This window comes from Coloeus monedula (assembly GCF_965178545.1).
Source record: "Coloeus monedula genome assembly, chromosome: 16".
Taxonomy (NCBI): domain Eukaryota; kingdom Metazoa; phylum Chordata; class Aves; order Passeriformes; family Corvidae; genus Coloeus; species Coloeus monedula.
Genome location: NC_138796.1, coordinates 11789840 through 11861713, shown reverse-complemented (window position 1 = coordinate 11861713; position 71874 = coordinate 11789840). Strand labels below are relative to the sequence as shown.

General features: G+C 42.5%; 2 protein-coding genes across 3 annotated transcripts; one reads left to right on the top strand and one right to left on the bottom strand.

Moving 5' to 3' along the window:
* Positions 1–43302: 43302 nt before the first annotated feature.
* On the bottom strand, positions 43303–55156 carry TMEM114 (transmembrane protein 114; the record flags this gene model as incomplete). Its single annotated transcript, XM_082292285.1, has 4 exons — positions 43303–43535; positions 45089–45226; positions 53862–53942; positions 54973–55156. The coding sequence occupies 4 exons, from the start codon at positions 55154–55156 to the stop codon at positions 43303–43305; spliced, it is 636 nt and encodes a 211-aa protein (XP_082148411.1).
* Positions 55157–60438: 5282 nt separating this feature from the next.
* Positions 60439–71459, top strand: METTL22 (methyltransferase 22, Kin17 lysine). 2 transcript variants are annotated; one of them, XM_082291915.1, is made up of 11 exons: positions 60439–60495; positions 61662–62004; positions 64341–64691; positions 65067–65107; positions 65193–65337; positions 65734–65805; positions 65901–65954; positions 66494–66574; positions 67572–67674; positions 68433–68601; positions 70290–71459. In XM_082291915.1, the coding sequence occupies exons 2-11, from the start codon at positions 61875–61877 to the stop codon at positions 70323–70325; spliced, it is 1182 nt and encodes a 393-aa protein (XP_082148041.1). In that variant the 5' UTR covers positions 60439–60495; positions 61662–61874; the 3' UTR covers positions 70326–71459. The 2 variants fall into 2 exon arrangements, with proteins under 2 accessions (XP_082148041.1, XP_082148042.1); XM_082291916.1 differs by lacking the exon at positions 60439–60495 and adding an exon at positions 60599–60774.
* Positions 71460–71874: the final 415 nt, after the last annotated feature.

The window sequence follows — 71874 nt, the reverse complement described above, 5'->3', positions numbered from 1 at the left end:
GATCAACTGGAAGAAGGAAATAAGGCAGAAAATATGAGAGCTTTGTAAGAACAACTTAAGGATATCTTCTTTTAACAGGAGAAAGAAGGCTGTATCTCTATAAAAACACAACAGAATAGGCTCAGCATAATAAATCAAAAACCTCTGCAGTAGGAAGTGAATGCAGCCATAAAAGTAAGCCTTACCAATAAGGACAAAAAAGACAAATGCAATAGTAAAAGAGGATAGATAATTGACAAGAAAAACAAAAATGTGCTGTTCAGAACATTAATAAGGGAACAGTTTTTGCAAAATATTTCTGGAGTGGAAAAAAACCGACTTGAAAGAGACCAATAGGTCTGTTCCCAAACAGAAACAACAGATACTTCTTTTTTATTCAGCAACAATGCGAATAAAAAGATCAATAAATATGTCTATTCTGTATTTGGAGGAAAGGATGAAGTATTTGTTAGATGATGATGGTAATATACTTTCTACTCCTACTGTAACTAAAGAGGATATTAATCAACAGCTACTGTAGTTAGACATAGTTAAATCAGAAGTTCTGGATAATTTGCAACAAGAAATTTTAACACAGCTGGCTGAGAAACTTTTTTGGCAGGTAATGTTCATTTTTCAGTAACCCATGGGCAGGAGAGAATTCCAGAAAACCTTAAAATGCTAGTTCCTCCTTAATTCATTGAAAAGTACAGGCAAGACGGCTGAGACACAGAGCCTGTCAGGTTGAGTTCAGTATGGGACAACAAAGGAAAAGCTCATATTTAATTTAATTAACAGAGACTGTAAGGTGTATGGTACTGTTAATGCTGATCAAGGATGGAAAATATATCTGTTCAAGGTAATCTTAGAGAGATTATTAGCCTAGTTCACTTAGGAAGAGCATTTAATAAATACACTTAGGCTTCAGTAAAACATTACTATACAGCTGACAAAATAAAACTATGGACTTAGAAAGTTTAAAAGGAAATAAATCAATAGGTGTACTAAAGGACAAACAGAATAGAAAGGCACACAATAAGTTGGCTGTAGAGTAAATAACTGGAAAGGTAAAAGCCACCAGAAAGCAGAAACCTCTGCTGAACAAGGAAATCTGTAGTAGAACCCAAATTGCTTCAACTTCAGGCAACCTAAATTTTGTATGTTCCAGACGTATATTTCAGCCTGCTAACTGTGATGCTTCCTAAGTAGAGGGACAATTCAATGAAGGCTGTGATAGTTCTCATCACTACCAATCTTTATATTAAAGGTGGATAATTTTCCCATCTCAGGCCATAGTTCCACTATCACTCCTGGAAGTAAATAAAGCAGACAAAGCATTCCAAGCCCAGCAGGACCTGCAGTTTGCCCCTGTGGCTCTAGATGCTCTGCAGGGTTACAGCATGTCTATTCCACTTGGAGATCCTCACCTCTCCTCACTTTCTTTTCTGCTAATTGCTTTTTTTACAGCATGTGGCATTGGCTCTTGCCACAGTATCCTGGAAATTTTATTTATAATGTACTAAAAGATGCAATCTTTGTTGCTGAACCAAATTTACAGTAGCAGCATTTTGGGTGATGAAACTGCAGTGCTCCAAGTTTTGTGAGTGCTGCTTTACTTGGCTTGTGTTTTTTATTTGAGCTCAAATAGAACAATCTTACTTGTTTTACATCAAGGAGCACTGGAAGCAGAAGTGACTAATCTGATTGCTTATGACCAGCCCCTAGAAATTAATGTTCTTCAATGCTAGGGGATACAAATTTCAGCCAGCCACACAAAATCCAACCTCTTTCCCAGGTGAATTTCGCTGCCTCTGTCTGTGACTCTTAAGATGTAAACAGATGCTGAGCATATGAGCTTTAGGGACAAATCAGCTGACCTTTAATGATTCTGTAAGTCCTTCCCTCACTTCCCATCAATAGCATACTTATTGATCACAGAGCTGGCTGGTACTGAATTCCTCTGGAGAAATTCAGTATCAGAAAGGCTAAGAAAAATCTTTAAAGTGCACAGCTTAATTCTCTGGTCTGTTGTCATCAAAAATGAACATCTGAAACTGCACTTTGCTAACCAAAATGGAGTCTCTTCCCTTAACTCTCTTGGTATTGCTGCTTTGGCTTCCAAGGTAAAATCTTCCCTTCTGCTAAAACCTTCTTGTAGGCAGGTGATTCAGCATGACTCCCCAAACTTACATCACTGTTTCGGAGCTGGGATGCATCAGTTCTTTGGGGAATCTCACTGGAGAGTTATCTCTGAATTATGTCATCCGAGAAGGCTTCAGAGGAAATGTCACTGCTGTGATGACTTGCATCTGTATAAGCTTCCCACGAAGACAGGTGCCAAATTAAAGAAATAAATAATTAGGGATGAGAAATATCTCTAATTTTCTCTTCAATTACTTGTCCATCTGCATGTATATCAGGTGTAATATCGCACCATTATTGCAGAAGAGTTGGTTGGCACTCCCAAAATGGTTTACAAGCTCTCTGGCGGCAATCACTGTCTTAGGAACAAGCTGAGAAGCAGTCACAAATTCAATTGAAAGCCTCCTGAACCTGATCTATCATGCCAAGGCCCTACACATCATTTTGCTGTATTAATACTACAAAGAGGCAATCACCCAACAACCTCACATACATGGCAGTGCAGGATGGTGAAAACCTGGAGAGCTGATTCCCAAGCAGTTCCATCACTCCATGGTCTCAGGAGTCTTCTCCAGCCTGAATGATCCTGTGATCCTATTCTGTGATGGCTTGCACACTCACATTCCCTTTAGATTTTAAGTATTCAATGAGTAAGAAGAGCCCATTTCTGCAGTACACATTCCATATGCAGCCTCTGCTCAACACCCACGTGCTGCACTATGTCAAACCTTGTGTTCAGAGGATGTACAACGAAATTTGCCTCTTCCACTAATGCCTAAACTCCATTGCCTGCTGATGTATGGCCACAGTGCACCACTGGAGTGATGAGGATCTGATGGGATATTGCCATCATTTATTACTGGAATATTATCACTGGCATATTATTGCAATGTATCACCAGAGCAGCAGCCAGCAGGGATGGAGCTGCAAGAGAGCCATGTATGTTTTATTAATTCCTAAGTGATAGCTGTAGGATTAGGATGACACAGAATCAGCACATACTCTGCTTTCCTCTCATTCACATGCTTGCAACATGAACTGGTATCTTTTGTTTTCTGCTTTCCAGGTGTGAATCATTTCCTTGCTGAACTTTTAGATTGAGACCTTCATTCTGAAAGTTTTGCAAGCAATTGTGAAGTAACAAAGACCAAAAGAAAATGGGAATCTGATCTTGACTGTTTTATCATCACCTCTATCATATATTTTAGGATTATTTTGTGGCCCTGACTATTAAATTGTTTCATGTTACCCCAGGTATTATACAAAGACTTAGAAAATGGGCAGTTCATTAAGGTATGACATCTATTTACAATGACCTTTTTTTTTGCATTTGCATGTGCATTTTAAAATTCAGTATCTCATTTGCTGCCAAAAATAACATACAAACCCCAGAATATTCCTGCCACTCAGCCACTCAAATTGGCAAAATGACATCAGATATTTAAACATCTTGATGAAACCTGAGTGTTCTTTCTCCCATCAATGTTAATTCTGCCTGTCTCACCATGCTTTGCACGAAGCAAGAGTGTACTTACATTACAGTGTCTCTTCCACAGTCATTGCCTGGAGGAATTCTGAAAGCTCTCCTGCAAATGTCCCCTGGATTTATTTCATTGTACTAACAGAAAATAGCATTTGCTGCAAGCTTTATATGGAGCAACTTCTGCAAAGTGATCCCAGTGTCAGCCTGTCTGATTCAGTCAGGACTCTGTTTTAGTTAGTGATAAGGCTCCTATCTGCATCCCGCTAGGATCAGACAGAGATATTGGATAACTACATTTAGTTCTTGCTGCTCACTGGAGGATTGCATTCATCGTATCTCTGCTACTTCTGGCCATTATCTATCAGTACATAAATATCTTCATCTTACTTAGCATCATGCATTTTTAAGCTAAAACTCGCTCTCTGATAGACCCCTTCAAATTCCCATCATTCATCCATCCCTAATCTATTGTAGTAGAACATTAGGGATGAAATGTAGAGCTGCATATTTTTAAAAACCACTGATCTAGTTTCAAGTTGCTGCCCCAGGTGAGACAGTCAGCCTGCCTGACCAGGGTTGTTCAGACACAAAGAGGCAGGAGCAGACAACCCTGGAGAGGAGCCCCCTGTGTGCTTGGTAAACTGTGATCCCAAACTAGAGGTAATCTACAACAGCACAGCACCTTCTCTGGAGTTAGTTCTTGGGTAAACCTTGTACTGTGATAAACCCCAGCCCTAGAAGATCGTGAGCAGTAGAGCAAACTGTGAGAGAAGGGGTGGGCAGTGGTAGGTGAGGAGCCAGGGGGACACAGGTGAGGAGCACTTCAGCAGGAAGGAGCCCTTTTATGGTACATTTGGCTGTCCCCAATTCAGCACCAGTCAGGGCTGGCCATCATCACTGAAAAGACAGAGCATGGTAGTGATAGAAGTGAAATGTTGCAGGTTATACCTGGCTGTCTGAGAACAATTTCTTGCTTCTGGAGAAAGACTGCACACGGGTTTTTTTAATTCTTGCTTCCTCTCTCCCAAGAAATGGTTAATGCTCATGTAGGAACACATAGATCAGGAGGTTAATCCCAGAATGTGCAGCGTATTAGGCATGATAAAAGTGAACAAAACAGCAACATCTGTTTCAAATGACAGCTTCTCATTAATCTGCACATCCACTGCTGAAGAATATGGATTACACTCAGCAAGAACCCTACCTAGATTAGTAGTTTAGCAGCCCAAGCAAGTCCTCTTGCCTGTTGTCAGCTAGATTGTCCCTTGCTGAACACAGTGACTTTCCCAGGACTGCCTGCAGTAATAATGGACATTCATTTAATCATATTGCCTGACACATAGCAGGGAATTCAGTAAAAACTGGTGGGAGGGATACAGAACTAGTGGAGATTTAATGTCTCTCTCTTCTTTCTGCATATGTTGGCTGGATGAAAGTGTTTAAGCTCAGCCTCAGATGTTGATGTCATTCTCTGACCTGCAGTAGATGTACTCTTCCAATGCAGTGTGACTTCTGCCATCACAAGTAAACATCTGCAGGATGGCACAGGTTTTGGCAGCCCTTCAGAAGGGTGTTTAAAACCTTTTGTTGCCTTTCTGCTCAAGAACCCAGTGCAAAACCAAGAAATGATGGGTTGGGAATTGAAGGAAGGTCCTGAAGCAGGTCTGATTAGAAGTAGAAAAAAAAAACCCCAAACCCACACAACACAGTTTGTACACTGCTACCACCTAGTGAATTAAAAGAAAACAAAATCTCCCTCTGAACTAAGATGAACCAAATCTGAGGGTGTGAACCTTCACCACTGGGGTCTCTGGGACTTTTGCCATTGACTTTACTCGGAACAATACTTAATGGGATAGGTCATATTAAACATCAGGCATTTGAACTTCAAGGGCAATTACAGAAGGTACCAAGGAGTGTTACATATATTTGTGATCTAGATAATTGCCATAATTTGTCCAGAATAACACTGAACCTAAAGAATCATTAGCAATTACTGCTTTAAGTCAGTGCAAATAGGTTGAACTGGATGAAAAGACCCATTTGAAAATTGGAAAAAATGGGAGCTTTTTCATGGGTACTGCATTTTATTTTTCAAATTAGGTTAAACCTTAGGAAAGAAGTTTACACAGCAGCTCTGGAAACCTCAGTTCTGCACTGATGCAAAGAATTTCTCCAGAGAGTTTGGCCAACTGGCCTTCCTGCTCTCTGGGGCTTCCCCAAAGCAGGAAGGAACCAGCCACTCCCACTCAGTCTTTAGCTCTGATTTAGTGGGCATTTTTCTCTGTTAGATTGGCACGTGGTAACTCATCTCCCAAGTCAGTCACGCTGAAATGTCAGTGCTAACATCCAGTGCTATTAAAATCCACACTGATTTTGACACTTCCTCCTGCAGAGTCAGCATTTTATTTACCCCAAGGCATACTTTCACTGGCAATGTGAATCTCAGTATAAAGTGTCAGGATTAAATGATTCATACCTTATTTGCAGTACTTGATCCTTTCTTCCCTATCCTGTGCTAGGAAGAATGCAAGGACCTTAATTACCTAATATTAATAATACAAATGCACTTCTATGCAACCGTGCTTTAATCACTTTCACAATATTTATCATCGTTAGTCTCATATCATAGTTCAGTAAAGATCTGAAGTGTATTCATAACTCAAAGCACCAGTGTTTTACTCTTTATTTCTCAGCCTTAAAATGAGGGACATTATTTGAGGCTGAGCCTAGAATCACATCTCACAACAGCCCTACTTTTGTGCCAGTTACACTGTGCTTATTTGGAGCTCAGATATGTTCAGAAGAGAATCTTTCTAACACAGTAGAACACCCAATTAATTACCTCTCTCTTTTTTTGTTTGCAATGGAAATTGCTTATGTTAAAGCCAGTTGCAAAAGAGCTCTGTGGAACCTTCTGCAAAGCAGTTTCTTGTCACAAAAAAAATTAATCTTGCAGTAATTAAATCTTCCATAGGTTTACTATTTTAGAAAGATTGCAATTTATGTATCATAAAAATCATGCTTTAGAGGAAGAAGAGAACTTTAACATTTTTATCAATGTTAGTCTCAATTTGAAAATAGCTTCTTAAATGGTCCGTATTAGAGAACATAATGTTGAAAGTGAAATCAAACCTTTGATTTTTTTTTCTGAATTTTCTGTAATGTAGGTTTCATGATGTAGGGGGTCTCCTCAAAAACCTAATTCTGATATCTTAAAATTTCGGGGGCAAATTCAGTGTGTACAGTCCTCTTTGCATCATCCTCCCAGTTTCCTTAAGAAATTCTCTGCTTTAAGCATCTCTTTCAAACCTGTTAAACACCTTCCCAGTGGCTGATGTGCCATTTCACAGCAGCCCTGGTTCACTGGCTGCCTCCCCCCGAGCTTCCTGCAGTGCCTCACCCATATTCGTTTTAGCTTGTACTTTGTGTTGCTACATAAAGCATTATTTTTTTTCTTTCTTCAGGGCAAATGGATGGGATCTGTAAAGCAAGTGATTTTGAAATGCATCTTAACTTTCAGATCAGCCTTTGAGAAATTAATTTCCACTTAGTTTTTGGAGTCATTCCAACTCATCCTCATGAGTGAAATATGGGCATCAGAAGGTGGAACAGAAAATACAAAGCTAATGATCTGGTTCATGTTAGTTAGTTCTCTCTTAATCCTTTGAAAGATTGCATTTCCCGTCTCTGGAATTTCCTCTCACTGACGGTTTTTAAAAGAAACAAGACAATATTTGCCATGCATTATATATCAAGATTAACTCAAGAAGCAAAGATGATCTATTCACCATCCCTCTAAGCCTCTCATAATTAGGTCTACCAGCTTTCAAGGACAGTACTGTCTGAGTTTTAAGAATAAGAATTCCCATTGAAATCTAAAATGTCTCCCAGAGTAAAGTTAGAAAGGACAAAAGGGACGTAACCTTCACCCCTCATCCACCCTGGCTGGCCTGAGTCGTGAGTACACAAGGGCTGCAGACCTGCAGTCACTCTGCTCCTGAAAAGTGGACCCTGCTCCTCCCCAGGCCACCTTGGGTCACAGTTCTGCTGAGTTTTTCAGTTCTGCTCAGCCCTATAGAAGTGATCACATTTAAATTCCTACCCACTGAAAGCTTCTCAAGTGTTGTAGGCTTTTCACCCCATTTTTTTTGTAAACCTGCATTGCCTTCAGCCAAGCTATCTCCAGTATTTTTGCTAGAAGCCCCCTCAGGAGGGGAGGTAGGAGTCCATGCCCAGCCTTTCAGTGATGCTTGGTGGCTACTGCAGTGTGACCCTGTGCGAGGCAAGGAGCTGATACCAGCAGCACCTGGGGACATCTCTGCATTCCTGCCCTCAGTGGAGATAAGAGCAGGTGACACAGCACACTGGGGCTTGGTGGCCTCCAGTCAGACCAGTCCTGCAGCAGGCTTTCCTGCACCCAGCATTTCCCAGAGAAGGTGGAAACTTCCCAGTCACTCAGGGAAGTTGTCCTGACGAGTTTCCTGCTGTGGCCCACAGGCTGCTGCTGTGACACAGACAGGACAGCAGTGGCCTCTGGAAGAGTTGGGGGGGTCACTCTGTTTTCCACTGCAGCTGGCTCTCTGCAGCCCTGTGTCAGTCCCAGCAGAGCAGAGCAGGCACCCTACTCCTGTCCTTCTCCAGGAGCAGCCACCCTATTCCTGTCCTTCTCCAAGAGCAGCCACCCTGCTCCTGTTCTTCTCCAAGACCAGCCACCCTGCTCCTGTTCTTCTCCAAGAGCAGCCCTGCTCCCTGGGACAGACCTGCTGCTGCCTACAGAAGGTCCAGTACAAACCCCAGGTACAATTCCTAGGAAGTTTGAAACACCCCTGCAGGTTGGACAAAGTTGGTTTTGATGGATATCATGGAAATATGTTTATTAGAAGTTCATCGAAATGAGAAATGAGAATTAAAATAGTATCAAGTATTTCTCCTTCTCTCCCCAAATTTCCTCTTCTGCCCAGCCAGTTCTACCAGCAGAGGTACAAAAATAATGTAGGAATGTAAGTTATCAGCAGTATTATTGATATGCAAATATAATAACAAACATTTGTTGACGTTGTGAAATGAACAGTAGATTTAAAGAGACAGCAGGATCTTCTGTTTACTTACAAATATGCATGCAGAGAGGGGGGGATATTTGCATGAAACCATCCCAGACATCATATTTTTACTGTCATATTTACAGTCCTGCAGACCATTTCCAGACCACTATCCTCTTAAAGAAATAGCATCCTATTGCAGTCAGATGGAAAAGGGTAAATTTGAGGAGACAGTCTATTCAATTTTGTTCCAATAGAATTGCAAGCACTTCGCTTTTGTCTACTATTATTTCAAATGTCGGGCTGCAAAATTCAGTCCAGCTCCCAGTTCTAGTAATCAGAAGCTGCAGAGAAAATGCATTTGTTCCTTTCCAAACAATAAGGAAGATTTGGGTTTTTAAGTGAATGAAAGTTTCTCGGAAACAGCAAATTTCAGTGTTCATTACTGGAGATCAAGATTCAGCATGGAGAGGTTTTTGTAATTTCTCTCAGAAAAGGTAGCTTGTTTAGAATTTAAGAATTTCTCATTTTTCTTCTCCCTCCTCCCCCAACCTTAGAAGATACAGCTGGTAGGGGTCTAAGACTATAAAATAAGGCATTAAATCAGAGAGCCTGTGTTTGTCCTACTTCCTCCACTTTTCTACATTCAATTCCACGCTTAATAGGAGGGAAGACAAAAGAAGGAGAGATTTTCAATACTCAGACCATAATAATATCCCTCTGGGATTACCTGCAGCTCAATACATCATTCAAAAGCAAAGATTAAAAGTAATAGTCATGTTAATATTATTTCACAATCCACAAACATAAATCCTCCTTTGTTATTCATGAGCTTATCACACACACCTCTTAAGGAGCAAAATATTGCAGCATGTGCAGAAAAAGGGAACACAAAGTAAACAGTGAAGGGGAGGCAGACAACTTTATAGCTCATTTAAGGTAAAGATATTGCAGGTATGTTTGCTAACAGAGTAGAAGTGTTCCTGCCTGGCTTTGATGATGCATCATGCAGAAGCATTTACTGTTTCCCTAATCATGACTTAATCAGACCCTGAAGTGCCCACATCCTAAGTGTGTTGTTTTAAAGCGATGGATACTTGTGGAATGAGGTGGTGGAGGGCAGCAGTGCCTTGCACATCCCCCTTCATGTCGGGTGACAGATCCAGGAGTGTCACACAACGCCATGAAAGAGATGGACTCCCTTGCTCAAGGAAATTCACCCACCACCCACCAGGATATTTCTGCTTTCTGCATAGGAATGAGCTGCTGACCTTGAGCATTGAGAGCCTCCTGGGCTCAGGACACACTGCTCCTGCACACAGGGCTATTCCCAGAGAGCCTGCAAGCAGCAGAGGCCACCAGAATCGCTCACAGGCAGCCATGGGTGGCTCCTGCCCAGACATCCCCTCAGAGGCTGTTGAAGATTCAGAGCTGAATTTTATTTCACAAGTGACCTCCTCCAGGTGCCAACCCATCCCTTCCCTGCCCTGAGCTCTGAGGAGTTCGAGGCAAAGCCATGGGGTCTGTAGGTGGCACACACAGCTTGCCTTGGCTCTGTAGCCATCCAGGCTTGAACCCCAGCCGGGAAACACGTGCACAGTCCTCCTGATGGTGGTTACTGTAGAAACAGAAAGGAAACTTTCACCAATGTTTCTCTCTTATTTCCCAATAAATAGCAGCATCTCCCCTAGAAACTATATCGATCTCTAGTTGTTCAAATAACTACTATTACAGAAGTAGATGAACTCTCCCCTGATAGACCTGTCAGACTCCCTGCTGATGAGAAGCCTTCCATGCAATCCATATCCACAATTGCTTTGGAAGTCGACAACTGATGTTCCCTCCCTTTTCCCCCTCCAGCTATATCCCTGTAGCTTTCTTCAGTTTCAACCTCCTATGCTTTTTTTAAGCTGATACTTGTTTTGAGAAACTGCTGGAGTTGTGACAGAAACTTCTGAGCTCTCCCAGTAATTGGCCTGCCTGTGTGCAAGGGAGGGGTTGAGAATGACAGTGCAAGGGAAGAGAACCTTGAAAACTTCTTGTCTTGGGAAGCTCCTGCCATAAATCAGGTGGCATTGCATGAGCTTGCCTTGCACAGGCAGTGCTCTGTGCAATGAGTGTTTCCTCTCTCTCAATGCCTTCTCACATATTTATAGATACATGGTTTGGTTTTACACATTAAACTTATTATGTCCGTGTTTTTTATTTCTGTAACTATTGCAAACCATTTCCTCTGACTCAGAGGAAAAAGGCATTAAATACACAACTTGTTCAGCTGGAACAGTTGCAAGGTTGCTGATGAAGACTCAAACACCAAGTTACCCAGTTCAAGCAGAATCTCATTATTACCTGGAACTACTGAGAAACCAAACACTCATCATTGTTAAACCATTTTGTTGTAAGAGGTTTAAGCAAAAATTAGCACAGGCTGTATCCTCAGCTGTCACAGGCTGACAAAGTTGCACTGATTGCACTGGAACAGCACTGCTTATGGAGCAGACTCTGGCCTGCAGCAGCCCTGTCCCAGGCGAAGACAATCTGCATTCCTCCTAAAAATAATTAATTGAAAGCTGTTTGGTAGCTTTCCTGACAGATGGGTAACACAGTTCGCTGCCTGATTTTCTGATGCTCATGAAGTGACCTGACTGAGCCAGCAAAGTTCTTAATACTTCACCACCTCGGCACCCAGGGAGCAACTCAGGCATCCTGCTTTCACAGGTTTTTTTGTTTTCTTAACTCTTGAGTGGGAGAGACAGAAAACAAGTTCTGCTTATGCTCCTTTTGTCTTCTGACACAGGGATGAAGGAACACCCTCCTGAGCAGGTTTGAGGGCTGAAGGTGGCTGAGCTAGAGCTGTCAGGTTTGCTGTGCTCTTGTTCAGCCCTCCCACATCTGCCCTGGTGTTGCATAGGAGGACAAGGAAAACTGCTGGACAGCACCACTCAGCTTCCCAGCAGCTCTCACCACACCGAGCAATCAGCATCCTGGACCTTCCCACAGAAACAGCTGCAAGAGAGGTAACTGGACAAACGAGTGTATTCATCTGTCACCTATAGGTGCAGGTAACAAAAACCTTGGGAACTCACCTTGATGCTGTTGCCTCTGTGGTGGTCTTCAAACACTGCAAAAAAGTGGGCGTGTGCTGGAAATCTATTAGCTTGCAAAGGAGCTGGGTACATTGATTATCCTGTGTCAAACAGTATTGTAAGGAGTTGGGCAAAGGGGAGGTTATAACCATACTATGACAATAAAGCTTTCGAATTCCTCAGGTGTGAGCCACCTGCTGACAGGCTCCCTACTTAAATGTCACTTAGCAAAGCTTTTGGCACTGGTGTTTTCCTGAGTGTATTTCCCTCTTCATCTTCCAGATAATTTCATTATCTGCCTGAGTGAGGTTCAAAGAAAGGCTTATGTAAAGGTTTCTCCTACCAAGACACATCCCAGTTTGAAGCTGATTATTCCAGACCTTTTCAGGATTAAAACAAAGTGCTCACTCACAAATTTTCCTTCTCCAGCATAACAGGCATCCCTTTTCCACACTTCCATTTTTAAATGTAAAGAATATTGCTGCCAGTCAGATATTGCAGCCTGTCCCTCTCTTACCTTAAGAATGAACAATTTTAGTGTAGAAATTACTGCTTGCAGACACCAGAAAGGATCAGCAGATACATCTCCAAGTTTTTTTGGTTTTGTTTAAAGTGACATCTGCTTGAAAATTTTCAAGTGTCTGGAAAATTACAATAGGTCTCCAGGGAATGGATTAATGGGCTGCAGACATGCAAGGCAAAGATAAATGCTGAATAAAATACCTCACCTAGTACTGCAGTTCATCAGCTGAGTTCCCATACCTGCAATAAACCTCTCCCATCTGTGCCTGCCCATGCAGCTTTCAACCTTCACCAAGGAGGGAGCTCCAGGCACAGTAAGGTCGACCCTGGCACAGATTCTTTGATATTATAAAGTACTCAGCTCATTTAGCAGAAAAATGTTGAAGCAGGCAAGGATTAGGTTTTTTAGTAACTAAACACTCCAGAAAGTAGAGCTCCAAAGCCTGTGGGTGTTAATGCACTCTGGTTTTGCCAAAAGGCTACCAAGGTGTCCAGGCTGTAATCTGAAAAATGCTCTCTCAATATTTGGTGCTTGATTACTGAGTGAAGATGGGGAACAAGCTCTGGAAAAAAAGACAAGCTGTAAGAGAAAAGGTGAGAGAAACTGTCCCTACAGACACACCTAAATTAATGGGAAAAAAAAAAAGGCTTAGGCCAGAGCAACAGGAAAGAGGAACTCTTTGTTCCTCCTGCTTAGTAAGAACAATTAAAATAATTACCCAGTTAAAACTGTGTTCATTCTGTGGTGACCACAACAGAGTAGCTTGATAACCCTGCCCAACTCTAATTTCACGTGGTTTGTAACACTCTGCCTCTCCTTGGAGAATGTCAGGAATTGTTGTTACTGGTTGAGATGCTTGGGTGGGCAATTCAGAAACCTGAGACATGGGCATCAGAGCAGTCAGTGTGCATGCACAGAGAGCACAGGGAAGCTGAACTTAGCCTGCCTCATGCAGCCCAAGAGGAAAAGGAGAGTATTTTTCCTGAAGAATGCTCAGTGCATCCATCCCACACCGGCAGAATTCCGACATACTGACTTGACATTAACTCCAGTGAGCCTGCTCTCATCTTTAAAATCTGTATATAAGTATTATCTAGACTGAGCACCACAGTGCATATCCCATGTCAAATTAAACCTGGTTTACATGATTTACTGCTCTATTTTGTGCATATTAAAAAAAAAAAAAATCCCTTCAACTCTCATGTCTTTTTATGTTTTTATATATCTATCTTGCAAGATTCTTTGTGATCCACATATAAAATGCTTCATATGAGTGATACTTCAACCTGACAGGGAAAGTCTTTACTCAGTCCTCATCTGCATCTCTGGTCTGCCTTAAAAGGCATTCAAAGGCTGCTCTTTTGTCATGTACCTCTAGAGAGTGATGCCACATGGACATGAGTGCACAGCCCTTGTGGCAGGAGCCACCAAGTGACACTGTGGGAAGCCAGCAAGGAAGGGAAAGAGGAAAGAGGGAAGGGGAAAAGGGAGAGGGGAGGGGCAGGGAGGGGTGGAGTGGGGTGGGGTGGGGTGGGGTGGGGTGGGAAGGGAAGGGAAGGGAAGGGAAGGGAAGGGAAGGGAAGGGAAGGGAAGGGAAGGGAAGGGAAGGGAAGGGAAGGGAAGGGAAGGGAAGGGAAGGGAAGGGAAGGGAAGATGAAAACCACTGGATTTTATATGTGAATCTCAGTGCAAATAAGAGACAGGTAGAGAGAAGGATTTTTGTTCAGTTTGGAATTCAGTTTGGAAGCCAGCTCTGTGATTTATTTGATGATGGCCATCACATAGCTTATGCATAACTAAGGGCACTTGTGTGTGCATGTGTACATAATACATAACTTTTTAGTTTGACAATATTGATTGAAATCCTTTCAGTTTGATGAATGAGTGCATTATGCAGTGAACAGTGAAACCAGCCTTGATGAGTCATTGGCAGGATTTTCCCAACTTTTTGAAGGCATCCTCTCCTGTGGGCTAAAAGTCAGAAATGTCCTCCCAGTGTGTCTGCTTGAGCTCAGTTTTTGACTGTGACAAGACAAGCCCAGGTATTACTTCAAGTCTGTCAGTTCCTCCCACCTCTCCAAATCCCTCTACACCTATCCTGATACACACATGGAGGATCAAGGGATGGAAAGTCTCCCAGGGTTCATTTGGACTTGCAATGCAGCTCTTTCATGTTAATTTTCCTTTTCCTTTTCCTTCACCTCAATTCACTCTGACGCCTTGCCACAATATTGTCAGTCTCAGAGAAAACAACAAGCCAAAGCAGATGTGCTGAACACATGGTCACCAACAGGAGCAGTTCCCAAGCAAAGTTAGCGTGTGAAATCATTCCAAAAGAGGGATGTCTTATCCAAAAAATAATCTGCATCTGCTCCTGTTGTTTGGTGGATTGAAAAAAAACCCAAACAACTTCCATGTCCAAGTTTACAGTTTGAATTTACCCAACGCTCTTACATTAGGAGGGTTATGATTTCAGACAGTCTGATACCATTATAATGGATTTCTCTTTTGTTGAATAACAGAGACACATAACTTTTCTAGGGTTTTTTTTTAAATAAAGGCATCACATTGCAAAGGTCCCTTATGTTTTGGTGTCTCAGAGGTGATGAAGGGTAGCACCAGAATTCTGCAGAAAGGCTAAGAAATGGAAATCTGCTGAAAATTACCATTCTTTAAAGGAAAGACATGGTTTTTCAATTAAAAAAAAAGAAAAAAGGCTACTTTACTTATAATGTTTCTTTATTCATTTCCTCTGTCCTATAGAATTTGGGTAACTACCCTTAGATGGGATTGTGCCCTGATCCAAAGACAATGCATAGGACAGAAATTGGACATTTTACCGCTGTTTCTGTTCCATTTGAGGGAATATGAGTAAACACCTGGAGAACAAGATACATCTGGCAAGTTCTAAAGACAAGCTCAGCCTGCCAAGGAGAGAGCACAGAGTGCCAAGGTCTGGCTTGGGTCTGAGGATGAGGAGGCCACTTTCTACCCAAATCTTGATCTTTTAGCTGAAGGTTTGTACTGGATAAGCCCATTCACTATTCTCCCTGATAGGGGCCACCACTGCCCTGCAGTATAAATAGAACAGGTACAGAAAAACAAAAAACAGTTAAAGAAATGTGATAGCAAAATCCATGCCCATGTTTGGGAGGAGTGGCCAGGAAATTCAGGCATTCAAAGCATGCAGCCTGAGAATCACTGAGAACTTGTCCAACTTGAACACAGCACCCTGAGAGACTTGCTCTGCTTTGATTACCCATACATTGATTGAGTACGTACCACCTGCTAACATACAGAACAAAGCACCTCCACCAAGAGCATTTGGTAAATAAGTGACTTGGAAAATATTATTAAGCTCAAAACCAATGCTTTACCATGTTTGATTTGCCACCAGATGCTGTGGGATCTGAAGAGACAGAGAGAATAAAAAAATGTCAAACAATGGCAATGAGGGACTGAAATACAAGAAAAAGAAGGGTTTTGTTAAATTATTGTCAGAAATGAATGCAAAGCTCTTATTCTACTCTGGACTATGTCATGTACAACAAATATTGCCTTTTCATGGAAAGTAAGAGTCCCTGACAGATTTTGCCACCTACCTTATGGAGGGTATTTTGTCTCCTTCAAAAAGCAAATAATATATGAAAATGATACCATTTTCTGTGGTGCATTACCCCACATGCTGGAACAGGTTGATGCACAGGCAAGGAGGAAGTTTCTCCTCTTGAAGGTAGGTAATAAGCCTCCCAAGTGTTTTTTACCGAGAAGACAGTAAAGAGCAGCTGGTGCTAAAGCCAGCTGAACTTTCATCTCTTTTCCCCTTTCCCTTTCCCTGAGGAGGAAGGACTGTTAGTATGAGCAAGCAGTAACATTCTTCTTAAATGCCCTCTTTCAGTATTAGGGGATCCTTCCTTCGACTGATAAACGTTTTCAGACTCCCTTTGAGAGTGACAAGTGTGTGTGATTCCTGGAAAACTCAGTTAAAGACGTTAATGGCCTGCTGAAGACTGGCTAGAAATGAGCAATGGCCACTGGAAGGATACAGCAAGAGCTGACTGCGTCTTTCCAGATCACCCTGCTCGGGATCTTTTCACCCTAAACTGAGTTCACAATGGGGCAAACAACCCCATCACAGTCCAGAGAAAACCCTTGGAAAGGCCATGGTCCAGCTAATGTGCTACAGCCTGGAGAGAGAGATTCCATTCTCATCATCCCTTCCCTTTTACAAGGGCACTCTGCCTTCTCCATCATGGAAGTGTTAGTGTTGGACAACTCAGCCTTAGTATCACTGAATTCTTTCATTGTTCTTAACCTAAACCCAGGCCCCAAATCCAGCTATAGCTCTAGGCACCAACAGCAAATTGAGCAAAATCCACCAAATAGCTTCAAACTGAAACATGTACTGTTATTTTTTTTAAAGCTGATACTCTGCTTTATAGGATTATACCAGAGAGCACCAAAAGCTCTGCCCAGGAGCATGGGCTTCACAGCCAGCTCAGCTGTCTGCAGAGACCAACACCAGCTACTGTGCCAGTTTATTCTCTTCTATTTCCTCTCTTTTTATTATATTTGAACTGAAAGTTACTCCAAATCAAACCACTGACAGGGAGAGGAGGCACAGTGCGTGTGTGCTAAGCAAACCTATATTGCACTGAAACCAGGACCCTCACTGGAGTTCTTGCTGTTTTCCAGGTCATGGGGTACTGCACCAGCATCCTGGTCCCCAGCAGAGATGACACTAAGAAATATTATTTCTTCAAGTATCCAAGTTTTAAAGTTATCCAGTGACTTGGGAAGGAGACTTTTTTCCCTCCCCTTTTGCTTTAAAGCAAGTGCAGGATGAGGTTATATGACTAGTTGGAATCAACGCAGGTTCTTAATGATGCATGAAATGAAATATTGCTGTCCAGTGCACAGTGAATATTCAGAGTTCTGCTCTATGATAGATACATCCTGTGCTGCTCTGACAGGGCAGAAACGCCCCCCACAGCAGCTGCAGCTCTGCCCTGCGCCCCAGCCTGGGTTTTGTGTTGGATGAGTTGCCATCTTCTGCTGCTACACTCTCTTCTCCAGGCTCATACATCTAGCAGCCAAAGGGTAAATAGAAAGCATTTTCCATGTAATGGTTCCTGCTTTGAGAAACAAAAAAAAGTCATGGACCTTACAGATTCTCTAAACAACCACATATTGTCTGGGACCTCTGAAATTCAGGCCTGATTATTGTACATGGTAGTCCAGCTTTCTGCACTTTTAATAACTGTGAAAATGTGGCCTGTCAAAGCTGGACCAAGAAGATTTAAAGCACTGCTCAGTCAGGGCAAACACATCTGTAGCTCAAATTCTGAGTTTCTGAAAGCTTTCTCACATCAGAAGGGAGAAGCAGCATGGAAAAGATGGAGTACTTATACTCTTGTGGAGATTATTTTGGTATAAGATAGAGAAGAATTAAATAAAAAAATGAGAGAAAGGTGTAGGTTTCCCTTCAGCAGAGTCTCATCTCCAGTGTAATTTCCTAAAAGAGTGGACACAAGCAGTCAGGGAAGACAAGCTTTTCAAGACCTAGTACCAAAAACCAGCCCCCTTATCCGATGCAGGTTGCTGCATTGTTTTAGGTTTGTAACTGTGAATGGCCAGATGGCTCTGAAACTCTGCAGTCAAACCCTAAAATGAAGGCAGGGAGATCAGAAGGAATCCACATAAATTTCAGAAAGAAGAGTTATTGCCCTTTTGCCTGTGGTGTAACAAGGCAGACTGGGGCAACTGCAGCAGAAATCCCTGCCTGCACATCTTTGCCTTGATTTCATGGGCATCAGCTGCTTCAGGACAGCCAGGCAGGACTGAGTCAGAGCTGGGAGGAGCAGGTGTGGGACAGGCATGGGGCAGGCAGAGGCGTGGAGCAGTGGCAGCTGCTGCCTGCAGCTCCGTTTCCCAAAGCAGCAGGACTGCTCCGTCTGAGAAACCCTTTGAACAGTCGATGGTGCAGCACCTCATGCAAGAGGGGAACCTATTCCTGGTGCCTTTCATGTTTAATGGTACACACAGATTTCCATATTCCTCCTGTTTCTGTTGATAAATAATCTGGATGTCCCTTCTCGTTGCTTTTATCCAGACACAAAGGACAGTGCAAGCTACCTGCTGTGCCTCATCTTTTCTCCGATCGGCTCTATTTAAAATGAAAATCCAGCCAGAGAAAGGACACCAAGGGCTGCTTGTTCAGTATTCCCTCTGTGCTTAGATGATTACACCAGGGAAGAAAAAAAGAGGGACAGCAAAACCAAACAGTAGGAGGCCAGGATCCAACAGTAGGAGAGAAGAAACCTTTTTATCCTCCAACTATTGCAGAAAACCAGAAGAGGATCTGTTAGTGAATTGCAATTTGTTCTCTCCTGTCCCTTGTCCAGGGAGGACTGTAGTGTTACTACCTCATTTTCAAGTATTTCAGCCAGTCTATGCTAATTTTCCACGCCTTCCTCCCCACCCCCACCAAGTCCTGTTCCTACCCACCTGACTTCAGCTTTATCTTCATCTTTTAAATCAGCTTGAATTACCATCCCAGACCCACCAGATTTATGGTTAAAATTAAAGCTTTGGCAAGCTTCTGTCACTATGTTGCCCGTTACTGTGGTACAATATAATGTAATTAATGTTTTTATGTTTAAGGAAGAGGAAGCACATATGTTCCTCAGCTGCTGATGAACAGATTTATAGGTAACACATCTGAGTCAGTGCCCATGTTTAGACATAAGCCTGACAGACCACTAATCATTTTCTAAAGGCTGTGCACCACTGCCCTGCTTCCCTGGATTTGCAAGCAGGACTGTGCTGGGATGCCATAGTGAGATGATAGATTTCAGGTGACACAAGGGGAGGAAGCAAAACATCAGTAAATGTTTCAGCATATCTATCTCTTCATAAGCAGATGTTCTTGCTTAACACGTACCATTAAGCTGGAGCACACCGTGTGCCTTCTTAAAGAGAAACCCAGCCTGCTCAGGGTAGGCAGCTCACAAAGGCACCCGAGCCAGCCTCTCTTCTGGCCTCAAAAATTCAAGCCCTATTTCCAGTAAAACCCTCTGCATGGAAGAGGGGAAGCTGTCCCATCCACAGCAACACAAGAGGACTGAGCTTATAACTTAGAGAGACCTTTCCCATCCCTAGTTGCCATTGCCATTTTCACTGCACTCAGCTGAGGGGCACAAGTGCTGGAACGGTGATGGGTGGCACCAGTGACCCCTGGCAGAAAGGCAGGGCACACAGCTATGGATAATCAACCTTCCAGCTGCCTCAGCAGGATGTCCCAGATGTTCACCAGAGCACTGCCCAACGCCTTTGTTACCAGGTGAGGGGTGGGGGGTGTTTAACCACCACCAGTTTTCCCAGAATTTCTTCACACCTGCACTGACCTGACCAAGGGAAGGCTCAGCAGTGGCCCAGGCCAGCCACTGCCACACCCCCCTCCTCGACAGGGAATAGAATGGAAAAGTTCACGGCTCAAGATGAAGGAGGAAGATCCCTTCCCAGCTACCATCCCAAGCAAAGCAGACTTCACTTGGGGAAGATTAATTTAATTTACTGCCAAGTGAAAATAGAGCAGGATTGTGAGAAGAGCTAACACACACATCCCATAAATACCTTCCTCACTGAGCTCAGCTTCACTCCTTAATCCAGAATCCCTCTGCCTCCTGTGCCCCTGCCCTGCTGGGCTCTGCTGCCCCTCCTGCTGCCCATTTCATTGTGCCCAGCAAGGGGCTCCTCAGTGACACCCAGACACCTGGGATGGACACGTGTGAGACCCACAGACAGGTAAGTATGAGAAACAAACATCTTGCAAGTTTGGAGCTTCCATCTCGTTTTCAGCAATCAAGTTTTCCTTTAGATTTTTGGGGTTTTATGAACTCCAGTAATAGGAGTCAGCAATGTGGAACTCCCTTTCCCTTCCAGCTCTGTTCCTAGGGGAGAGGGTATGGATAAAAGGGGAATATCCAAGGCCCCAGCCCACTGTCTTGGACACCAGAGAAAAGAATTCCTCTTCTTTCAAAAACTGCAAGTCTAAGCTCCCCTTTAGGGATTTAATTAGCCTGAAAAATGTGAGTTTTCTCCTATACTTATAGCTGGGGGCTGCTTATGCATTTTGGTGAGTCATGCTCTACTTCCAAGCACAGGCTCCCTTTCAGAGCCCACTGTATTCAATCTACTGACTACTGACTTAATGGCATTAAGAAAAAATAACTCAGTTTAAGAAAATCTTTGCACAGAGCAGATTTGTTAACCTATACTAAAGACCATTCTGGGCACTTTCATTCAGAATTAAAGTGGTTTTAATTCAAGTTAGTGTTTGAGTTAAATCTAAATTAAATTTGAATTTAAATCATTAAATCTGTGCGGGGATTTAATGCAGTTTACATAATCAATTTTAGGTTCATACCCTTCATTAATTTGGATGACTATCATCCAGTCTTTGCTTACTTAAAAATAGTTCTAATGCATTTATTAATATTATATTCCTCAAACTGGGTTATTCTTGAAGAAACAGGGAGTTTGAGCTTTCTTTGAAGTTTCACAAAATGAGAGTATCTTACTGAAGAAAGTCATTTTGTTCTCACGCATATTAAGGGCAGGGAGGGCTTTTAATTCCACTTAAAGAGCTTCTGTGTTGTCACAGCCAGTAAAGCAGGAACAAGGAGCAGGGCTCTTCCCTCATTAGCAACAGCAGGAGAGCCCAGGCGTGCACTGCACCCTCAGAGGACATCCCCAGCCCAAGGACCAAACACAGCAGCGTGCACCAGGGTGGGCAAACAGCACATCTGCCACCTCCTGCAGCAGCCTCCAGACCTGAATGAGGGGTGTGTGTGGGCACTGGGGATCCCCCTCTGTTTGTGGTGCCTTTGCATCACGTTTTCACCCCAACCAGCAGCAAAGAACCACCCTGCTCCTCCCTCACTGCCCCGGCAGCAGGACTGAGCAGAGAATGGGAAGAGTAAAAGTGAAAATCTCATGGTTTGAGTTAAAGAAAATAAATCAAAAGCCACGTGTCCAAGCAAAGCAAAACAGGGAATTCATTCCCCATTTCACAGGTGTTCAGCCATCCCAGGAAAGCAGGGCTCTGTCACAGGTTTGGGAGGACAAACAGCACCACCCTGAATGTCTCTCCTTCCTTCTTCCTCACTGGGGTGTGGGGAGAAGCAGAAAAGGCCTCGATGTAAGCACTGCACAGCAGTAACAAAAACATCTCTGCAGTATCAATTCTGCTTTCAGGGCAAATCCAAAACACAGCCCCCACTAGCTCCTGTGAAGAAAACTGACTCTACCCCAGCCAAAGCCAGCACACTTTGGAAAATGCAGCCTTTGGTGCAGAGTCCCTACTTTTCCCCCTTCTCCATGAAGTGCCAGCCATTTGTGATTAAACTCCCACCTGTCACCAGATTTCAGAGGAATGCAGAGTGGATTCATTTTACAGTATCAGAACCAGCTGCTCACAAAAATAGCTTTCACTCTCCCAAGGTCTAGTAATCATTTCAGGAGACAAGAAGAGAAGAGGATATCTCAGCTGACACCGGAGAGCACAAATGTTGACACAAATATGAATCTGAATTTTCTGACAGTAGTTGATTGTGTTGCTTTAGAAGGTTTAACAGACATGCCACTCAGCCGACAGGGCCCTGTTTAATGCTTCACTTTAAGTATTTGTATGATCTTTGGGGTTGTCAGTTCTGGGAATTGCAGTGCTTTGAGAGCCGTTGCAGCAATCTCCCTGTGTGCTACACCTGTTAGGGTAAAATGCCTGCTTCCTTCTCAGGTTGTTGGGCTGCTGCTAATCTGGAATCCTGTGGCATCTACGTGCAAGAGTGCTGCTAAACTTTTTCATGCTTTTGCTGCTTTATAGCAGCTAATTTTCACTGAGGCCAAGTGCCCATGACACCAGCCAGGTGTGTGCAAATGCAGGAGGTGTGTCACAGGAGGATGTGCCTGTCCACAGCCTCTGGAGCTTCATCTCAGATTGCTCGTGCTTCAGGGCCTAACACTAGAAAACTATTAACCTGGTCTGTGTTCCTTCTAATTTTCAGTTATCAGGGAAATCTGATTTCAAACAGTTCAGTCAACATTGGAATGTTTCAATATAGTGGGTTTTGTCCTGACAAAAATATTTCTCATGAATTCACAGATAGTCCCCTCAAATTAGAATTTGGGCCAGCTAGAACATTTGGATAAAGGCTGGCCTGCTCCTAGAAGAACTGAACTGCTGTGTTATAGCAAGCTGCATTTGTTCTTGCTTCTGAGGAACTGAAATTTCATGGGAATGCACTTAAAATTGTTAAAAATTAAACTTTGTATCTGCTCTGTGTTCAGCATTAATGTTGTCTTTCATTGTCTTCTAATAGGATAATTAGGCATTGCATTACTCTTGGGTATGTCTTGTAGCACCCCTGGGAGGGCTTTTATGCACAAGATAAATACTAAATACTGTATACATGAAACTAAACTTTGTTGAGATAAAGCCTCTGTTGGTTTCATGCTTATGATGTTCTCTTTCACCTTCTTCTTCCAGACTCACAAGACTCTCTTAGAATTTCCCTTTATCAGCTTTTTCTTATTCCTTCTACATCCAAGGTGCTGTTTTTCTCAAACTTTTCATTCTGCACCAGCATCATCCTCACCACAGAACAAGAGGCAAACTCTCCTCACAGTAAATACAGCAGCATTTTCAGTGCCAAACAGTGAGAGCTGTGAAAATTGATTTGGGGACAGGCTGGGCCATCTCTGTATGGACGAGCATCTTCTTCCACCAGCAGTCCTCGTGGTCAATAGTGCTCTTTACTGGGGAAAAAAACCAGAAGTTTGGCTGTATGTAATAATAATAATTACAGTGATGTTGATGATGATGAAAATAAGAACTAGAGGAAGAAGAAGGCAGGCCAATAGTGGTGGATATCTGCAAATTCTCGGCATTTCTGGACACCGATAAATTTTCTTAGCCTGACTTCTGGTTTCCAGTTTAAAATTCCTGGCTGTCCCATGGCAATCTGAATTCTTCTCACGTACCTACACAGACACAGTGTCATAAAATGCTCCACACTGAGTGACTATTCAGTTCTCCTCCTGCCCAGAGTGGTGGACATAGGGAAGCCAAGTAGATAGTTAATGTTTAGTGAAGCTAAATGCTCTAAGAATACTGCTGTCATATGTGCCATAGAAATGTTTGCTATAATTCCTATATGTTTTAAAATGGGTCATGTATTCCTACTTTTAGGGTTTACAATACTCTAGACAAAACTAGGTGCAGCAGTCTGGTACAATAAAAAGGCACCCTGGAGCTCCAAGAAAGCATCCATCTGATCTGATGGGATACAGGACTACAGGGATACAGGGATACAAACCCTAACCTTCTACAATAGAAAAATGGGGAAAGTGATGATAAAAATAAAGCTGCAGCAATAATTGTCTGAGGCAACTCGTGAAAGTGGGCCTTCAGCATTCAAACCCCCCGTGATAAAGCACATGGGTTGCTGGATGCTATTTATTTAGCATTATTACTGCAGCTATTGTTACAACATGAAAATCTCGAGCTGAGTGACCACCTGCTGTTCGTGTTGATGCTCAATTTGCAAACAGTCAAGTACCATTTGGTTTGTGCCAGCTTGCTGCATTACTTCAGCCATAAAAGATATTGTGTAACCTAACAGCAGCTTTTTAACTAAAAATAGGTGTTCTGCTTATATCCAGTAGAAAACTGGTATTTAATGATTACAATACAATGTATTCAGATTCTTTCAGCTGCTTCAAGCCGTAAGAACAGCTTTTTCAGCTGCAACAAATGGGGCAAAACTCCTTAAAGAAAAATTTAGTAACAGCAGCAAACTGAGAGACAAGACAATTGGCCAAATTTACTGCTGCCACAGCACTGCAAAAGGCTGCCTGTGTGACCTTGGGCACGCCTTCACATGTGGCTTTAGAAAGGTTAAGGATTTAAAACCCTTCCCAAAGTTACTAGCAGCAGCCGGGTCTAAGCACCTATGAAAATCAGAGCCTTTCATCTTCACCATTTGTCATTCTGATACCACAAAAGGCTAAAAGAGATCTTCTGTTTTACCCTCAGAGAGCCAGACCAGGACCTCACTTACGGGGTCCAGTCTGAATTCCAAGGGTTTTATTTTTCTTATTATGACAGATCACCTGTCCAGAAAGAGGTCAGTAAGTGCAGTTACCTGAGAAAGGAAGTGTGATCTTCTGTTTACAGGGAGAAGCTGAGAGCCGGAGCTCTTGGGAGCTGCTGTTGTATCACATTATAGCTTTGGGCAAGAGGCTTTACCTCTGTCTTTCATCCAACCCACCTGCAACACTTCCATCCCCCGAGTGTGGTGATATTCATTGTTATTTATAAAATGCTCAGGGATCGCTGGAGATTCAACCATCCCAAAATTGAACCCACAATCATTTGCAGTGAAGGTGCAGAAGAAGGGATCTGTGTCTGGGCAGGCAGAAAAGCTGCTCAGTCTGGTCCCTGTGGCCACTGCTTGGGCACAGAACGTGTTAAACCGCAGCAGCAGAGACGCTCATTAGCAGCCTCATTGTGTGATGAAAGGAAAGGCAAACTCTGCCACCATTTTGCTGATGTTCAGGGTTTCATACACATAATAAATTACACGTGAACGTTGTTGCCATGCATCCATCCCAGAATTCAGCCCCTGGGGGGCTCAATCATGCTGTTCTCCTGTAGCTGGGAATATCAATGCACTGAAACAACGAGCTAAATCTCCGTGTGTCTCATCCGTGCAGGTTATGAGGAACACAAAGGGGGAGTGGAGGAATGTGGCCCTCGCTCCCCACCTGGCCGGGGGAGGGGGTCCTGACCTCATCATCTCGTGTAATAAACACCGTGCAGGTGGGGAGCTGTGGCACAGCCCTGAGCAATATGAAGCCCCACGGAATGAGATACAGCACCGTACATGCAACTTTCATAAAGATTTCTGTGTGGGTAGTTTTTGGTTTTGATAAGAAGAAAGGAGGAGGCTGTGTGCCCATTCGGGAGAGCAGGGCTGGCAGCACCAAGCCTTTTCTCACAGCACCCTCGTGTGCTCCCAGCAGAAAATGCTCTGTGACACTGGGACAGTGCTGTGTCTTTCAGCAACGCTGTAACTTGTTGAAAGAACTAATTTAAATTAAATAGGACAGCCAGTACATATTAATTAAGTATCAGTTGATTCTTAAAAGAGTACTTATTGAGGGTTCTCAAGTTGGGAAGGGATAAATCTGGTTGTCATGTAATTAATTCAGAATGACACAGGCAACAAATGCATATTACATATTTTTCCTCTGAATATTAACTTGTTAAGAATGTTTACATATTCAATTAACATTTAACAAGATAACCTTATACCACATTAATTAGCTATCTGCTAATTAAAAATGTACCAAAATTAATATAGACATTAGGCAAGTCAACTGTACAACTGCTTATGCATAAGGGGAAATCAACATGAAATATCTAGAAAAGCTCTTTGAGAGAAAATATGTGAGAATCTAGACCTATTATGTCCCTGCCAATGACTCTGGAAACCAGCATCTGGCCAAAGTAAACAAGGAGTGGTGGAGTTTATTTTTCCTCATGTACATAATTAATGAAGTCCTTTCTGGCCACATCTCATCCCAGTGCTGTTGGGTCCAGGTTTTGAAAGCTTTATGAAACTAGATTGGAAGCTTCTCTTTGGTTCTGGAGGATCAAAAACTGGGGATTTTGAGAGATATGCAAAAGAGAGATAAAAAATAGTAAATAAGAAGTTAAATACTGGCTTGACCCCCTCAGAAGATCACTACTGCACACATCTGCCCAGCCCTGTGAACGCAGTAACAGATCCTCCCTGCAGGCTGTAATAAACCAAATGCTCACTGAACAATAAAAGGAAAATGAGCGGTTGTCACCATGTTTTAAAGGACAGAAACAGTTCTTACCTATTAAAATAAGATATTAGATAATACTCATGTTTGTGCCTATTTCAATGACTTTAGCATCTGACCACGTGTTTTGGCACCTGTGAAGAATTATAGGAGGTCGTTCTCTGAGGCATTCTGCCTTGCCTTTGCCAGTAATTGCAGCTAACTGGAAAAGCAAACCTGTTTCAATTCTAAAACGGGCTGTGGTATTCTGAAACATTGTAAATTGGCCTATTTTTAAATGAATTAACTCTGAAAAGCAAAGCAGAACTAGAAAAAAAAAAAAAAATCACCTCTCTTGCACACAACAGACCTCTTGCTTTCAAAGGCCCACATAGCAGCAGTGCAGCTTCCAGCCAGCACGCAGATGGGAATAGTTCCATGTGGATATTTCAGTGTGCCAGAAACCTTTGAAAAATATCTTAAACTCATCACTTTAACAGTCAGCTGTTTATTTCTGGGTGTCTATCTGCACACATGCATGTGTACTGACACACACATGCACCTCCAGATCTTTTGGCATGGTCACCCTTTCCAAAGTGTAGCACTGATTAAAGTGCTTTGAGATGTAACTGGTCTCTTTAATGCAACTGTCGAGTCATTTACATTCAAACATTCCCATATCCGGTTTTCATCCAAGTTTAATCATAATATGGATATAATTTAATCCCTTTTGTAATCATCTTAAGACCTGTGTAGTTCAAAACTTGATAAATTATAATAGAAGTGAAGAAGAGCGAGCGCAAAGCAAAGAGAGAATTAGAATTTTATAAGGAAAGAATAAGAACAATTAAACACAGGTGTAACAGTGAAAGGGAGTGGGGAAAGATGCCACAGAAAGTGCAAGCAACTGGGATGAGAACAGGACAGGAGGTGGAAGGTGTGTGCAAAAATAATGGGGAAAGCTGAAAATAGAAAGTGATTCTGCAGAGTTTGAGTGATCAGCAGAAAGACAAAGAGGACATGGGAAGGAAAGACAGATGTCATGTTCTTGTAATGGAACTGACTGTGCTAATGCTCCTGCGAAGCCTCTCAGCACGCCCCTTGTAAATGAGATGTTTTCGGAAGCCTGAGAAGATTCAGACAGAGCTGACAGCCTCTGTGGTCAGAAAAAACCTCTGGGTGTAGTCTGTGGCCCCTCTCTGCTGCCTGCTGCTCCCTGAATCTTACAGGAAAGCACAGTCCTCCTCAAAAGCCTTTCCTGAGCAATAGGGACCTGGGAGGAAATCTGAAGATTCCCAGCACACAGGTACTGATGAAGAAGCCTCTCAGCCATTCCAACGCCGTATTTTCAGCTGTGTTAATAAGCCACTGACCAGCTCAGTTCCAGCTCAATGAAGTGCAAGCAGCTGGGTTAAACAGCAGTGTCAGGCTGGAGAAACGTAACCAGATGTTGGAAAGTTACAGAGCAGTGCTGAGCCCAGAGAATGAACAAAGGCTGCTAGTCAGTAGCTCTGAAAAGGATGAGATTAATGCTGGCACTTGGAAGGCACTTGACTAACAGAAGCATCATTCTCCAGTAAACAGCATGGACCAGCAGGCTTGGCTGGGGTTAGAGCAGCACCAACATTTCTGCAGGGCCGAGCATCATCTGCTTGTTTTCTAACAGTGGAGCAAAATCACTTGACAGAACATGAAGAGTTCAAAACCGAAATTAGAAACAGACCCCAGATGAAGCCATGGCAGTGCAGCAAGTGTGATGGGGAAGCAAAAGCTCAGTGATTCCATACAAACTCTGACAAAAGCGCTTTCATAAAAGGTGAAGGCGTGATTAGGGAAATCCCATCCTGGAGGCAGTTAGTGGAAAGGACACCCTTTTTAAGGTTTCACTATGGGTTATATGGCTGTCTGAGATGAACACAACAGTGGGCATGCTTAGACCTCTAGCCAGAAGAAAACAATTTTTCACTTCTCTAATTGAGGAAGAGGAAAATATACAAAGTAGGCCTTGGCTTTTCCCTTGAGGAGCTGCTAAATCCTAATTATACATTTGTAAGCATTGCATATATTATATCAATTATATTGATATTATTAAATTATATCAATGCAGTTTGTGACCTAGGACAGATATGTAGGATGAGATTCTAGAGCTCAGAACTCCAAGAGCAAAATCATTTTTATTGAGAAGAAGGATACAGATAAATAGCTTAATCTGAGGTTTTCAGGCCTCAGGAGGATTTACCAGCTTCTTGTGAGACCAGTTTTGTCTTTCACCAAACTCATTGCAAAATTCAGCTTTTAACTGGGTGAGAGCTTTCTCTCTGTGCAATAGTTCAGTGGTCAGTAATGCAGGAATTAATCTAACAGGTTTTCCCTTTCTAAAAGACTGCTTCAAAACCATGGAAATCAGTATGTTCTCCTTTGTGGGCTTAACTCCTATTTGGAAAACAGCAAGGAGGCCACAGCATCTACATTGCTGAATTCTGTTCCTAGATCTAGGAGAGAAATATTGGTTTACATGTGAAAGAAACTGTCACATAACTGGGCGTGGGCATTGCAGTGGAGAAGAATGTTTGCTAGCTTTTGGAGGATTGTTAAATATTTTGTTACAGCTGAGCCTGGTCTGAGAATTGTGATCATCTCAAAAAACTTCAGTATTCTTTACAGCCTCTGAATTAAACTACTTCTATTTTCCTTGGAGCGTTCTTGTTCTGTGTATTTCAGTGTGAAACATGATCCTGGAGTTTTTGGGTGTGTTATTATTCCAATAATTTCAGGCAGTGAACTGAGGTAACAAGATCATTTACTCGTCTTTTTTTTGTCTTAGCACATGCTGCTTATTTGAGTTTCTTGGTCTCTCTGCATGCCACTTCCCCCACCTGAAGACAAGAAATAATGATAGCTACTTACAGATGAGTCATCAAGAATAGTTATGCTCATGTTTGTAAAATTCTTTACAGACACCGAGTGTCTTGGCTTATAAAACCCTTTCCTATTATTAGATGTTCTGCTATCCTTTTTTCCAGAAATATACATGAACATTTTAAAACAAAGAAGGCGAGCTGCTACTCATTTTTAAAGCATAATGTATGTACATAATCTGCTAGATTCCTCACTTCTCAGCTGATCTACTCACTTTCTAATACTCCTACCAACCACATAAACGGTACAGTGAGGGATTTTCAATTGTATCTTTACTCGGGGGAAATTTTAAATGAGAATGTCCCTGGAAACAAGGGGGCAAGAAGTAGAGTGGAAGGACAGAAAAATAATGACATTTTCCAGTCCTAACACATCAGCAATTGTTACCTATCAGGTGTTTTTAAACATGGAATAGCTGGGAGGAGCAGGCTGCTGGGGATTTTGAAGGTGCTATTACTGCTTTTATGTAAAGTTGTGTAAACAGACGCAATCTAAGATTTCAGGTTAAATTATGCTCGTTCCAGTGTTTTCCCCCAGAACTTACAGTAGATGCGTGGTCTCTTGCACCTCAGCACAGAGGAGGATGACTCTTGTTTGGAAGCAGGATAGCTGTGGTCCCAGAGGAGACAGTAGTTATTTGCTATTTATTGTTACAGACGGCTGCATTACCACAGGGATTTAGGGACATTTAGCACAACACATGCACTCCATAACTGAGTGAAGATGCCCTTTTGCAAACACATCTTCCCCTCTCAGTGCTGCCTGGAGCACTGAAACTTCCAGGCATTGCCTTCTCCGCGAGTGCTGGCACCTGTTCCAGGGGAGCAGATAATTCCAGAGCCCTGTCATTTCCTTCTCCAGCTGCCATCTCACCTCCCAGGCTCCTAAGGGCCCTGTCACCCTTAATCACGGCTTCCTCTGTGATGGAAACCACAGGTGAAGAACCAGACAGGTTCCAGACTTGCCCACAGCAGAATTCTTTCACTTTGTTCCCTGGGAAAAGGATGGGGGAAAAGTGGGGAGTCAAGGGCGAAAATGCACATGTGCTACAAAAGACAGCTACACCAGAAGCAAGTGAGCATGAATAACCCTCCTGCTGGATTTTCTTCCTCATTAATTCCTTTCTCCATGTGGAGTTCAGGTATACTCACACTCCAGGCAAGGACCATGGTGTCGTAAGGGTTGGGCTGAATAAAGTACCTGACTTTGCAAGACTAAGAAATGGATTTTCATTCAAAGACCTCTAAGCCTACATATGCCAGTTCCATTCAGGCCAACAACAGCAAAACTCTGATTTACCTTTGCAGAGCCTGAATTCCCATTTATTCTTCAGGTTTTCAGGTGCTCACCTCACATTAAAACTTTTCTTCCATTTAGGTATCTCCATGGAAACAAAATGAAGTCCAGAAGCCAGTGTTAGGACAGTGATGGCCAGACTCTCCTATATACATCCAATACATTAAATATTTGGCAAATATGGTTGTGCTGATGATGTTAAGCCTTTTTGTGAAATCAAGGCATCAATAAAAATTCATTACTTCTAAATTAGGACTTAATCTACTGTACAGATAGTGGGACAGCTACATGCCCCTGAGAAGATAAAATAAGATTGTGTAGAGACTAGGGTCAGTGAGATAAAGAATTCCTTCAAATTTTGCAGAGTGGAGCTTGGACTGGCTAGAAGTTACATTAATCATTTTTCAGGTTCACAGTTTTGGCATCACAACTCAAATGTTTTACTCTGATCAGATCCAGCATTCAATGAAGGACTCTGCAGACACAGCAAATTTCACCCAACTGCTATTCAGAATAATATTAAGCCCAAGTCTGCTCAGGATTCAGACCTCAGTCCCACGCTATGATTTGTGCTGGGAATTGAATACTATTTTCAGGGTCTAGCCTTACAACAGGAAAAGCTAAGATAGAGAGTGATACCCTTCTTTGAATGTCTCTCTAAACGATTTTCCCTGCTGTCACATTAAAAAAAAAAAAAAGGCACATTCTGGAGATCAGTTTGCCTAATTTAACAAAAACTGTAAGAAAATGCTCCCACCCTAGGATTATGTGAATTTGCTGAAACTACACTGTGCTTGTGAACAACTTTGTAAAGGATCCTGTTACCCTCAGTGGTCTTTGGATCTGATGCTAAGTGAGGCAGCATAAATAGATCAGTATTTAGAGGAAGGTTTAACTGTGCACCATCAATTTCATAGCACCTTTAAACCAATATTTACAATAGCTAGCATCAAGTGATTCACTACTTAAAATGCTCCCAAACACACTATTGACAAACCTACAATCTGCCTTCCATTTCCAAATTCTGGATGGGTATTTTTGGCACCCCTACCCCCTGCCCTTTTTTTAAAATCTATATTGACGCTTAACTTTTTCAGCACAGAATGTACATTGACAGAGCCATCAAGACAGCAGACACATTAAACATAAACAAGAAAAAAACAACAAGAAAAAGCTCTAAATAATATAAAGCTGGACCTACAGGCATGCGTTCTGAAGAGCTTTAGGTAACTGGGTCTGCAAAGAGACCCTCAAGCTTCTATTTGGGCTCATATCGCAAACAAAACAAAAACAAATCTTGTAATTATACAGACAACAACAATTTATGGTGTCAGGTAAGGGCCAGACTTGGCTTCTCTGGCTCCAGCCATCCGGTACATTGTTAGTCACACAAAGAACTTGAAGATGTTCAGCGCTGCCTTGCTAAAAACTTCACCAGCAAAGCCTCTGCTGAGATTCTTGTCCCATAAAATCAGGTATGACGGATTTAAATGCTAATTCTCAGCTCAGCCAATGGACAAGGCAAAGCACAGCCCTTCCCTAGCCCAGAATGGACTTGCAGTCAGTCAGGTTCAGGAGCCAGAGGGCACCACGACTTTACTATGCAGCATCTGTGGCTCCCCAAGGCCCAATTTCTCTGCCAAGGCTTTTGCTTGAGAGGAGAATCTGGCCAGTGGTTTTAGTCAGATTTCTTTCATCTGTTGTTTGTGGGGAAGAAAACAGCTGCAAGTCAAGAGTACTCGGGGCAGTGCAGCACAGGGCTCACGCTGGGCAGTGCTGCTGCCGTGAGGGGGACAGCAGGACAGCTGAGATGACAGCTCCCTCAGCAGCACAGGAGGAGCACACCGCATCAGAACAAAAGTTGCAGGCAAAGAGAAAGCTATTTTCTCACAATGCCTGAAGAAGGATGGACATTTTCAATCCTCTGCCTTCAGTTCTAGACTTTGATTCGCTTCTGTGTCCTTTCACTCCTTCGCTCAGCTCTGCAATCTTGAGGCAACAGTTTTGATTGCCTAGCCGTGGGTGTTTTCTCTCTCATAGATCATCCCTGTCTCAGTAGGATGCAGTGTTAGAGCCCAGCCATTTGCTTCAGGAAAGGGTTTCCTTCCCTCTGGCAGTATGATCTCCTCTCATGTTTGTGGATCTGGGCTTATGAAATAAACATTGGTTTTGTAAGCTCAGAAATAAAACTCCTTGTTCTTGTGCTGCATGAGAAATTCTTGTCAGATTTTAGGCTTTTCAAAGGATTATGTCTGGAGATTGCAGAATAATTTCTTTTTGGAATTTTCTTCATTTCTGGGACACAGGGTCTACAGCAGCATTCAGGCTGAGTTTCTTCATACAGCCAGAGAGGTGCAGGAATTTCTGTGTCAGTGCAGGCATTCCCAGGGTGGGAATTGCCAGGCCTCAACATTACAAAGTTGGCATCTGAGTCCTGCTACCTTTAGTGGGGTCCTAGGGAGGGAAAGCAGAAAGCTTTTCTCAGATTTTATCTCCTCTGCGGACTGGAGACGCAGGAAAGCATCTGTGAAATAACTTGTAATCATCACAAATCAGGGCAGCAATATCAGGAAAAATGCAGTGGCATGGGAGTCATCCTGCGCCACACAAGCCTGGCAGGAACACAGCTACTCCGCACAGAAATGTGTCCCTAAGCTGGGTGGCTGGAACTGGAGTTAGATGAGTAAACCTGGCTCGAGAATGTACACACAACGCCTCGGTGTCACCTGCAGATGAAGTGTGGCTTTGTCCTTATGATCCCAGGTCCATGGACTGCCAGCCACGTGACGAATTTCCCTGCCAGCAGCAGTCCAGCCAGGCTGCAGCAGGAGGATCTGGCAAGTGCAGCAGTCACTAGTGGGTTGGAAGCCCAGTATGAAGACCCATGGATGGGGAACTATTGTTTTTAGTGTGTTGAGTACTACAAAAGGTCTGTACTCGGTAAACAATTTTCTGTTAAGTTTATATATACCTTCTACTGTTAATTCCACTTGACATCTTCTCATAGTTTTGTTTTACTTTCTGTTTTATCCTTCAGCATCTTCTTTTCTACCCTCTAATGGAATTTTATTTGCTGGCAGTATCATTTCTGTTGTTTTGTATGAAACTTGGCTGAAAAAGGAATTAAGCTTCCCCATTGCATTCAGACAATGTGGGAATTGCTGAAAACTTGGGAAAAAGTCATGAAGAACCGGAAATATGTCTGTACTTTTAGTGGCAGGTACTGGAAGGAGGTTCTCAGTCCTATGCAGCTTCTGTGACCTGACACAGCTGTTGACAAAGTTTTCCTGGAGTGTTGTGCTTCTAGGAAAACACCTTTCAGCCCCCTGGTTCTACAGTTATGCCAAAATTTCAAGCTCTTTATTTCTAAAATCGCAACATAACACTCAAAAATCTCCCCTTTTCCCAAAAGGAAGAAATGCTCCAAATCTAAGAAGAACATGATGTTGCTCTTGCAGTTTTATCTGAGCACCTTGTGCCTTTGGTCTCAGCCCCCAGAGTAACACCATGAGGCAGGGCATGGTGGCATTGCTGCAGGACTTGGGTATCAAGAGGTTCAGTGGCCTGTCACATTTGTCATGGGGCCTGTGGAGAGCTGGCAATTCCCACAGGATCTGTGATCCCTGGCTAATGACCACTCTCTTTTTATACCTTTAGGAAAAAAGATGGATCAAGTTTTTCTGCACAGGCCAATGAAAAAGAGAAAGAGCAACGTGTGTGGATGGCCTCCCTTCAGTCTGGGGGAAAAAAATCCCCCTTGGCTTCACCCCTTGGTGTGCATTCTCTTCCCTTGACTGAAAAGGCAAATAGACTCTCCCAGCCCTGCTCCCTGCTCACAGGAGCGAGCCTCCTTGGGCTCTTTTGTGTGGAACAACAGTGACGTGCAGTGGCTGCTCGGGCAAAGCACAGCAGGGCTGGGAGAGCTGTTATTTATCACTGGGGCTGCTCCTCTGCAGAAAATTACATTCACACATAACAGCCACCAGTAAGCTGGGTTCCCCACGTCGTGATAACAGTTCACAAATGAGTTTGGTGAAATGCCAAGTTATGATTATGTGTGTTGCAAACCCCATTTCAAGCACTAATTTATACTGTATGCTTCTCTCTCATGTAACAGTGCTGTTTAGAGGGTAATCACGTTTTAACCTAATTTCCAAATTAGTAGAAAATATTTGTATTGACTTGCAGTGTATGTATGGGCTGCAGCTGACAGTGCAGGCTGGAGTCTCTCTCTCATAGAATGAAAGAAAATCTGATGAAAATTATTCAGTCTCTAAATGAGCTATGGAGGGGTTACTAAAGTCAGTTATTCAGCTTGAGGCAGTTGGGTAGGAACACTGCCATTAGAGGTGGTGAAGTATAGAAACAGATTCTGTTAGTCCTGTGTCAAAAAGATAGTAGCTAAGTAAGATTTTGGGGTTGCACTTGTCATTTTGGAGAGACATGATGCTTTCTAAGAGTCTTTAGTGTTTTAATACCTGCCATGTCAGCTAGATTCTGCAGTTATAAGGGTATTTACTATGTGAGGGCATTGCTCTCTGTGGGATTATTTTCTGGACTCCTTGAGGCACCGCTCCCCCAGGCAAACCCTAGAAAACAGGGTTAATCACAGGGTGAGCTGGTCTTTGAAAAGACTAAGGCTCACCTGTAACCAGTTCAATCTCCTCCCAAATGGGTGACTAAACTGTTCATCAGGCTGTTGGAGATAAAAAGGCCGAGGCAGCTTTAGAAGGAGTGGGTGTGGGAATTACTACTCCAGTAAAGAATGTAGATTTGCTCAGGGAAGGATTGATGAGCTCTAGATGGTGAGTAGGAAGAGGCCCTTGAAGTTACAGAGGGCAGTTTGAATTATAAGACAAATAGCCCAGTTGTTATGGTGATGAAGGGTCCCCACGCACTGCTATCATTGCCAAGGAGGAGTAAAGGGACTTTCTTGTGAACAAGAAAGCAGGAAAGTGAGCCCAAGACAGATTCTGAAGGACACATCTGTGTCCAGGAGGGGCTTGGAAGCAGGAGAGTGGTTTTCTTTCTGGATAGCTGTATGGGAAGTGGACTTTGTTCTCATTTATCTTGCTGATGCTCCTGCCTACCCACACAGAGACCCCTGAGGGGGAATAAAAAATCCAGTTTTCAGGGAAGCCAGCACAGCAGAGCTCCCTGCACGGAGTTACAGTCCTGTGTCTCTGCACACTAATGTGACAAGCAAATAGTCACTGAAGTAGGACACTAAAGATGCTGCACTGTCCCTTTTTGTTAGCCAGCCCAGCCAGCAAAGGTGTGGATCAGCTGGATCAGTAACAGCACCTTCCACTTGCAGGTTCATCCATGGCAAGGCACAACAGTCAGGCAGAGCAGTTCTCCCAGGACATGGTCACAGCGATGGTGTTCCCTCTCCAGCTGTTTGCAGCTGTTATTTCAGTGATGCCCTGGGACAGCCAGGTACAGCTGCACCAAACCCTCCCTGCCACGAGGTGCCGGGTACCTCAAAGTGACACCAGTGGGTCTGGGTGATGCATGTGGCAGGGGCTCAATGACTGAAGGAAAGAGCTGCCACCTGTTCAGCAAAAGGAAACTCACAGCAGTGAGTGCTGTCACTTGGGTGTTTGCATATATTCTAGTAGGAGATTAAACAATGAGTATCTGAGTCTGAATAAAAAAGATAAGGCTGAGAATGTCGTGATTTCCATTGGCTGATAAAGCACCCATTTCTTCCTTCATTTGTTTTCATTAAATATTGCATTATTCCTGAGTTCTGAGAAAGAAATATTTACACTTTTTCTCTGCACACTGTATCAAATAGGTCTCTTATGTGTCTGACCACTGAAGGAAACAGGCCTGGGCTTCTCAGCTACTTATGTAGACCTCCATTTTGTCAGAAGGGCCTTGGACCAAATAAAGGTCTTGTCACCCATGAAGTTTGCCACAGATAAGAAGGAGATACAGCTGCCAAGATTGCTGGCTACAGCTGCTGCCATGCCTCAAGGTACTTTTCATAAAAACAGGCAGACAACTCAATAGATTTGTTATTGCAAGTCCTAAAAAGTTCTGTCTGTGGATGTTGCTTGACAGTTATAAAATCCTTTTTTATGGCGGGAGTTTTTGTTTGGCTTTTTGGTAGGGTTTTTTTTGCATAATTAAGTGCTTTACCATATAATACTAGTCAAGTGGGAGCTGTGGCAATAAAAGGTTTATGATGCCAAAGGATTTTCATAGCACTGATGCAGTCAGTTCCAAAAGGCTGTGGAAATAGAGACTCCTCCACAGTGGAATTCAGTTCAGCCTTTCTGTATGCTACAGGCAGTACATAGAACATTAGCTTATAAATATTTGAGAAGGCCAGATTGGATGGAGAAATGTGTTGTCCAGAAGCATAAACCATTAGCAAATGCTCTTCAGCTATTGGCACACAGAGTCCTTTCAACACCTAGAGAGCATTACACCGAGAGGATCCCAGCCTTCCACGTTTGCTTTGTGCTTGGAAAAAATGAAACTGGTAAAATTATGAGCCAAAAGCTCCTCAGGGAACTGCCTCCCATCCCTCCAACCCCAACCAAGGTGTCTTTCAGCTACCTTTGAAATGAGGAATACAAGCAGATTACCACCAGGACTAAAGTGCTACTTTTTAATTCTTCACTGTTCATCAGCTCTGGCCTGCTCCAAATGAAATTTTAAACCCAATAGCTCAAGCCATTGTGTGAACAGGACCAGGCTGGAGAGACGCTGTGCTGAATAAATGCATGTTAATATCCAAGAGTGATGGGAGGTGACTTGGGAGTACAAATACATTTGATTGTGACAGCTTGGCTGATAAGCAGTAACTCATTAACTGATGAAAACTTGCCTTCTTACATTCCCATATCCCTTTCTTTCTGGCAGTTTTACAAGTACTAACTTTAGTGCCTTGTCTTCAATGTTGATGGAACCTGAAAGGTTCCTGTAAGATCACAAGGATGGGTTTCCTTAGCCAGTAGGCTGAGAAACTTGGTCACACCAAACAAGAGATTTCAATCCATCAGTGCCACTGCAGTTACAGTGGGGTATGGCATTGCTTCCCTCTTTCCCTATAACACCTGCAGATTCTTAACCAACTGCTGTTCATCTGCTTGGGAACTACAGTCCAGGGATGAAGGAATTATCCCCAAAAATTGCTCACCCAGCATATAACTCTAGCAAGTCAATCCTGCACCACAGCTAAGATTTTTTTACAGGAGATGCTCTACCCTTGTCATTTGGCTTGGGAGAATTGCAGCTGTGTCTGAAGAGTCTATGCAGAGATATATTCATAGCTCTGGAGTGGATAATGCTGCCACAGTTCCTAGGAAAGGAAGACCCAATCTGATAAATGTGAGAGGTTAGATTTGGTCTCTCCTGCTTTGACAGTTGTTGCATGGTTTCAAAATTCAGCAATGTTGGGGTGTTGCTCGGCTCATACTGGGAGCACAACTTCCTGACCTTCTTCAAAAAAAAATTATTGAGAGAGGTGAAAATTAAAAGCACAATAAAATGTAGCATGTTGTTTCCTCCAGAAGTTCTCTTAGATTGTCTGGATCAATCCTGAAGTCAGGTTCAATTCTTAGACAGTCTGTCATATCATGGAAATCAGCCATGATATAAAGCTATTTATTTTTCCTTATTGTTTGCATCCTCAGATATTCAATTTGATTAGCTCCAGCTTAATAATTACAACATTTATGCCACAAATGTAATCAAAAACCTGTTTTGGTTGATCTAAATCAAAACACAACCATCATTGAAATGGCTGTATTGCCTAAGAACAGAAGCATAAAAACCTTTAAGAATGTTTTGTGTTTATTTTGTTTTAAAAAAATTATGTTTAAAAGCACATTTTCCAACACCTGACATTTTAGCTCCATATGGCCAGCAGCTCAGACATGTTGCTGACTGGGATTCAGCAGTTTGTAAATGAGACAATCCGGGCTTTAAAATACAGGAGCAAGGCATAGTGAGAATGAGTCTCCTCTGCTCTTCAAGCCATACAAAAATTAGTACAGAATCACAGAATCGTTTAGGTTGGAATCATGAAGATCATGAAGCCCAACTGCCTTCCACAAAGCCATGGTGCCTGGGCCTGTCTGGCCGTCCTGCAAGTGTTGCATGCACAAAAATGAACGGATTCTTCCCAAACAGAGCCAAGTTCTCAGCGCAGCCATGAGATGTCAGCACAGACCGCTGTTTGTGTGCAGAGCTCTCCGCAGGGAAAAGTCTCTCAGCTGAGAGCATTCACAGGGATTAGTGCCCAGACAAACGCCAAAGTGGGCTGTGAGCCCGCAGGGTAAACTGCTGAGCTGCTGAAAACACTGGCAAAAAAGGAGGGGAAAAATTTGAGGGCCTCATTAGGGTTAAAGCCGATGCATAAAGCAGAGAAAGCCGCTGCAGTAAAACAGCACTATAATGCTTTAGTAACAGTAAAAAGACATGATTTTTGTAACTTAACTAGAATGCAATCCAGTAATTAAAGACCTGTAACCTATACCAGGGATAGCTAAAACTCTGGGCAGAACCTGGCCTTCAAAGTAGTTTCACCTGGCCCTTAAGAACACCTCACCAAATTCCTGTGAGCTCACATTGCTGGGCAAAGGGCTGTGCCCACTTAGAAGCACCAGGGAAGCTTTCCTGAGCATGGTTATATCAACTCTGGGGACAGTTTGATTCTAACACAAAGCCAGAGGATTTATTGTAACCTTTTTCATCCTGAGATGGGGCAAGTAAGTCTGTTAATATGGAAATGACAGCTGGGAGGCTGGACATGGGGTTTTTTATTGATACATCTTGACTAACTAGGCACTGCTTTGCTGCAAGGAATTTACAAAAGGAATGAGAGAAAAGGACACTGTCGTTTATGACGCAGGCTCATATTTCTTCAGATTTTGTTTTTCTATTTTAAACAGTCAAGTCCATAGAAATTCATTTGCAAAACAATGCAAACAAGTGATAAAATTGTTTGATCTCCAACCTGGAATGCTTCTCCATTTGGAAGGCAGAAACTGTGAACCACCTGTGTCTGCACAGAGTCAATCAAGTTGTATTGGTTTAGCGTGGCAAGGTTTTGGTGGCAGGGGGGCTGCAGGGGTGGTTTCTGTGAGAATCTGGCAGCAGCTCCCCCATGTCCAGCAGAGCCAAGGCCAGCAGCTCCAGGATGGACCCACCACTGGCCAAGTCTGAGCCCAGCAGGGCGAGGGCAGCACCTGTGGGACGGCAGATTTAGGACTGGGGAAGAGCTACGGTGCAAGGAGAAATTGCAGCCTGAGAGAGGAGTGAGAGCTGTGAGAGGAACAGCTCTGCAGAGCCCAGGCAGGGCAGAAGGAGGGGCAGGCCATGCAGGTCAACAGAGCAGCAGAGATTCCCCTGCAGCTGGTGGAGAGCCCCACACTGGAGCAGGTGGATGCCTGAAGGAGGCTGTGACCCTGTGGGAAGCCCATGCTGGAGCAGGCTCCTGGCAGGATTTGTGACCCAGCAGGGAACCCACGCTGGAGCAGCCTGTTCCTAAAGGAGTGCAGCCTCTGGAAGGGCCCCACGCTGGAGCAGTTTGTGAAAGAGCTTCAGCCCATGGGAAGAACTCACATGGGAGAAGTTCATGGAAGACTGTGTCCTTTGGGAGGGACCCCATGCTGGAGCAGGGGGAAAGTGTGAGGAGTCCACTCTGTGAGGAGGAAGATGCTTCACAAGCAATGTGTGATGACCAGACTGCACCCCCATTCTTTGTCCCCCTGTGCCATTCAGGGAGCAGGAGGTAGAGAACTGAGGAGTAAAGTTCAGCCTGGAAAGAAGCGAGGGGTGAGGGGAAGGTCTTTTTAAGATTTGGGTTTATTTCTCATTCTCCTGCTCTGATTGTTAATAGATTAAACTAATTTCTGCAAGTTGAGTCTGTTTTGCCCGTGACAGTACCTGTGAGTGACCTCTCCCTGCCCTTATCTTGACCCAAACCTAGCAGATTTTCTGTCCCCTGTCGAGTTGAGGAGGGTGTGATAGAGCAACCTTGACAGGCACCTGGCACCACACAGGCCTACAGGCTGTGGATCAGTGATAACAGATGCAGGGGGCTCCTTTAACTGAAGCTGTGTCCAAACCAGTGATGCCATCCTGGCCATCAGAGGTGGGGACACACAGTCTGCTCTGCAGGAGCCAGCTCAGGGACAGCACAGAATCCTCGTGGTTTGCTGTCTACACGACATCCACCAGCATGGCCTCTAAATGTCTTGGACATCTGCACGTTTTTCACGCTCAAGGATTCTTTTGAGCTCCCCTCTCCTTCTGTGCCACCCCTCAAGCAAGCCCTTAAAGAAGTGCCTGGTGCTGGGCAGGAGCTGTGTGCACTCTGCCCTTCAGACAGTGCTGCTCTGCTCTGTGCATCTGTTTTTCTTCACTTTCAATGTGATCAATTACCAATGAGTTTACAATTCACCAGAAAGAAATGGGAACACTCAGTGTCCTCATCTCAGTAAAGTATTTGGGGGAAAACACAGCAAAAAATATGGTATTATATAAACATTAATTTCAGTAAGAGGAAGAAGCTGATACAGTCATTTGTCTCAAATTACATAAAGTCCTTTCTTGGATGTTTTCTCTTCCTAGTATAATGTTTCAAAATGTTCAATGCTAACTTGACTATTCCAAACCATCTTTTGTTCTTTGTATTCAGAAGGAATTTCAGATAAATTCAGGGGTTATGCAAACGTTCAGGAGCAGAAGATGATCTTTATTACCATTGTGCCAGATATTACAGGAAGCCAGAATGAGAAATTTAGGAGAGCCATGGAAATGAGAATTGCTCTAATTCAATAATAGATTCATTGGCTTTCTAATTAGATTTGATCACTTGAGTATTTTATATTGTAGCTGGGTAAGTATCTTTTAAATACCTACCACATGTGACACAGGTACTTCAAAAGCATCATAAAAACAGTAGAATAAATGTGCAGAAAAAGTTAAATAAAAAATAAATATCTTAGTCCTTTCATGTCTTGGTAAATCCCACTCTGAGATGTCATTTTATTGAATTTTACTACATTCAAAACCACTTTAAAATAACATCTGTAATAAAGATTCAAAAAATAACTCAGATGATATTTTACTGTTACAGCTTACAGTAATGTCTGAGTAACATCATACAAATTGCATTATAAATAGTTTCACCAGCACCAAAACAGAGAATTACATTTTACATAATTCACTTAAGCACATGGAATTTTGACTACAAAGGATTTTTTCTTACACTTCTTATAGAGCTGATTTGGTATGCTTTAACTTGTAAAATGACTCAATTACATGGTCCCAACATAAGGCAACATGGAAAATACCTGAAAACCAATGTGGGAGCAATGAAGAATTACAAAATTATACTGGCTAGTCACAGAATTTCTACTGCTCAGTCCATTCAGGATTTTGAGCCTTATTTCATTCTGATAATGAGCAAGATTTCACATGTAAGGCCTTAGCCCAGGATTCAGAAACTCTGGTTTCACATGACCTTGGACAAGTTTTCTGGCTCCGTTCTCCATTCACAGCATGGCACTAAAATGCTCCCCATCTCCAAAGATTTTCAGCTCTCAGAAGCTCCTTGCCAGTATTTTTTCATAAAAGAATTGGTACTTTGGGACTAAGACTAGAGCTGAGCTCAGTAAGAGTGAATGTGCGATCTTTAACACAGGACACACGGATAAAATTGTTCTGGTGTTTAAGAGAGGTAGGTGAATGATGCCATTTGTGCTGCTGGAGAACATACAAGGGACTTGCCCAATGCCAGAGAGTGCCTGACACAGCTCCTGAGTCACAGTCCTGAACTGCAGTGTGCCGAGGGCCTCCAGAAATACATGATCTAACAGAAATGGAGTGCAGCTGTTAACACATTCAAGTATCTATTCAGCACAGCAGTCAGGGGAAAATTTCTTCAGTCATTTCAGTGGGCACTGAAGTAAATATTCTCTTAAATGCTACACCCAGAGGAAAAAACAGATTGCTTGACACCCAAAATGAAATTTACGTGCCCTGCATGTTCAGTTTACTCAGCAGTTTCAGCTCAAGATAAACATATTCTAGCACAAAGCCTGTGCACGAACCTCATGAAAAAAAGCATCATCAAAACTGCAAAGTAAAAACTGGAAGGTGCATCAGATACACCTTCTGCATTGCAGAATTGAAAAAGAAGAGAGAAGTATGTAGCCTGATCACTGAGAGATTGGGGCTGTCCCCAGCAGTTAGTTGAAACATCTGGAAAACAGCTGTACTTTTCTCCTGCAGTGCACTCACCATTGCACTGCACTCGAGGACTTCAGCATCACAGTCACTGCCCTCTGCTGGGTTGCAGGACCCTGGAATAGTTTGGGTTGGAAAGGATGTGAAATATCTTCCAGTTCCAACCACTGGGTCCCTGTCCAAAGTCCCTCTCCAGCTCTCCTGGAGCCCCTTTAGGTGTTGGGAGGAGCTTTAAGGTCTCCCCAGAGCCTCTTCTTCTCCAGGCTGAACAGCCCCAGCTCTCTCAGTCCATCTCCAGAGCAGAGCTGCTGAGTCCTCTGAGAATCTTCATGGCCTCCTCTGGATTCCCTTCAGCAGGTCCACATCCTTCTCAGAACTCTCAGGAGAACCCAAAATCTGGCCTGCAAGATACTCTGAGGCACTTTGCTGAGACAGCAGAGAAGAGAAAAGAAAGCAAGAAATCTGCCTTGTTCTAAGCAATGAATGGAGATGTCTGATGAGCTGCCAGCTGAAATGGTTCTGGAAATACACTGCAATGCACTTTCTTCTAAGGACACAAGGGCCTCCTAATTGACACCACCTGGAATGTTTAACTGATTTACCAGAATCTTTGTGTTTTACAGCCACCTGTGAGGAAAAAGGCTTACAACAGCTGACAAGCCTTGCCACTCTTATGACCCCTAGTGACCAGATGGACCAAATAATCCGAATTATCAGGCTCTGCAGGGCAAAGGCACCTGTTGCTCACAAAGCCTGTTCACGCTGCCGTTTCAGACCCACGACTCTTGCTGCCAGGAGGAACACGGCCCCAGTGAGTACTTCTGCCACAAAGGAGATCCAGACCAGTGCCAGGGACCAGCCAAACCTGATATCGACTTCCACCAGGAGATCCTTGCTCCTCAGGAGGCAAACAGCTTCTTGGAAGGCAGCAGCTGAATATGCAATATAGACACTGATCCCTGTAAGGGTAACGAGAGCTGAAAAGAGAAACATGTTCAGCTACTTACCAGCCACTGAAGGAATTAAAACCAATCAACTGGATATGTCTTAGGGCCTCTTTGCCACTCCTTCCTATTCTAGCCAGGCCAGATTCACAGATTATCTTTGAAATCTAGCTGAGGTTGGTTTCTTGGGGAATGAGGGTGAGAGGGAAGTAAAGGCAGGGTTATTTATGTCCATTGAGGACAACGTTCCCACTGTTAAATACTGAATGTCTGACAGCAAGCCTCCCACAATAAAAATGGGGTCCTATATTTTACAGATATGTAATGTGTGTGCATCTCTGTTTTCAGTACTGAGATTCAGGATGGGGGCTGCTCTCAGGCAAAGGCCACCCTGCAGTCTGTTCATGTTCTCCTGGGAAACTGCACCAGCTGCATCCCCAGAACATCCTCAAGCACCCCTCTCCCAACCCTGTCTTCGTGTTTCCTTTCCCTCTTTGCAGCCCCAAATGGCTTAGAAAGGCCCAGTGCTCGACTCCTCAGTGGGATAATCATGCTTGGCACTTCACAGCTTTTCATTTTTCACTGACTATTTGGAGTAGTTTTCCACCAGCCTTTTCAGTGAATACAGCTTTCTGCTGTTCTGAGGAATCAGAACTTGCTCTTCTTTTTAGAAGACAATCAGAATGGGGGATGGCTGGTCTGTGTAAGAGCATTTCAGACTAAAAAGCTCAGCCAAGACTTTGAGACAGCAGCATTCGCTTTCAGCAATCCCTTAGCATTTTCTTCTTAAAAATAGGACTGTATGAGCAGTTGATGAGAGCCATTTCTGAGGATCCCTTTTTCTGTTGGGAAAAATTTCTGCTTTAAGTTACATTGTGAAACAGTACTGAAAATCTGTTTGGAATAGAAAATGCAGATTTAAACACAGTTTTCCTACTTTGACAGAATGTTTTCAGGTTTTTGAATTCATAAATTACTTTCTAAAACATGGTGGGTTTGGATACAGCAAAAAAGGAAAAATAAAAAGAAGTGTAAAGAATTTTACTAGCTTCAAATTGAAATGTTACACTCCAACTAAAATAACTTTTTGGGGTTTCCTTTCATGATCCACAGTTTGGGGACACTGCTCTAGATCTAAACTAGCAGTGAAGCTACCCCAGGAATGCCTAACAAGACCCTTTTCAGGAACTCAATCAAATGCCTTTTTAAAAACATCAGCTTGCTTAATAGTTGCAAAAACTATGCAACCCTATGGTTTAGTAATTCCAAGTTCACTTTTCCATCACTCCATTACCTTGTCTGTAAAGAATTTGTGCACCACGCTGAGAAGTTATTAAATCTTTTGTGTTAATGGGCAGAGCAAGCACAGATTGTTCAAAGGGTGCCTCGCTCCACAAGGAGGGATATTTGCCTTTCCTGAGCCGCTCTAGTCCAGAATTGGGACCCGATCAGACACCAGGTGAATGAACACCAGCATTATTCTGAAAGCAAATTCCTGCTTGGCTTTCATTCCCTGGGAAACAAAGTGATGTTTCCCAGATATAATCTCTTGTCATCTAAAACAGGCCAGGAGTTTGATTTAGTACCTCCAAAAAGGAAAAGCAGTCCCGTCATTAGGAGCAGTAGGTAGGCCCTGGCAAGAATACTGATGAATCCAGTCATTCCTCCAAAAATCATCAGGATCAGACTGAGGGGCATCAGGATGACAAATGTTCCATGCATGTCTGAAGAAAAATGAAGAACGTTAATATTGTAATATTTTATTATGGTGTCAATGGATGTACTAATAATTATTAAGTGCAGAGACTCTGATCAGGATCAAAGCCTCATTTTGTGCTGCACAAACAAGAAATTGGAGAACCCTTTGGGTTTTCAGTGTAAGTCAGCAAGACAAATACATGCTATGGAGGAAAATGTAACAAAGAGAACAAGCCCTCACAGGGTCACAGCCTGTGTTTCAAACAGAGACCACAGATATAAAGGATATGTCTACACAGATAAAGATGAGCAATTAAACTCTTCTCAGCTACTGAGCCAGCTGGATATCAGGTGATGCACTGAATACCAGGTAGGCACTGGCAACCTTAATAAAAAGTAGCCCTGTTATCTGAGCCACGCTGTTCTGTTCGGGAGGTGAGATCCAGCCATGCTTTGATTAAAGGCTTCTCTTCTGTCACATGTCCTCTCCTGCACTGATGTAGCATACTGTTGACCTTTTCCTTTGTTGCAGCTGACCATCAACTAGAGGGAAATTTTCCCATCCAGCTCTGATTCTGTCATTGTTTTCTACAGCAGCTTCACTAAGTGCATTAACCTATCCTGCCTGCTTCCTCCCATGCTAAATGTTTTACATTAGTCTTTCTTGATGCCTATAATACTTTAATAGCTGTGTAAACAGAGGGTTGCTAGGTATTTTTTCATATCACAATGTTTTTTCCATCATAAACCATTATTGTGTCATCGTTCCCTCTCATGCACTCTGTTCAGAACATTCAACCCAGCCTTTTTTAGAATAACAACCAAAAAAAGTAGTTCCAGTATCAATTTGCTTCATACCAGAGTAAAGTGCAGAGTAAGTGACAAAACAAAATGTAAAACCCAAAATCTGAACAGGTCTAGGCTTCAGTGTCTCATTTAATTTTACAGAGGAACCACAATACACCATTAGCTGTTCCCAAGGAAAAGGAATCACTTAAGAGATCGCAGCTCATGTGTGATCAAGTGATCAATGTTTTCAAGTCACTCTAACTGCCCACTGAATTGGAGATACTCCACCTGCCACTGGCTAAGGATCCAGCTTATCCTCTTCAGCAGAGTTATAAAGATCTAGACACAATTGTGTACATATCTCTCTTCAGTTCCAGAAGCCTGGAAGGTTAGGAAGGGTCTGCATGGCATCAAGGGAGACATTGTTAATGTCTCTACTTGAGCAGAATGTGGTTTCCAGACATAATTATTTGTTTTGTGTAGCACAGAACATGCTCACAAAAAAAAAAGTGGCAAATGACAAAGTTTTGGGAGGCAACCCTATTGTTCTTTTATTTCTGCTTATTTGCACTGTATTATATTTTCATATTCAACCCCACATATGCCCACATCAGGAGCAGTTGATGCTCAGAAACCATGAATTCAGCATTCTTCATTGAAGAGAGCACTTTCCCTCTTTGATTCTAAAGCTGAGGACACTCCCTGGGCCTTCCTTCAGCAAAACTGGCCACAGCTGCTGTTCCTGGCTAAAAAACACAGACCTAAAGCAATTCTCAATGCTAACAGCCACAAAAATCTTCAGCTTACTGGGAACAAACCCATATGTCAAAACTGCCTGAAAATCTTAGTCGGATTCCAAGATGAGAACAAGCCATGGAACTCAGTTCAGAAGTTTTATGTATTAGAAGTGGTTGTTGGGGGTGTGATGGAACACGATGTGACAGAATAGAGATTGGGCCCCCAATTCAGTTCTCATATTCTAGAGAGGCAGCAGCAACATGAATGTGGTCTTCAGCCACATTTGAGCTTGCTGAGGGTTATTTGGTCTGGTTTTGGTTATTCCCCACCATTCTGACATCCATGCGTCCTCTTAGATTTGGTCTTGCCTGTAAAAGGTGAACAAGCCTTGGGAGGATAAAATCTTGGGAGGATGCAATTAACATTTTAAAAGTATGAATGTAAGAATGGTGCAACTTTGTCCTCAGACCTGGCCTTGCTGAGAGAGAACAAACATAAACAAGCTCATGGCTGGCTCTCTGCCTTGTGATTTTCCAGGTGTCCCTCACTAGCCCAAGTTACTGCTGACAAACTCCACCTCAGCAACACTAACTTGCCATTTCTTTGACTTCTTGTCATGGTGTAATTTCAGTGACTGCAACCTGAGCCAGGACACATGTGGGTGAGCAAAACACAGCTCTGAATGGAACCTTGTGCAGCAAAAGGAAAAGAAAACTATACCAGAGCGTTCTTGGGAGTGTCCTAGGTTACATTAATGATCTGTGACAGTTGCAATATCAGAATAACTCTGATTTTTATGCCCTCTTCAGTGAAAATATAGGGTTTTGGGATAGCTCAGCTGAAACCCACAAACCCCACTGTGACAGAGCCTTACTTTTCCTACACACAGCTGAGATCACACTCCTCATTAATCACCTGCAGCTTTTTAAAAATCAAATATTTAGAGAATCATATTTGGTTAAATAGCACTTTTATAATGTCCAGTGTTCTAGTTCAATACCTACTACTCATCTGCACTATGAAATCTGCAACTGCCTGGGAAACTTACTCTAAAATGCTGCCATGGAAACCACTCAGGAATCTGAATTCATGCCATCTGGCATATGATATTATGCCATTATATTCCTTGATTAGAGAAATATAATTAGTTTATAGAAGAACATGACTTAAAATATCTTTACTGTGTTTCTGTCTTCAATAATCATCTGTGAAAGAAGTTAAAACATTAATTTTGCAGTCATTTTAGTGGTTTTTTAGTTTCTGTTGAAATACACATTTATGCATTATGTATTAAACATATAACTGTCTTCATATTGATGAAATTAATCTAGTATTGGAAAAAAAAAACCCTAAGCATTTTGCACAAGAAGAGGCATGTGTACTTTCTTGTAAAACAGAATTCAGTTTCCCACATCAGTTTCTCAACACCTGAGTTCCCTGTTAGTCCAACATGAAAGATCCAATGGTTTAATCTTGGAAACACTGAAACAAACTCATACATTTTCAAAAAACACTCCCTTTTTTCTGAAGCAAAAAAGAATGAAGTAGTTTAATCTGAGTGAATGAGGGTTTGCATTATCTAGCCAAAGCTCTTTTACTAGAGGTCTGGCCAAATATCTGTAACAATGACATCTGCAGTGTGTGTCCAGATCTGAGAATTTGGCAGGCATTTCTAAATTACCACCCAACACAGTTGTTGATGAGTTGTTTGTGAGAGAAATCTGTAGAATGAAATAGAAACACTGAGCGGTGTCAGAAGTAACCAAGTGCAAGCCCAGCAGTTTCGTTAATCATCTCCTGTTAACATCCTGGAGCTTAATTGCTTCAAACTAACTTTGGATTTGTTTGCACAGCTTACAATAGCAAATAGTGCCTAGAAATCTGTAATAGTCGCCTCATCAGAAATACTCCAAATAGCAGCAGCGCAGAAGAGCTTAATTAAGGATGTGTTTGTCTTACCCAGCAGTAACTAAATAGCCAGTTAGAAGGACAAAGGCCTCCAGCTGAAACAGACTCCTGGCAGTTGCTAAAACCAATGGGGCTGTTCTAGAAGGACTTGGCAAAGCCAGGAAGAAACAGTGCACAGAGAAATTCTGACCTGCTTGCTAGGAAGAAAGGAAGGAAACAACTTAAAAAGCCATGAACGACTGAAAGAACTCCTCTGTGGCTAAATGTAAGTCTTCTGGGCTTGGGCCCCAGGGACAGGAAGGCCTGGATTTTGTCCTGTTCAACAGAGAAAAGGTGATGGAGGATGATTGCTCAGAGGGTTAGGGTTCTCCAGGATGATTAGCCAGGCTCTGGTCGGTGTGTTATATGTTTTGGTTTGGTGCTTTTCCCAAAAAATCTCTGAGCTAAACGGGAAGACCAATTGCAGATAGCGGAAATAAAACGATGCTAGACTTGGAGCAGGTGGCACTGACAAAAAACCTCGGTAGCAGGAATGGGTAGAATGATGAATGTGAGCAATGCACCATGGTTCACATTCTGCTGCTGTGGTACCAATGAATCTGAAAATGAGAACATTCATCAGAAGTTGTCACTTGTTAGGCCTCAGCTGCAGTGGTGCTGAAGTTATCCAAGATTTCTGTATATATTTACTGTAACAGCTACTGTAAGTACTGAAGCAGATGTTCACTGGCACCTCTCTGAAGGAACAGGAACACACCTACCAGATTAATTAAGCCAGAACTTCTATGTGCATCATTTGGGTCTTGTTTCACTTGGCCTCTAAAATGGCCCCTGCTCTAGCGCCAGCTGTTTCCTTCTGATAGCTTAAAACCAAAAGAAAATTTGCAAAGAACTGTAAATCCCCCAGGAAAAAATGTCGGGGTGGCCAAAGAATAGGGCATTCTTTATAACATTATAAACTAACTCAATAAAAATGAAGCAGGACCATGAAGAGCAGGGTGAAGTGAAAGCAGCTAGTTAGTGACTGTTACACGGTCCACATGCTGTAAGGAAATCCAGACAAGTTTATCTGTACTTTTAAACTGATTTGTCAAGGAAGAAACCAAGGCAGCTGTTACATTAGAACAACTGAGGTATCAGTAGCTGCCTCTGCTGCAAAGATTGTTTCCCTGCAAGAAGCACAAACTTTTCTGCAGCCTCATGGTTCTGGTTACATTTGTGTCTAAATAAGAAAAAAATAAAATACTCTGGGGAGAATACTTTAAGCAGTTGTCCATGGACAGCTGCACACTCCAGTCTTGATTTTATAACAGGACAAACAATGAGTGCAAACCACATCCATTAAGTACTCATTTCAGGAATAGAGGAGAGCGCTAAAAATGGACGTGTAAAAGGAAATAAATCACTGTCCATGCTGGTCAAGTCACTGACAAAAAATCAGGATTGTCCAAGGCTTAATCTTACCTTGTGCAGATGGTTTGTGTGTCACACAGACAGTAAGAAGGAACAGCAGTTCCTCTCACATTATTTTTCATAACTCCAGCCCCAGCTCTGCAGTGCTGGTGGGACCCTGCAGCAGCTCAAGTGCAAAGATGCGATCCAAGTATTTACAATATTTTTCATTGTGCAAGGATTACACTGGTGCTGTCTTCAGCTAAATCTGTTCTGGTATTTACTCATTACTAACAATGTAGACTTCGGTAAATGGAAAATATTTATATGACAAAAATATCTAAGAGCAATTTTTCCCCAGTGTAACACGTCAAGGTTTCTTGTTTGTTGTTTTGTTGTTGTTGTTGATGGTAGTGGTGTTTGGTTTTTATTTGTTTGTTCATTTGTTTTTTCTCTTAAGAAATTCTTTTACAAAGCTGAAACTCTTGGGGGAAAGGTTTCAGCTGACTAAGCACTGCCATTCATTCTACTCACCAGCTGCCCTCTCTCTGTGTGTGATCCTCAACATCTAGAACTGATTTTGGATGTTACATTTCTGCTACTGGAAAATTCCGAAGCTGCTCTGAACCCCTGATGCAGCTTCCTTTGAAGTCAGTGACATCCTTATTTTGTCATTTAGTGAGAGATGGATCCAGTTCACCATGAAAAATGTTGCTCTTGCTGATTGTCTCCCATAGCTGGCACAGGAGAACACACAGCAAGGCAAAATATCAGGGGCGTCTTTGCTGGCAGAATTCAATTCTAAGGGGGACTTTCAGAGGGCTATCTTTAAACCTAGTAGTCACCAAGAGACTCTAATTACTGTCTAAATTACAAAAAGTGACACTTTCATTTTAATCCTGTTTGGGCCAGAGGAAAGTATACATCTCCAGTGAAAAAGAATTCTAATGCAGAACTTTCAGAAAAGCTAGTGGTAGGCAGTCGAGAGGTATTTTTCTTTAGATGTGGCTGATGTTTTAAACAAATAAATAACCAGGCCATAATGTAATCTGTAATAGGGAAATATTTGATCCATGGTGGGTTTGAGGGGCAGAGAGGGTATACACTGCATGTTCAGCTGGGGGGAGTGGTGAGAGAAGAAATGGAAGGCCAATGTAGAGGAGAGTTCATGTCTAATCCATTAGAGGAACAGCTCAAGAGTACTCCTGTGATGTGAAAATACATCAAGCCTTAGGTTGATTGCCTGGGGAATATTGCTGCTAGCACAGGATTTTAACTTGTGCACCCAATTATTTTAATTTGAAGCTCAATTTGAAGTACACCGTAAGTCTAAAAGGAATCTGCTGGGATGAATAGGGGAGATATTGGAAATGTGGAGGAAGGGACCATGAAGGCTTTTCATTCTCTAGTGACGAGTTTAGCTTCTGGCAGTGGCCAGCACTTTTGTTTCCACTTAGACCCAGCTCTTTGCACTCACATACAGATTTCCTCCCATCTCTTTGGCAGTTGTGTCAGTTAAGACATGCCAGGAGCTGCATTCAAACTCTGAAGAGTGAGAGATGTGACCAATGTGTTACCTAAGTGCCTACTTTAGTAGACAGTCCTTTAAGGCCTTTTTAGGAATAATCAGAAAGAAACGTGTTTGACTTTGCCAGAGCTCATGAAATTCAGTGCCAATCAAACAGTGAGAAATATGTGTGTACAGCTAGATGGAATGAGATTAATCCCACGAGAATGTGCCTCACAGACACCTTCACAGGCACACACAGATAAAAAATGTAATTTTTTTGAAGTAACCAATTAAAGCTGTGCAATTAGCTGTTTGCCACATAGAGCAGCAGATGAAGAAACTGCTGTAACTACACTTCAATCCATGATCACAGAATTGTCCTCTAAAATTCTTGTTAAAATGTGTTGTAGATGAAGGTGGTTTGCCATGATCTGCCTAAATATGATTCAGTGGCCAGAGTCAGAAACATTTAAGAGATAAGAGTAAGGCTGATGTAGAAGGTAATATCTCAGGACCTGATGAACCTAGATGTCACTTAGAAATATCTGTATTTCCTAGAAGGAAGAAGTACTGAGATGGTAGTTTCTATGTTCAGCTGCTACTGCTGAGGATCTGTAGCCTCACCACACTGAAACTGCATTGAAGCTGAGCAAAAAAATCAAAAAGTTAACTTTGTAGGACATTCCAATCAAACCTAGCAGGCTCTTTCAATTGAAGTGTCTTTGATTTCTTCTCTCATCATTTTTAGGCAGACTATGCCTGTTTATAATAAAATACACAAGTGTCTTTGCAGACCAGAAGTCTTTTTCCAGGAACATAAAAATAGCACTTGATGTGAAAGCGAGAGAAAAAAAAATTCTCCAAGGCCATGAAGAGTCTGTAAACATAATTATTAATCCAATTTTTATTCATATCCACCATTTTCTTACACTTCATGACTCACAAAGAGCCGTCCTTTGTTTCCAAGCCAACATCATTTTTATAACCAAAAGAGCTTTTCTTTTTGTTTTGTTATTTCACTGAAGAGCTGCAATCTCTCACCCGAGAAAACAGATGTACCTTCTGCAAATATGCACACAACTTTTGAAAAGCCAATGATTTTATCCTGAAATGCTGGACTATCACCAACATAACAGTGGAGGTGCTGATACCTAAAACATGATCAGGCAGGTTCAGTTAATGCTGACCCCTCAAAGGCTCAAGTGATCCAGCAATCACTTCCGCTGATTTCAGCAACATCAAGCAGCTACAGCCCTCTGTTTTGAGCAAGGAAGATTAAAGAAATGGCACTTCCTATTTGAAAGCACAGAGAGACGTCCTGGGCTGTAAGTCCTGAACCTGTTGATGTGTTTAAATGGCTGCTTCAGTAGCCCTCTGGGATCTTACTTCTACTTTACTTTCCCAGCACAGCTGTGACACAGTCCCAGCAGCACCAGCACCTCCCAGGCTTCCTTTGCCACGGGCACTGCACCTGGAGCTGAATCACGAGATGCTGCTCCAAGAACCTGAAGCCACTTTAAGCCTCTCTGGAGCCCAGGGAATGGCTGGTTTTGAGGGAAAGAGTTCCATGCTAAAAAACAGCACAGATGCACGAATTCCATGTGCAAGGAGGAGACAGAGCCAGGGAAAAGAGGTGAGTAAACAAAAAAATTTTAAAAAGCAAGCCCATACACAAGGGTGTATGGGGAAAGGATTGGGCTGAATATAAGATGTAAAGATGGTAAATCAACTTCTAGAAGATGTCTGTAAGTATTTGAAAATGTTCAGTTTGGACTTTTTGAAAACATTCTGGCATTGATAAATGAATCTAAAGAAAAAGAAGTAAATACATTAGAAGCTTAATGTTTTTGAACACGATGTTCTTCAGAGACTTTGCACACTGCTTTTAGTCATTGATTTATTTTCTTAAATTGTCACATACTTAAGCCTTTTATCAGTGCCAGGAATCCTGAAAGGCTAGGAAAGTAGCTGTCTTAAAGGTTAGTGTAAATGTGTTCTTAAACATTTTCAGTGATCAGACTCCTTTGAAATGATTTGGAACACTTTTGCCTTTTATTTTTAACAATTGTACACCTTCCTGTGCCATTGCCGTCAGAAAGGTCTTGCTCCTGTGGAAGAAATTAGCTGAACTTGTCATCAAATAGATGGTTATGTCAACAGTGAACACACTTAAAGACCACAGGCAGTGACAGATATTGTACAGAAGCAGAGTCAAAACACTGTCTCAGTGAGTTCCCCCTCTGAATCAGAAATGAGTCCTTATAAGTGGCCAAGGAGGGAGGGAAGGGTGGATGGAAATATAAAATAATATAAACTCTACTCACACAAAAGCTGTCTGTGTGAATCAGTGATGTTCACATTCTCATGCCAGAAGGGGTTTATCAAAGGGTAACATTCACTCCTCACTATTAGAAAAAAGGGAAAAACAATGAGGAAAAAATTACACTATAATATCTTTTTGCTATATATATAGTTATCTTTTACATGTACATATAATTCATTTAATATTAGCTGCTTTTAGAACAGCCATTCCTAGGTAGGGAAGAAAAGGAGAGGATTTTCAGTACACAGCATCAGCTGCTCCCATGGGGCCTGACCGCTGGAGTCAACAGGGAAACATCTGCTCCTTGCAGTGGGGATCAGAGTACAGCAAAGGGAGAATCCCTGCAACCTGCTCCCTCTCCTTGCTCCTCTGGAAGCAACATCTTTTCTTGCCTATGGCAAACATTACTCACTCCTGGCTTTTAATGGTGAAATCAAAACCTAAACTTATGTGCCTAGCATATAAATTAACCACATGGGGAAAATCCTAAGTATTAATATATAGGACTATAATAATCCAATATTATTATATATAATAATACTTATATTTAAATTAATGGTATTGTTTATGTAAATAAACTATATGGTGTTTATCTTTCTATTCTTTATATTATTATTTATCATTTTAATGGCTTTAACCCAGAACTTTCGCCCCTTAATTCCTTGAGCCAAATGAAAAGACATCTCCTTCCTTCTAAATGGTTAAGGTTTATTAGATTAGCTTGAATTAAAAGTTAATGTAACATTAGGTTACAGGAGCAGAAAATTCGCTCTCCCTATGTCTCCCCCGGCAAGTGACACGGGAGGTATTGACAAGGCACTGCCCACGGGTCCCGGGCACGGCCGGGGAGCACTCCTGCCTTGAACCACGTAGAGCCGGAGCTGCGAGGACAGCGGGCACTGCCCGCCGGCGCTGCCCCCGAGCCGGACCCTGCCGGACCCCGCACCCAGACCCCTGCAGCCGGACCCCGCAGCCGGACCCCCCCACCCAGACCCCCGCAGGCGGACCCCGCAGCCAGACCCCTGCAGCTGCATCCCCTCTCCCAGACCCCCGCAGGCGGACCCCGCAGCCGGAGCGCTCCGCTGTCCGGGCCCGCCGCCCGCCCCGCTCACCGCGGCAGGTCCGCCAGAGCCCCGAGTGCGAGCTGAGCGCGTCCGTGCCGTTCCGGGACGCCTCCAGCTTGGAGGCATCGATGATGTACCAGAAGTCGGTCGCGATGGCCACCACGAGGAAGATGAAGCTCGAAAGTCCCACCAGGGCCACGAAGAGGGAGAGCGCGCCCAAGTTAACCCTCATGGTGCCGCCGCCGCTGCCGCGCCTCGTCCGGCCCCGCGGCCGCGCAGGTAGCGCGCCCTGAGCCCCGCCCCGGCTGCTCCGCGCCCCGCGGGCGGAGCGGGGACCCCGCGGCCGCCGCCGGCCCGGGCCGGCCCCACAGAGACCCCGCTGCCCCCCGCCCGCCCGCCCGCCAGCCCCGACCCCGGCCGAGCCCCGCACGCGTGTGCGCAGCGAGCGCGGAGCCCTGTGCGATGAGGCGTGCCAGCGCTGCCTCACAGAGAGGGACACCTGGCAAAAACACGGGCATGGGGATCCCGGTCGCCCCGGCAGCTTCGGGATGGGCTCACCTCAGAGGAGAGAAAGATCCCGGATTCCAACCACCACTGTCTTTGAGGGGAGGAGGGAGCAGAAGCCGAGGTTTGGGGGGCAGTGACAGGGTTGGTGCTCCTGCAGCCTTTCTGGTACATTTACAAGAGATTCCCTCTTGTTCTGTGCCTTCCAGATGCCGACCTCAAAAGGCCAGTTCTAACCTAATTTGAAAGGTGGTGTGAGAGAAGGCAGTAGCGTGGCATTTACTACCTGATGCAGTGATGTCTGTACCCTGCTTGGAATCATTTTCCCGTCAGTGTAACCGATAGATGGAAAGACACAAACTACCTCTTCCAGAAACTATAGTTATGTAGTTTCCAAGGAGTTCACGTGTGAGCCCTAAAGCCACACTTCACCCAGCCTCCTGCTCATCTTCAGCCCGCTGAAATCTGTTGAATAACGAAGTAAATTTCAGTAATAGAACCTTGCTTTCAAATCTGCAGAGAATTCACTCTGGTGTTCTACTGCATCTCTTCACTGGCATAAAGATGCTGTGCAGGTAGGGACAAGGGGGCATCTTGTTTTCTTCCTTGTAATTCACTTCAGGCCTTCCAGGGAATTGCTAAGTAACCCCAAGTAATTAAAAAAGTCATTCTCATTTACTTTCTGGCATGGACACTGGGCAGAATGTGTGACATCATTACCTATCCATGGCAACAAGCTATCGTGAACCAGCAGGGTTTCAGCAGTAGGATCAGTTAAAAGGAAAATTTTCCTTGAGAGTGTGTTCAAATAAACACAGTAATCGTCAACACTAGAGACCACATTTTGCTCTGCAAAACTACTGAAAGGTGTATATGGCTGGGAATATAATAGTCTGTATATTCAGGAATACAGTTAAGCAGCCATAGCATTATGCTGAGCTTTTGCCATCTATTTCTCACCTCTCCAAGTTGTATTTGTAATCTGTGAAAATGCCCTTGCAGCTCTACAAACCATGCAGCTGTTACCTCCTTGTAATTGCTATGTTTGGGTGATACAAAGTTAATGAAGCAAAGTGAAACGTTTTGTTAGACTAACTGATGAAGTGAGACAAAATGAGTAAGCCTCGGGGCACGAGTCCTAACTTGGGACCCCAAGTTGTCTCTCTTTTTCCAGCTATATTTGCAGAGTTACTTGAAAGTTTAAATTAGCCCCACAAATACCACATCCTATGCAGAGGTTTTAACAGTTCTCTTCTCATAAATCTGAGCCAGAGGAATTTGTACACCTAAATCACCACTCCCCTGCAATGACCTGACACTGTCATCTCCCAGGGAAATGTCAAGGTTGTTAAAATGCAAGGGAAAGCAAAGGGTGTAAAACTGCAGGAACATTTAACCCAGTTGCGTACAAACCGTTCAGCGGGTGCTGTACAAGATGCTTGTCAGTGACACCCTGCATCTTGCAGAGTTCCTGTTCTAATCTGGGGGCCCTCAAAGTTTGTATATGTGCTTATTCTTAGAAACATTATTAAGTAATCTATTTTAGCCATCAAGATGTGTGGAGGTCCTTGTAGACGCTGTCTAGACTAACTTTACAAACCTAAGTTAGAGCCTGCTAACCCCAGATCCTTTTGTGACCAAACTCTGATGACAGATACTTGTATCAAGAGTAAATCAACTCTACATAAAGGTTTCATTTCCACATCACCATAAATTTTTAGGCATTGATTCTCATGCTAGGGAACTAATAATTCCTGCAAAGTCAGAAAACTAAAAACATAGTTAACAAAGCACTTTCATGTATTCATTGGGAAATGTTTATAATGAAAGGAAAAAGCCAGCAGTGCAAATTAGTTTCTCTACAGATTCAGTTTCAATTTCCTGAGGTCTTTGAATGTTAAACTAGGATCTTTAGCATAAAAGATTCGAAATTTTAATCTAGACTTAGCTTCATGGAGAAGGAACACTTGGCTTTGCATAGACTAGGTGTTGGTTGCATCTGCCAACATCAATCTGCTGCTCAGAATAACAAAGATAGTTCAGAAAATGCTCTCAAAGTTGCAGTCAATTATCAGTCCCTAGAGTGTGATGCAGCAAAATTATCAGTCTCTTCCAGCCTGAGCATGGCAAAGCTTGTGTAAGTAACTTTTACCCTCTCCCTTCTGCTTGCAGGGTTACCTGTGTGCCAGAGGATTCAGAGGGCATTGTGCTCTGGGAATCACCAGCTTTGCTTCCCAGCACTTTTCCCGGGTAAAATGCATCTCTAGGGCAGTTCCTTCTCAACTGTTCTGAACCTGTGCTGTTCAGGTGCAGCAGAATCCCACTGAATTCCTCAATTTCCCCCAATGTTTCTTTTATTTAATTTCCTCTGCCCTGTCTGTATTTGTGAAGAGGAGACTGCATTACTAAAAGTACATTCTTTGTAAACTGAAGAAGGGAGGGATTCCCACGATGTTTACCCACCTGACTGCAGGAAAGCCAGTCAGTGCAAGTGTGCACCAACGACGGTAATTAATTGCTGCCATGGCAAAAAGCACAATCAACACACATAATTTCATTCACAATCCTTTTCCAGGAAATATCACTTTTTTTTCTCCTGTTATTTTTTTATTTTCTTGTTGTTGAATGAAGAATTAAATCAAACACAGTTTTACCATTCAGCCTTCCAGTAAAGCTAATGGGATTCTGGATTTTATTGTTCTTTTAAACCTACCACAATTACTTCCCCTGTGGTTCAAAAGAGAAAAGCTGTTAGACAATATTCACTATTACAATTTTCAGATTCGCTGCCCTTGGAAATTACTAACTATTGGCTGGTTGATCTGAGGTCTGGCCGTTCCTTCTCAGATTTAATCTTTTCATCATGCACTTGTACACATCCAGTTTTGAAGAGTCAAAACCTGCAGTGAGTTTTAAAAAAGACTGACCAGTCACAATTTATCTCTGACACGAGGCTACAAGACATATATCACAGTGTCCTGGCTCTTACTCAGTATTACCTGATCTGCCAAGAAAAAACCCATGGAGTGTAAACACATGACATTGAATTCAAAAGGGGATTACAGGAGGGACATACTTGAAGCAAGCAGCACAGCCAACTTCTTGGGACTTGATCAATGGATGAAACTGGCCCAATTCATCATTTAAAACAAGCAATGAAACCTTGGTAAAGTTGTCTGGCACATGAGGCAAATTTAAGCAAATTCCTAGGTCACATAGCTGTGAGGAAGACGGGAAATGTAACTGAGGTGCATCCTTAATAAAGAGGTACCTCTCAGGAGCTTGCTGCCAAAGCCCTCTTGCGTGTAGTACAGAAACTGCATCTCCCTAAACAACTTTCACTATCACCCACATTATCCACGCTGCCTCCTTTAAGTCCTTCTGCAGTCACGAGATATTCCTGCTTTGCCCAAATATCATGCATATGTGAAACAAGGTATCAGCGTTTCTTAGAAAAGCAATTGCAGCAGCCCCATTTCTCACACAATCTACCTTTGTGCTTAAAAGCCCCCATGTAATGCAGCTTTTTAGCTACTCCTCTAGTTATACTAAGCCTTAGTAAGTGCCTCTTGCTGCAGATTGGTGAGATTTTGTGACAAATATAATCTGCTTTGCCTGCAGATTGTTGGCACTCAATAGCAGTGAGGAACATGCCAGCACAGAGAGAGACTGCAGTAATAATTTATGTGCCATCGTATCACCACAGGAAGTAAAATAATCTTCTGCTCTTTCACGAGAGACAGATAAAAGGAGAAAAAAATCTCCAAAGCATTTTTGTCAGATGTTCATCCGATAGAATTCTCCACAGAAACTGCAATGAGAGATCTGAATGGCTTGCTGTGTTTTCCATTCCATTGCCACTCAACAATCTTGACTTTAAAAATAGGGAAAGATTATTTCATTCTTTAATAATTCTTAGCCTTTGTTGAAGGATGAAGATGATGAGAAGGAGACATTTAGAAATAGATACAGACTATAAATTACATTCCAAGGTTTTTTTGAGCATTGACTCTAATTCTTCCTACTACTCAAGAGAAATACAAGGATCATCTATAGCAATTGACATTAGCATCATATGACAAGTAATTAATACGCAAATACCCACTTTTGAATTAGATCCTCCTGCTGAAAGATAAAACAACTTCAACAACAGCCCTGCCAGACTTGCAAAGGAGGTGAACTGGAACACAGATGGGAGTATGGAGCACCTGTCTGTGATTTTGCCCAGAGGGCTGGTCAGCCGCAGCGTGTCCAGCTGCTGAGGTGTCCTGTGCCCGCACACCATCCACACCCTCTGGACAGCACGACTGATCACACAGCCCCAGAGCCAGAGCAGCAGCCAGCTCTCACTGCAGACGAGCTCAGCTGGGAAATTACTCCCTAAAACACCATGGTCCAAAACGTAGATACTAAAATCTGGTGGTCTAACTCTGTTAGACAGATTTCTGTTGTTAAAGCCTCCCAAAGACTCTGGTTTGTGGTGTTTCCACACAACGCTTAGCTCAGCCTTGTTTGTTTCACCTGGTTTATACCTAATTAAAAACTCTTCAGAATTAAGCAACTAAACCCCCAATCCCCCAAACAAGTGCACAGCTGCTGCTTCAGCTACTCTTACAGTGGTAGTAGAATGCTGACGGTAATCTGGACTAAGGAAGAAACGCCTATTTGCCTCCGCAGACGTTTTTCCACTTTGTTTTCAAGTCGTTTGGAGATTTTTCATGGGATTACAGATGAACCGAGACAGGGCAAGTGATGCTAAAAACAATTAATAAAAGAACGCGAGTAAGAAACGCGTGTTGAAACGCGGAGCAAGTCCTGCAAATGCTTCAGTGCAAGCCTTTCTCCACCTCCCCGGCAGGCTTTTACCGGGATTTAGTGCTGGGTAAGGCTCAAACACAGGGGATCCCCCGAGCAGAGCGGTCACCCCACGGCCGGCAGCACCCGCGGGGGCCGCCGGGCAGCAGCGTCAGCGGAAGGAGCCGGAAGGAGCCGCCGCCTCCGCAGCGACCCCGGGAGGCGGCCGGAGGGGCCGGGAGAGGCGGGACCCGAGCGGGGAGCGCGGGAGAGGTGGGATCTGAGCGGGGAAAAGCGGGACAGCTGGGAGCTGCCGGGGGACGCGGGGGCTGAGCGGGGAAAAGCGGGACAGGCGGGTCCCGCCTGCGCTCCTGCGGCCGCCCCGTGCCCGCGGAGCCGCGCCCCGGCCGCGCTGAGCCCCGCGGAGGCTCCGGTGGGTCCCGCAGCAGGAACGGGAGCCCCGCCGGGCACAGCCACAGCCGGCGCTTCCCCGGGTCAGTGGGCAGCAGCGCTGGGCTGGCTCCTGCGCCGAGTCCCGCCGGGAAGGAGCAGGTTTGGAGCTGGGACTGGTGTGGCAGAAGTTAACAAAACCGCGCAGGTGCAGATACAGAGGCTGCCTCTAAAGCGTGGAGTGGTTTTAGTGTGAATGTGTATGATGGTCCAGCAGGGACCTACTAAGTTGATCGGGGGTCTGGAGCATCTCTCTTACGAGGAAGTTGAGGCTGAGGTTGAGAAGAGATGACTGAGAGGGGACCTTCTTAATGTGTATAAATATCAAAGGGAGGTGTCAGAGCATGGACCAGGCTCTGCTCCCTGGGGCCCAGCAATGGGACAGAGACAGTGAGCAGGAACTGCCCAGGATGCTCCACCTGAACATGAAGAAGAGCTCCTTCACTGTGAGTGACCGAGCACTGGGGCAGATTGTCCAGAGAGGCTGTGGAGTGTCCCTCACTGGAGATATTCCAGAACTGTCTGGACACAATCCTGTGTGCTGTGCTCTGGGGTGACTCTGCCTGAGCAGGGAGGTGGGACCAGATAAGCCACTGTGGTCCCTTCCAGCCTGAACCTTGTCCAAGCACAAGCAGATAATAGCAAATTTAGCATAATCATTCAATATGTTAATGCTGACACAGGAAATGGCCTTATTTCCTTTGAAGACCTTGATTTAGCATTGTAATTCTGTGCAGTCATGGTAACATTTGATTTTTTTCAGGGGAGGTTGTCTGTAACACAAACAAATTAGTAGCTCTTCCTAAAATATACAGTGGCTGCCACTGAACTACTAACAATAGTATATTTGAGGATTCTGTAAAAGAGAGCATTGGAGCATTGCTACTTTATTGAACAGTGTCATCTGATTTTTATCTTCTGAAATACTGCTGGAGCAATGTTCAGACAGTGTCAGGGTACCACTAAAAGCTGTGTGTGTTTGGTTTTAGGTTGAATATCCTGACAAGCAACTTGTTGTCTTGGGGCGTGGTGGAGCTTCCATGATCACGCCTTGCCACACCTCAGAAACGATGTCCTGAGGTTCCCTTGCTGAGCAAAACTGTTACTGGATCCCTGCAAATGGAAGAGAATGGAATCCCTTCGTGGCAGCACTGCATAAGGGACTGTTTGAGCACTGCAGATGTTTCTCTCACCGGCACACCATGGTAGATTTAACAGAGAAGGAGATGGATAACCCCACGTTTAGAAGTGACACTGTGCTGTCTGATGTTCACTTGCACTGCCCAAGCAAAAGACACCTCATGGTACGACTGAATGCAGTTGGACAGCCAGGTAATGGATGCTTACACTGATGGAGCTGTATTTTAACTACTCACATCTTTGGAATGGCTGAATTCTCCTCTAAGGGGTTCATATTAATAGTTACATATTTTATTTCAGTTATAAGCAGAATCACCTCCTACTCAATCTTTAGAAAGAGGGCTAGCTGTGTTCTCCTCATGAAATTCACTCCAGAAATGAAAACTTGTAGGCAGCCTGTCTAAAAAATTTAAGTTACTTTCTGGGAAAAAGTAACCAAATTTACTCACTTACAGGTTTAATTTTATGTATTTGTTCATTGAGCTATAGTGTCAACATAGCACTTTGGGAATCATGAGTTAAAAAAAAGATTGTGATGTTCCTTGAACACAAACAAAAGGTGAGAATCCAGGGGTTTTAAATAGTGTAACTTAAGTTTAAAATAAAAACTATCAGTAATTAATTTATGACGTTTAATTAAATGTTTATGTGATGGTTTACCATCAATTCCAGAGGAGCCTAACAGCTTTCTTTGGGCTTTGTGGTGTTTTTTTGGTTTTGATTTTTTTTTTGTTGGTGAGGTTGTTGGGGTTTTTTTGGGGGGGGGGGGTGTGGTGCTTAAAAAAAGTCAACAAGAAAACTCAAAATAGCAATGGCTTTAACTGACACAGAATTTGAAGAGTCAAGGCTGTAGAGGTAATGAGTTGGCAAATGCCCCTGGCTGATTGCCAGCCTGTAGGTTGCTATAAAGTTGTCAACGGAACTGCCCTTGGAGCTGCTGGCAAAATGTTCTGTACAAAAGTCCTGCTGTGACAGAAGAGTTAATTGTTTTTTCAAACCCAGTTGTGACATAAAAAGAGTAACTTCTGCAACTGTTCTGGTGTATGACAATGTGAAAAATTATAAAAGTAGGCCTGACAAAGAAATGAATAATAATTTTGACCCTGTTCAGGTCAAAACCCAGGTAATTAGTGCCGTGGTGGATCTTCATGCTGTTTGACATGTGTTTGCTGTGATTTTGCTTGGTGCAAAGAACCTTTCAACAGAAGGAAGTGACGGTGTGTTCTACCTACTGTGAATGAGCTCTGTCTGGGAAATTCCTCTGGTTATTGAGACAAGAATTGGATTGTAGTATGACAGCCTTTAATGCCATAACAATCTACCACTGCCATTTTGCTGTGTTTTAGGGAAGTTTATGGGGATTTAGTCTCTTCTCCAGTGAGTCAGTTTGACTTTCCACCTTTTGAATGCTGTAGAAATGTAGAGGATCAGAATGGACTTGGAAAACAAAAGCAATTCATTCACTGATGGCATCCTCTATTCAAATTAGTTTCATCTGGCCATCATGCAAACAGCGGAGACTTTAAATATTTCTCATTCTAGGACAGGCACTGAAGATTTTTTTAGCTCTATCTAAAAATGGTCTCCCTAGAGAGGACCCTCAGTCAGATTTCAGTAGACCACCTCGGAATGTCTTGCCTACCAAAGAAACTGGAACAGAACTCCATAAATTGTGAAATTGTTGAAAGCAGTGGTGGCAAGCACTTTATCTCTTCCCTTTTGTTGGGAATGAAGATAGATGGAAGGACTATGGAATGTTCATTCTTCCTCATGCGTGGTATTCAGGCAGTACAGATTCCTGTGATTAAAATTGTAAGGTCCATGTTTCAATAACTTAACATTTTAATAGATGCTGATGTCACTGAGTGAGTGTTGCAAAAGATTTTTAATTAATTGGTCTTTATGAATAGCTTAAGTCATTTAATCTCTTTGAATAATCAGTTTGAACACTTAAAAAAAATTACAAAAGTCTCAGCTTTGGCAAGTGCCTCCTGTGCACTTATTTCTGCTCTCATATACTGAGCCTATTTCAAGGCTTGAAGTTGATTGAATTCCTAAAGACTTTCAAAGCAGTAAACAAAATTGCAACTTGCATTTTACTAGAACGTGCTTGTTTCTTGCAAGATAGGAATCTTAACCAAAAGAAACTAATTCAAACTTCTATTAATTCTGCTTTCAACTTGGTTTGAACTTGTGTGAACAGAGCAAGTTTTGGAGGATGTAAGAAACCCTCTGCCCATAATTAAAATAAATGTTACTAAATCAGATGAATGTGCACGTCGTGACTGCAGATGCTGAGTCAGTCAGTGGACTGTGAAAGTGCTTCATTTATTTCTACTGACAGAACTTAAAAACAGAAGTATTTCTTCATAGCAAATAAAACTATATTTCAAGTTACCTGTGTAATTTTTTATTCTATAGATTTTTAATACATGTAATGCATACCAAAATCTCATGCATGTGGAAGTTGTGCATAGATTCTGCCTCATCTGGTGTTTAACCTTTCCCCCCACACTGTGTTCTTACAGTATTCCTGTCATATTTCAAACTCCTTTGGAGCACAGAAGATTTGGCATCTGGGAAACACATGAGAGAAATTACTGCAGGAAGAGAACACCAGTGCAGAAATGGAGATGAACTGTGTGACAAGGACAAGAGTAACATAAAAAAAGAAGAAGAATTAAATAGTGAAGGAGTAGAAGCTCTGCTAGATGATGATGGAGACTTGGAAGTGGTCAGAAGGCCTCAAAGTGCCTCTGGTTTGGAAGCAGAGGATCTTTTGAGGGATATAGTGTGCCCTGTAATTCTGATGAAAGGGAAAGAAGATGCTTTTGAAGATGAAGAGCAGGAGTGCACTTGCAGTGATTTTGTTAAAATAGGTAAATAATAATCTTTCCGTCAAGGAGAAATGGGGCAAATGTGTTTCTGTAAAACAAAAGAAAAACAGGTTTTCTTTAGAAATGGAACAGCAGTTTGTTAAGTGAAAGAAAATAATGAACATAATACTGTGAGATTGCAAATAAAAATGTACATTTTTTCTCTGGAAGTGATTTGGGCAGTCATATACCATGGGAAACTCAGTGCACCTTAATTAGACTGGGTGTTTGGCATTATCTAGCATTATTCTATAGAATGAAGAGTGTTTAGTTCTATATTTGAAAGGGAAGCATAACCTTAGTTTCAAACTTACCCCTGTGGAACTTGATTTGAACAATTTTGAGATAATTATTTCTGCTCTGCTCTCATTTCCACAGAACACACTATGGCAACCCCCTTAGAAGACGTTGGTAAACAAGTACGTGTTCTGCCTTGTAGCATCTTGATTTGCATGGAATGTGCTTCAGAATTGCCTGAGTTTTAACTGCTTCCCTTGTCCCCAGGTCTGGCGTGCTGCCTTCCTTCTGGCTGATTACATTCTCTTTAAAAGGGACACGTTCAGGTGTTGCTCCGTGCTGGAGCTTGGAGGTGGCACTGGGATTTCCAGCATTATCATGGGAACAGTTGCCAAGAGAGTTTATTGCACGGGTAAGGCAGTTATTTTCAGTTATAGCTAATCATTTTTTATTAATGTGTATCAAGTTGTGTTATTTACTGAAAAATAACAGGAACTTTCTCAAGGGGCTGAGAAAGCACAAGAGTTTAAAAGCAAGAGATGTTGCCGTGAACTCAAGATAGGGTGTCCAGATTAAAAGAGGTAGTGTAGGGATCTAACTTCTTTCTTTCTTCAAGGATTGCTCAGAGCGTGGAACTGAAAGACAAAAGGAAGAAGGAATCTAGGGAAGCAGTCATCAGTGGACAGAGTTGCTCTGAATTTTCCTTAATCTCATGGGCTTGAGAGAAACTTCAAGTATTAGTCTGAGAGGCATACATGGCCCATGCAAAATGTTCTTATTTTCGATATCATTATCACTTCTTCTCCAGATGTTGGTGAAGATCTTCTGGCCATGTGTGAGCAAAATGTTGCACTAAACAAACACCTGATGGAGCCAGGAGGTAAGTGCTGTATGGTCAGACTTTGACTCTTTACTTTAGCTCAGGTGCTGTCTGAAAGGCCATTTGGGACTGATGTGATTCTTCTTCACCCACAGGAGGGGAAGTTAAAGTGAAAGAACTGGACTGGCTGAAAGATGAATTCTGCACTGGTAGGTGCTTGTAATGGTTCCTTTTAGATTGGGCTTGGTGTTTGGTTTTACATATTCAAAAGCCTTTCTTGAGCCTCAAAAAAAAATCCTGGTTAATGATAATATTTGATACTGCCAGTTGAAAAGGTTTTATGTTTATTAGACTTGCAAATAAAGATTCTTTTAATGAAGAATAATTTTTTAAAAGCATGGTAAGACACGAAGAATAATCAAAACTTATATAAAGATATATCTGGGGTTTTGTTTAAAGGAGTACTTGCTTTAATGTATTTAAAGCTGTGATCTTGCAACAGGGTTGTGAATTCTGAAGTGAAGGAAAACTTTTGCTTGTCAGTCAGCCTTGGGAGGGTTGGACATAACACAGAGAAAGCAGGGGACTGAGGAAACTTCAGAGAATGAACAGAGCAAGGTTTTGATTTCCCTTTAGTGGTGTGCTCTGTTTATGGTGCAGCAGATGCCCACAGGAGCTAAGAAGTTCCTTTTCTCCAGTCATTTGAGACATTTAATCATGTACACAAAAGCCATATTTTTTCTTACAGATCCTGAAGCTCCTTATAGCTGGTCTGAAGAAGAGATTGCTGATTTGCTTGATCACTGTTCTGTGATAATGGCAGCTGATGGTAGGAAAATATAAACAGTATGCTTTTAAATCAAACACTCAAGCATTATGAGTAATAATTTAAACATACCTAATTTGTTTTTAAAATCTAATAGGTCAGATCCTTACCTAATTTGCCAAAGCTCTGCCTTAAGTGTTCCTGTCTGTATTTTTCTTTTCTAAACACTTGTGTTTTCATTCTGAATTAGCAATGGGAGAACAGATGTTGCAAGCTACTAGCTCTTCCTTTTCTTTGGTGTGTTAAGTCTTTGTGGCTAAATAAATTGCTGGACACAATCACAAGTAACTGATGAATCAGGAGAGTTGTGTTGTCCTATCATTGTCTTGTATTACGTAACTTCTGTGCAAATAATAATAAATAGGTTTAAGATTTTCTATAATGTGAATAGCAATTTCAGATGCTGCACTTTCCCATGGAGTCTTTGGATATCACTTTTCTGCTTTTTTTCTTGCTTAAGTGAAGGATTTTAAAATGACAGGCTAGCTTATCTGTATAGGAAAACCATTGTTCTTTTGATCTGTAGATCAATATATAGATCTACAGATTTCTCACTAAAGGAGAATTGATTTTAGTTAAGATATTGAAAGGAGTTGCAAGACTGCTTTCAAAGGACATCTGGTTATAAGGGTAAATTAATTATGGCCTGGTTGGGGTTTTTGTAAGAAAAAAGGCTCTATACTCTCTGATATCATGGGGGTTTTTCAGCTTTATAGTCAGATTATTTCCAGACTCAGAGAATTCTTGTTAAAGCTTGTAAATTCTGACAATTGATTCCCATTCTGATGAGAGAAAGCTTAAAGTAAGCCTGACATAAATAGCAGAGGTGGATACTCTTGCAGGGACAGTTGTTGCCATTAAAAACATACTTTGCATTTAGATAAGATAGTGACTTGTTTGATTAGAGTAATCAAACTAAGGCCTGTTGTTGTTTCATAATGGAGACTTAAGTAAAGTACACCCTTAATTATACATATGCTCCTGATCTTGTTTCTTGTAGTGTTCTATGATGATGACCTGACAGATGCCTTGTTCAGAACTCTGTATAGACTCACACACAACTTGAAAAATTCTTGCACAGTTTACTTAGCACTAGAAAAGAGGTAAGTATTACCAAGAACTTAAAATAAAAAGCACTAAAAACTTTGTGTGTTTTGATTAAAGGTTGGCTTCAAATTTTCATTGTATCAGTTGACCACAGGCTGCAGTATATGCTCAGGACAAGCATTTTTTTTCCTACATGCCTAATTTTTATCAGTTCAGAATTTGAGTTTCACAAGAGTTTGCCTTTTGTTGTCCTACCTTTCCCTCACCTGAGATAAAGGATGAATAAAGATTCATGTATTCCATAATGCCTGACAACATTTGCTATATATTTTTGAGGTCACAGAGTGAAATGAAGTGGTTTAGAATTAGGATTCATATTTCCCAGCTTGAGAAACTCTAGAACAGTTTCTCTTGTTTGCTTTCAAGGAATCATTGAATGTTTTTAAGTAATTGTGAGTTAGAGTACATTCATAAGCTGATACACAAATAGGCTTTGCTTAAATCTCTGGAGATAGGTAAGCAGTAACTCCTCCTGTGGTTTGTTGCCAGGTGTTTGTCCAGGAAGCTAAGCCAGTAATTCTGTTGTGGCAAAGTGCCTTAAAATCAATGGAAAGATTCATTCAAGAGTTACTGTGTATCGATGCTGACATAACATCTTTTCTGCTTCTCAGGAGCAGGGGGGTGTACATTTTTTTGGCTGTTGGGAGTTAATTATGCTGAGAAGACCCATTTTTTCATTAGCTGAGGGAAGTTACACACCTATTTAAGAAGCCAGCATAGGAGAGATGTTCTAAATGAAATACTCTTTTGCCAGGCTGAACTTCACTTTAAGACATATGGATGTTACATGTGAGGCCTACAGTCACTTTAGAAATACTCTAAATGATTTGGAGAACCTCCAAGATGGAAAAATGAAATACACAGTGGAGCCCATTAAGCTTGATTTCTGCCAGTTCCTTGTTTATGAGCGAATTGAGCAGTTGGTAAGTGGCATTCATGAAAATAAATGTAATATGTCAGGCTAATCACCTCACATTAGTTATCAGCTGTTTATGTAGCATGAAGTAAGAAGAGGAGAATAAACATTATCTTTTATCTCCATTTAGCTTTTTTGATTTAAAGTGATCCTTCTTTGTGCTTACGTAATCTGTACTAGATTGACATGTCCTGGTTTTGACTAGGACAGAGTTGATTTTCTATCACCAGGAGCAGAGTGGCTGAGATTGCACTCAGTTCCTCAAAGGGTAAGAGACGTTTACTTTGTAAAATGCCATTTTTGTGATTGAACTGGAAAATGTTCAGTATCTCTTCTCATTTATTTTCTTGTAGGAAAAATTCATTTCACAGTTTTAGTAATTCCTTTCCCAGTTCAGAGTTCAGGAAATAAAGGTCTAATATCCATGAAGAAGTCAATTAGCTGTAAACTTCTGTTATTGAGAAACATCCAGATGTAATATTTCTGGTTATCTAATTACCTCACGAGCACTTAAGGTTCTCTTTCTCCCTTTTTTCCAGATTATCTGCCCTTAGGAATATTATACAGGGTAGCTAACAGCTTGCTGACGTCTAGAACAATCCAATCTAACTGATATTTTTAGACAACTTTCAAATCTTGTACAGGATTGCAAATCTGGTACCAAGAAACTATGTTGCTGTAGTCAACTATTGCTGTGTGTATGCATAGTGAGATTGCAGGGGCCACAGTTACTTCATCAGATTGATTTATTTTACTTAATGTTGATACCTCCAGGCATAAAACGTGTAAAACGTGTTTAAAAGTTTTACAAGTACACAAAAGTATCCTGGATTATACCTACATGTGTAAACTCATTCCCTGGCTGCCTTGAGGAAGGCTGCTGATCCTTGAAATCTTTTTAATCTTTTCTTGAAATGCATTTTTAAAATGCCTGTGTTTTTATTTATCATTAAGTCTATTGCCACAACTGGAAGATATCATGGTGAAGAGTACGTGATAGTCTGCTTAATTATCCTTTTTGGAGCAGACAAAGTGTGTATTAATATATTCTAAAGAAACTAATTGATTAAGGATTTTTCATCCTTGTTGTCTATAAGGTTGAGAAGGGGGGTGTTTATGTAAGCCATGCGTTTGTGAGACTTTGATTCCTCAGTAAATTGTCTCTTCAGCTGTTTTTTTTACCAGCATTATTGAAACCATTTGTCAACACAGGCTAAGAAGAAGAGCAGGATTATCAGACAAAATAGTGCAGAAGATCATGCAGATCAGTGCAATCACAGAATACTCTGAGTTGGAAGGGACCCACAAGGATCATTGAATCCAACTCTTAAGTGAATGGCCCCACACAGGGGTTGAACCAGCAACCTTGGCATTATTAGCACCATTCTCTGACCAACTGAGCTAATTTCAAACTATTTTGAAACAAATGCTTTTGTACTAACTGTACATTTTCTTAAAAATCATGCTACAAGAATGAAGCAATCAGCTATATTGCTCTGTTTCAAAGTTAATTTGGTAGTTGTTCCAGGAGACTACATAGATGGATTTGGTATCCATCCATGGATGGATACCATCTATAGGTGGAGGTATAGGGTATGTCTTAAAATTTGTCTTACAGTGAGCATTTGAACTTTTTCATAATTGCAGCCTACTGATGTGAGAAAATACCTGTACGTATTCTTTCTGCTCCTACAGGAATTGTGGAAGATCATGGCCGAACACCTAACGTGACAGGCCCACGAGAAAATAGAAGATCTTTACCTTAGGAGAAGGGCTGTTTTGATGTTCTGTTAAGATAAGGATTTTCATCCCAAGAAAAGCATCTTCTGGTGGAATTGTGTTCTCAGAAAGTATTGCAATGCAGATTTGCTTTACTTTTTTGGTTTTGGCACTTGGCTTCTTGGACTTGTGCGCTTGGACGTGATTTCTTTGTTTCCGAGTACCTGATGGATGCCAGACAGTGGCAGTGACATGGTGACTTGCTCTTTGGGATTGCTGACTTCAGTTTTAGAGCCTGGCAAAGAAGTATGTAACCTTTTCCATGTGGTTGGTTTGCAGATGTGCATTTCCCTTTTTAGTTTACAGAACATGGACATTTCTCAGTCTCATCCCAGTTCCACATTATTTGTATTTATGGACACTTGTGAAACAGCTTCTGGACAAGACTTGTTTGTCATGAATGAAATTTTCCTTAAGCAATTTGTTTATGAAACTTGGTCCTTAATTCTCAGTTTGTCCTGTCTGGATCACTCTAGTTTAGGGCCACTGTCTGAACTGAAAGGAGACAAGATGCATTTTGTTTGAGCCTCTAAAAATACTCCACAGAGGTTTTGGAGTATAGGAGGTCAACCCTATATTGCCCTGCAGGAATTTTAAGCTATTCTGTCCTAGGCAGGTTGAGGGTGAGAAGGTACCACATGAAGTGAGATGTTCCAGCTCTTGAAATATTTGGAATTCTACCCTCAGCATATACATGTGAGGGTGGGGAGAGGGAGGTGGCTGAGAATGTCTTGTCCACACAAAAGGGGGCCTCCAATAACTTACTTTTGGAATAAAGTAAAACATATTTATTAAATCTCTCCTGTGTTATTAATGAAACCAAAAATCTGCTTGTACTCCTCTAAATGTTATGTGCATTGTTGTGTTTATATCACTTTGCCATATGTACACTGCCATGAAAATCCTTGTGCCCACTGGATTTCTCAGCACTAGGAGAGTGTCAGTGATGAAGCTGTTCCAGCCTGGGACTCGTGGGAGTATGCAGACATTCATTAGAAGCATCTGACTGATTTCTTGAAAGCCCGTTTTATATTTGGTGTAGGTCAGTTATTTCATGACCTGCTTATGTGTGTGAAGACCTATTTCCTGTGTTCTGTAATGGGATGAAGGGTTCTTATATGATGATGGCCGTTCCCTGTGAATACAGTCAAAGTAAAAATTACATTATGTTAGCACCTGTCTGCCTAGATTAATACAAAACTTCTCTCTCAGAACCCTCATTTGAACTTCAAAGATAAAAAACTCAATTTTAATCCAAAGATTCCCAAACTAGTGTCCGTTGGTTTGTTATGTAATGTTATTAACTTTGGTAGATTCAGCTATTTTTGAATGCTTATTTCAGTAGTGATTTTTTGAAGGCTGTAGCAAGAAATCAATTTGAACTGATGTGAAATAGTGTGTGCAGTTAAAGAAGATTTTTTTCTCACATGGGATTTCTCAAAGTCTTTGGAATTATCAACAGAAACTCACCTTCAAGTCCTTCATTTCTGTGAAGGAAGAG

Bases quoted from the DNA above. Each gene is read 5' to 3' on its own strand.
- METTL22 (XM_082291915.1), top strand. From the start codon at position 61,875: ATGGTAGATTTAACAGAGAAGGAGATGGATAACCCCACGTTTAGAAGT. The intron at 64,692-65,066 runs GTAAATAATAAT...TCATTTCCACAG, and splicing joins CAGTGATTTTGTTAAAATAG to AACACACTATGGCAACCCCC. The intron at 66,575-67,571 runs GTAGGAAAATAT...TGTTTCTTGTAG, and splicing joins TGTGATAATGGCAGCTGATG to TGTTCTATGATGATGACCTG.